The sequence below is a fragment of the Cibotium barometz genome, chromosome 35 (assembly GCF_041138505.1).
Source record: "Cibotium barometz isolate CiBa-2024 chromosome 35, ASM4113850v1, whole genome shotgun sequence".
NCBI lineage: Eukaryota > Viridiplantae > Streptophyta > Polypodiopsida > Cyatheales > Cibotiaceae > Cibotium > Cibotium barometz.
In genome coordinates, this window is record NC_141080.1 from 39,126,311 (window position 1) to 39,198,399 (window position 72,089).

The window sequence follows — 72,089 nt, forward strand, 5'->3', positions numbered from 1 at the left end:
TGCATTCCCTCTGCACCCCCCAGAGACCATAAAGATAGAAATACCCAAGGACTAGGTAGTCTCTCCTAACCTACAGCAAATAATCCACCACTATGAAGATAAGTTGTCTTAAAATAAATTTACTAATTTTAAAATGATTTCCATTTAAGTTCAACTCCAAAAGACTAATCTAATCATTATGTGATGTCACTACTGCACGATACTTTTATTAATATTGCATGAACACTAATCTATCATGAATCGCTTAGCAGAATATTCTAATTCTTTTCCATAAAAGTAGATTCAAATAGTTTCACAAAACCAAAGCATAATTACAAAATTGTGGCTACTGCGGTGTGACGTTCATGGTGGATCCTTGGGTTTTGTGCCATCGCATTGATGCCTGCGTTGCTCTGTGCACCTTAACACACATGACCTAACTTAAAAATGTAGATCTAAGGGGCTCAAAGCAAGTGATCAAAGATATGATTAAGGATACTAATATGTTGATTAAGAAAGTAAACAAGATGTTAACAAAATGGTATGCTCACAAAATGTCACATCATCTCTTGCTATAATCAAGTTTCATACACCCATATTTATAGTCTTGGGAAGGACTCCAATCCATGCTTTTTGTGCACCCTAGTGCCAACCATGTGTTCATTAATGCTCACACTACATGTACAACCTTGTGCTTTCCATGTGTCACCTTTTGATCATTGACTTCACCTTTTACAAGTGACCATACAAATCAACCTTTGATATTAGACCCTTAGTCTATTCTCTTTTTTTTTTCTATTGTGCATGCTTCTTCTCTTGTTCATGTGACTCACTGCCTACCTCTTCCTTGTGCTCTTTGGCACCACATATCTCAACAACCTATTGGGTCTTAGGCTGTTTGAGTGTCCCAAACGCACACCTTTTTATATTGGACATAGCGTAGACAAGCTCTAATACCATTGTGATGCAAATTAGCAATCCTCGAGAAGTGTGCAAAATAGAAAAATACATGTGCGAGAGAAAAACACTAGATTGGGTACAACTACCTCCCCCAAGCGTCTACCAAAAGCATCCCCGCTTGAGTATTTATAGTTTTTATTACTTACAAAAATCGGTGACAAGGCTATTTTAGCCCTTGCTTGCTGTACAAGAAAATTGGGTGATAAAATATCTGAAAAATATCACTCCCATGATAACATGGCTTAAAAGGCACACATTTATCAACTAAAAAACATGTGTGTGTGTGTGTGTGTGTGTGTGTGTGTGCATGCACACACGAGTTCACAAAAGTGAGCGTTATGCAAATAAAATTTGTTTGACACAATAGTAGCTTTTGGAGCCCCTCTCAATGCAGCTAAAAGAACTTGTAATTTTGAGTAAGGCTCCCTCTCAATGCAAAGCAAGTTCCCTCTCAATGCGAAGCAAGCTATAGTGCATGAATTCTATGTGGGAATAAAGGTTTACTTTTGAAGGTTATGAGCCCTTCACGATCTTTTTTAGCCTACTAGATAAGTAGATGAAAATGGGTCCTTGTTAAGGGCCGGCATGTCAAAAAAAGTTTCCCTTTGCATTAAAAAGGGAAAAGAAGTAGACTTTCACATGAAGAGCAATTCATCTCAAAAAGTGATTTTTTAATGGCACTTATTTGGAAACAATTTGTTTCATGATTTTCTTCATTTTGTATGTATTTGTGTTTCAAAATGTTATGCTTTATTTTAAGATCTATGGTCAGTTCTTGTTCAAACAAATCACAAAGTCAACTTCAAAAAGGATTGGAAGGCCAAAGTAAAAAATCTTCTTTTTTTTCAAGAAGGTTAACTTTCTAAGAGCCTTTAAACACGAAAGCCATCCACCATGATGAAAAGATGGGGGAGTTTTGTCTTTTGGGGAAGATCTCCCCCACCTTTACTCCGGTACAGGGGATCTCCCTTGCCCAAGCTTGTTCTCATCCATTTCTCCGCCAGCCCAGCATTTTCAATTCTGTAACCACCACTAGTGCTTGGAGAAAGTTACAAGTGAAATACTTCCATCTCACAAAACTGCAGGTACTTTTCGAATATTTTATGAATTTTACAGGTATTATTACTGAAACCTCTTGAAAACCACGGGTTTTTTAACCTTGAGTCTCGAAGTTTGAAGGTATTTTGATTTTTGAATGTACAATTATAGTACACTCGAGTAGTGCTCGAAAAAAACATATATTACATATTAACCATGGACAACCAAGGCACAAGGAGAGGAGAGAAAAAAGAAATATTGGATTTCTACAAAATAAGAGGAAAAAATCCTTTTGATTGACCCTTTGTATTCAATTAACCCTGTGTATTCTGATTGACCCTTTGTATTTTGGCTTCCATTCATGCGTTTCGCGTCTTAATGTCTTTTACATACCGCAACAGTGCGCGGGTTGAGTACTAGTAATTCTTAACCAATCAAAATAAGGATGTGTCTTAAATCTATCTGGTTTTTATTTTCGAAATGCCAGTTTTATAGCTGAAATATATGAAATATCATTCCTTAAAATAAGGGCTACTCAAAATCTCAACCATTTTTTCTTAATTTTGACCGGTACGAATAGACTAGAATGCCGTTTGTTTGTTTTTTCGAGCAGTGCACTCGAGTTTTTAAGAGCAGAGGGTGCAAAAAGGATGGAACCCCACTTGCAAAAACCATTGGTGGTGAAGTGGTGGGGATCGGAATTTGGGCATATACGATATTGGGCGTATGGCAAAGCCATGCTTGGGAGCTGGTGAAGTTGGTTGTTGTGCGAGGTCACGTGCTTACCGAACGTGGCATGGCATGTGAATGTGGAGGGAATGTGGCCGGTGACTTGGACTACCTGGGAAGGTAATGATCGTAAAATCGTGTGCGCGGAGACACAAGATCCGTGCATGGCATTGAAGGTGGCAGCGCGTGAGCTCGCCCTCTCCAAAACATGAACCTCGCCATCCAAACGAGCCCACGTTGTGCGAGCTTCGTATGTCGCCCTTGCCACCTTCACACGAGTACTCCACTTCCAGCACTCCCCCCCTACAAAATGCCCCCCTGCGCGCCTTCCTCGTCGCCTCGTCGAGCTTGCCTAGAGCTGTCTGAAGCTCTTGCAGGCCCCCTGCTAGCTAGTTATAGTGTTGCAGTCCTCCATCTCCTCCCTTCCTCCCCCCTCTTCTCGCAGCATGCCGATCCCTTCTGGCTCCTTCAAGCCCTGCCCTCGCAAGATGGAGCGCGCGGAGGGCCCTGCCACTGTGCTTGCCATTGGCACTGCCAACCCTCCCAACGTCTTCCAGCAGAGCGATTACCCTGAATTCTACTTCAACATCACCAACAGCAATCACATGACGGAGCTGAAGGAGAAATTCCAGCGCATGTGTAAGTACATAGGGACTCCTGATCACCAGCTTGTCTTGCGTTTGTTTGCTGATTGTTTAAGATTAAGGCCGTTAATTCATGGATCCTGTAAGGTTATAATTCGCTCGGATTCGAATGATTAATTAACGCTTGCCCTTCATTGCAGGTGACAAATCAGGAATTAAGAAGCGATACATGTACCTCAACGAGGAGATTCTGAAGGCAAACCCCAGCATGTGTGCGTATTGGGAGAAGTCGTTGGATGTGAGGCAGGATATGGTGGTTGTGGAGGTGCCCAAGCTGGGTAAAGAGGCAGCCACCAAGGCGATCAAAGAGTGGGGACAGCCCAAGTCCAAGATTACGCACTTGGTGTTCTGCACGACGAGCGGGGTGGACATGCCGGGCGCCGACTGGGCGCTCACCAAGCTGCTTGGGCTGCGCCCATCTGTGAAGAGGCTGATGATGTATCAGCAGGGCTGCTTCGCCGGGGGCACGGTCATGCGAGTGGCGAAGGACCTGGCCGAGAATAACAAGGGGGCGCGCGTGCTTGTGGTCTGCAGTGAGCTAACTGCAGTCACCTTCAGAGGCCCCAGCGAGACCCACCTAGACAGTCTCGTAGGCCAGGCTCTCTTTGGCGATGGCGCCTCTGCTATCATCGTGGGATCCGATCCTGTTCCGGAGGTAGAAAGACCCTGGTTTGAAGTCCACTACGTCGGATCTAACATACTTCCCGACAGCGATGGAGCCATCGATGGTCACCTGCGAGAGGTTGGATTAACCTTCCATCTAATGAAAGACGTGCCGGGGATCATCTCTAAAAACATCGGATCTGTGCTGAAAGACGCCTTCGAGAAGGTCTTTGGTGAAGATGCTCCAGGCTTCAATGATGTTTTCTGGATTGCGCACCCAGGAGGGCCTGCGATCTTGGACCAAGTGGAGCAGAAGCTGCAGCTGAAGCCTGAGAAGATGGCGCCGAGCAGGCAAGTTCTGTCTGATTATGGCAACATGTCAAGCGCGTGTGTGCTGTTTATCATGGATCATCTGCGGAAGAAGTCGGTAGAGCAGAAGATGGCCACCTCTGGGGAGGGGTTCGAGTGGGGTTTGCTTCTCGGATTTGGCCCTGGTCTCACTTGTGAGACTGTGCTTCTGAGGAGTGTGCCTCTTGCTCACTGAATGTAACAAGCTCCACCTCTCTCTGATCCCTTGCATCTTCTTACGAAAGAGTGTGCCGCTTGCTAATAATCTATTCCACTTAGCACTAAGTATCTGATATGCTGGTGGATTATCTTTCTCCTCTAAGAAAGGCCATAGTGTATTTTGTCCCCAGCGTTTTATAAAAATATATAGAAATTTTGAATAATTGCTGTCTGCAAGTTTCGAACCAACGCATTAGTATATCCTTAAAAATAAAACATTTCGATAAAGAAATATAAAAAATATGATCTTATGTAAGTATAACAATGATAGATTGATAAATTTATTTATCAAAAATCTTTGATAAAGATAAAGATACGTATGAGAGCTTATGTAAGTACGACAATGTTAGATTGATAAATTTACCGATTCGATGATAACTTATACGACAATGTTAGATTGATAAATTTACCGATTCGATGATAACTTAGATGACAGCTTTAACTTCGATAATACGATGATACTTCGATAAATTTGATTTATCGATGATAACTTCGATGACAACTTTATCGATTTGATAAATTTGATTTATCGATGATTAATTCGATGATAACTTTATCGATACCGATGATAACAACTTTATCAATTCGATGATTCGAGGATAACTTTAACTTCGATGAAAACTTTGATAAATTTGACATTAAATCAAGTATGGGTAACAGGAGGAGTAATACATCAAGTATGAGGTAACAGGAGTTCAATAACTCCCTTTCGTGATGAATTATGGTCCTAAAATTCGAGTTCGAGTTAATCACCTCCCTTTCATACAATGGTCCTAGCATTAAATTTATCAAAGATAAGTATCAAGTATGATATCTATACAGCAAGTATGACATTAATACATGAAGTAAAGGTAAGCAGGAGAAGCTCATCAACTCCCTTTCAAACAATGGTCCTAGCATTAAGCGGCTCTTTACTATAGAGTAAAGGCTACAACATCTTTCTCCCATACATTGACAATGGTCCTAGCATTAAGAAGGCCCTCTACTATTGAGTAAAGCCTACAACATCTTTGTCCCATATTGACAACCTTTGTGATAGCATATTGAAGTTGAATTTCCTTAAGCTCTAGCATTAATGGGCCCTCTACTATTGAGTAAAGGCTACAACATCTTTGATCCATATTGACAACCTTTGTAAGAGCATATTGAGGTTGAATTTCCTTAAGCTCACATTTGGTATGCCATCTTTGGCTTTGAAAGTTCTATGGCTACCTCAAGCATCACCTAAGGCAGGGTTCGGGAAAAAATAGGTTCGACTTAGTCTACAGCATGTTCAAATTTGTGTAGAGCCTGTTCAAATTTGTGAGCGAAGGAGAAGAATCCTCTTCAAAATTTTGAGAATTAGTTATATTTTGCAAAATTTATAGAGAAATGTCTTCTCAAAATGGTCAATTTTCTCATTCAAATTTGAATGAGAAGGTTTTCAATCAAGCACAGGATAAAATGTATTTTTCGGACAATCTGGCATGCGATAAAATGTACTTTTCTAACATTGACTCCAAGTAGAAAGACCTTTCCTTTGAAATTTGCACACAGTGGGGTATTGGTCTCTAGGAACGTAATCATGGCAAACTACTGAGAACCATAGAGGCCATGTCCTTGCCTTGAATCTAAAATTAATGCTCAAAGCTAGACTGTTTGTTCCATACCTTTCATTTATATTTTACAAGCTCTGTCAAATGATAACGTAGTAGCCAAGATGGTCTTGTTATTAATGGCAACATCTGAGTAAATTTAACCGTCATTATGCATCTCATGTGGTCAATGGGCGCATTGCACTAATACAAAATTACTTATTACTTTAATTTATGTACATATTACTTATGGAAGAAATTTAAGGCATTAAAAAAGGGGAAATTTTAAAAAGGAAAATTGTGGCTTCTCTAAGGTTTAGGGTTTATTGGTGGAAGCTCATTGGGTTAGCTCTCTATTAGAAATCAACTTGAACGAAAGACTCAAGCTCAAAATAGAAGAAAGCTATGCACACGACACAAGAATGGGTTAAATCTCCCCCACCATGAGAGTGGCTCGTGTCCTCTTCATGGTGTATTTAAATATTTCCTTGTACAAAAAGCAAGAGCCAAAAATACATGTAGCCAAAAATATGGATCTCCACATTGGGCTTGCATAAGCCTAAATACAAAAATGTGATCACTCTAAGGTTCACTCATAAATTGAACTAATGTATATCAAAATGTTGCACACTAATGTGCACTAAAATATCACTGCCACTGTCGAATAAATAATCGCCACGTTCCATGCGTCAATAGATTTTCGTCGAAGAAAACCCAATGCACACCAACTCTGCCACTAATCTGCATTGACATTCACAATATAAGCTCCAAATATGTGACAAGTTAGAGGTGATCAGTCTCGCTTGCACATAAAATAAATATCCATCAAATAAATCCAAAAATTCTAAATAATGCGAATAATTCTAACATTCCTCCCTGGTGAAAAGCAACTGTCCTCAGTTGCTAAACATGCAATACCTCAAAGTCGGTACCTTTTCATATTTAAACAACTACGTGCAATACCTCAATTCGGTGTCCTTGGCGCACGAAAGAAAATAGCAAATTCAAAATATCCATCACAGAAATCCACAGTATCAAAACCTCATGCAATACCTTAATTCGGTGACCTTTGCACGGAAAAATAACCATACCTCAAATTGTTGACCTTCACACATACCAATGCCAAATACCAAAAGAAACTGATAATCGTGTGATACCTCAAATCGGTGACCTTCACACGATTACACCGGTCTCAATACCAAGTGTAAAATTCACTGCAAAACTGTCTGTGAAAGGAGTCGATCAGGGTAGAGTGTGTAGCAAGGGCATGGTCTGGAATCCATTGAGATTCTTCTACATGATGATTCTTGTACTTAACCAAATATCTGACATAAAAGAACTAACCTATTTATACTTGATATAGATTTTATGAGTTTTTCAAGGCATCATACTTCGAGTGCTTTTCTTTATTCAACTTGAATCTTTGAGTCTCCCAAATCAACACTTCGATGTAGATATTGTATATTCTTTTATATAAAGCTTTGTAATTGAGATGCACATGCACATAGTTTTTCTCTCCAAATTATATATTTAGTTAAAGTTTACAATTTTATTAGCATATATTCTATATATATGTACATGTATATATGTATATATATATATATACACACATATATCATACATATAGACATGTATATAATTATATAATTATATAGGCCATGTTTGTCCGATTCTAATCTTTTTGCAGGTGTATCCTCATCGTACCCCTCCCACCTACTCTATAAGCTTCTTCTCAAACCTTTCACTTCCTTACCTCACTCCCTTTACCTCGTCAAATTTGTGCAACACTACAAAAATGAGAGAATCCGATGTCATGGCTCAACACTCGACTTTCAAACAAGATGAGTCCCCTTTCTATGGTATTATTTCCTCAATATCGATAAGTGTTCGCTTCATTAGTGAACATTGCAATTCTAGAACACACTAGGGCACACACATCTTGCCGTGATCGACTTATCTCACAAACAATTTCATTTAATCTTACATTTTGTGTAAGCGCTACTGCAAGCGTGTGAAGGTCACCGAGTTGAGGTATCACACGAATTTCTTACTCATGAACGATTCTCCGAGGAAGATAAAATAAAGTGTGCTACTAATCATTTGAGTGATCGAGCTTCTTTGTAGTGGAACGCACTTCGCATGGGCCCTACTAGGCCTCTCACTTGGGATCAATTCCAAGACAAATTCAAGTCTGCTTTTCTTCCTCCACAATTCCACCCTTAACACTCGTTGAGCATGGAATCTTCTCCGCATGACAGATCGTGATACAGTTTCTCAATACACGGATAGATTTTGGCAATCACTTCTTATGCTTCGTATGCTCGAGGATATTCCAAAAGAGTCACTCGAAAAAAAGTATGAAGATGGTCTTGAGACAACTATTCAAGCGGATGTGAACATGTTCAAATCAACTTCTCTTGATGATGCAATCTCTCTTGCTCATGATTCCGAGCACAAGAAAGGTTTGCCTCGTCAATTACCTCGCAGTGGTATACTTCTCCACCCAATCGACAATCTTCTTTCGTGGGAATCAAGGTTTTAGATCTTCTTTTCAATGCCCTCAATTTTATCAATCTCCTTCATCACAACAATGGCGTCCATGGAATGGTAATAATTGTAATTTTGGTAATGGTAGTAGTAATGCACACACTTTTTCCAATTCAAATGTAAAGAATAATTTTAATACTACCAACCCAAGCAATGTACATCCCAAACCCAATTCTAGTCACAATAGTAATGCACCCACTCCTCACCCTACTCAACCTCTAAGGGCAATAATGTGCCTATATGCTTCAAGTGTCATCGAGTGGGACATCGAGCCGACAAGTGTACCTTTCATCCTACTCAAGTGGCACAACTTCACAATATCAAAGATGACACATACTACAATGATGATGGTGATACGGCTTTGGATTGGACGAAAGAACAACTCACCAATGAAGAAGTGGGTACGCAAAGCGAATTGGCAGGTGCTTCCATCACTCCTCACTCTTTACTTCATATGAAAGGATCTATTAATGGAAATGATATCACTATTTTGCATGATGATGGTAGTACGCATGATTTTATTTCTGAAAAGGTAGTAGGTAGATTGCATTTGGAGACTCATCCTTCGTGTTATAAAGTTAAATCTGCATTTCAAGGCACATGCTACATGGGCACTATTTTGCATGATGATGGTAGCACGCATGATTTTATTTCTGAAAAGGTAGTAGGTAGATTGCATTTGGAGACTCATCCTTCGTGTTATAAAGTTAAATCTGCATTTCAAGGCACATGATTTTATTTCTGAAAAGGTAGTAGGTAGATTGCATTTGGAGACTCATCCTTCGTGTTATAAAGTTAAATCTGCATTTCAAGGCACATGCTACATGGGCACTCGTGAAGTACGTGACCTTGAGATATAAATTGGACCTTATAAACAAAAACGAAACTTTCTCATTGCACCTTTGCATTCTAGTGACATCGTACTTGGTATGCCATTTAGACATGAATTCAATCCACATATTGATTATTCCATGCCGCCTATGGATTTCACACATAATGGTACTCTCATGCACTTAGTTGGTGATCTTTCTCTTGAGATGTATCCATTATTATCCCATACCCAAGATAAACGTGCACTTCAGAAATAATCACGTGCATACATGATTTTAGTTAATGAAGTGCAAACATATGAAAATAATCTCACTCCTTTTCTCAGCAAGCATTCATGGCTAAGTTTCAGGATTGTTTTAAAGATGATTTACCTCCTACCTTACCTCTTTCATGTGTTGAAGACCACACTATAGAGATTATTTTGGGTAGCCAACCACCTCCTACCTTACCTCTTTCATGTGTTGAAGACCACACTATAGAGATTATTTTGGGTAGCCAACCACCTCATAGAGCTCCTTATTGTATAAATCCTCTTCAACAAAAATAAATAGAATGCCAAATTAGAGAATTATTAGACAAGAAACTTATTCGACCTAGTAATTCTCCTTTTGGTGCACCTGTTCTTCTTGTTGAAAAGAAAAATAAGACTTACCGCATGTGTATTGATTATAGAGCTCTCAATAAGATCATTGTTAAGAATAGATATTGTTGGAATTAGGGTTGCACGAATGCACACACAACTTCAAGAAGATGAGGAAGCTTGAGCACAACACAGTAGTGTATTATGAGTGCCAAAAATGAAAGATTACAAGCCCTAGAAGATAATGGGCGTATATACAATGCACGGGGGAAAAAACCTCCTAGTGAGGGAAAAAGTGCCCCGGCGGTCCTAAGTGTGTTCACACACATCACTACTATAATATGGTAACAAATCCCCCCTGGAGTGATGCGGTGAACAAGAGCTAGCACTCATGTATAGGGAAGTGTCTAGCTATGTGGACGAATCCACAAAAGGGAGTAAGCCCAAAGCTTTGCGAAAAGCTTCGAACTTCTCACGAGGCAGAGCCTTTGTGAAAAGGTCTGCAAGGTTATCCTGTGTTGGCACATAAGCCAAACTGATCTCTCCTGCAGAGAGTCTCTCCCTGACATAATGGTAGTGCACCTCAATGTGCTTCGTACGAGCATGGAACACTGGGTTCCGCGCAACTGCCAATGCGCTCTGACTGTCAGTGAAGATGGTGGTGGCAGATGGCTGCCCAACACCCAAATCAGCCATAAGGCGTCTGAGCCACACACACTCAACCGTAGCTGTGAAAGCTGCCCTGTACTCAGCTTCACAACTAGAAGTGGCCACAGTAGGCTGCTTCTTGCTCAACCATGATATGCATGAGCTTCCAAGCATGAAGCAAAAACCACTCGTGGACACGCGTGTGTCATAACAACTAGCCCAGTCAGAATCTGAAAAAGCATGTAAATCTGGCGGCAATGATCCCCCCTTGGGATAAAACAACCCAAGATGCCGAGTACCACTCAAATAGCGAAAGATACGCTTCACTGCCTGCCAATGCTTAATGCCTGGGCTATGCATAAATCTGCTCACCTGTGAGACTGCAAACTGAATGTTTGGCCTCGTAATGCATACATAAATGAGGCAACCAACAGCTGTCTGATAGAGTGTGACATCAAAGTGATCTCCAGCATCATGAAGACTCAACTTCAAACCTGTCTCCATTGGAGTAGCAATAGGCTTGCAGTCTTCAAGGCCAAATCTCCGCAACAATGTTTCAATATACTTTGTCTGACACAAAGCAATACCTCCATCACACTGCTTAAATTGTATCCCCAAATAATGATGCAAATGTCCCAAATCTGACATCTCAAAAGAGGCATTCAAATCAGCCTTAAAATCAGCAATATGACTCTCATTTGGTCCTGTGAGCAGCATGTCATCGACATAGAGAGCAATGATTAGATGTACACCATCCACACGTTTAACATACAAAGTGCTTTCTGTTGGACTATTCTGAAACCCATGTGCAGTCAAATATGCATGTATTTTTTCATACCAAGCTCGTGGAGCTTGCTTTAAACCATATAAAGCCTTTTTTAACCTGCACACTTTGTTTTCCTGCCCTCTTTGAACAAAACCACGAGGCTGCGATACATACACCTCCTCATGCAAATCTCCATTTAAGAACGCAGTCTTTATGTCCAGCTGATGTACATTCCAACCATTATGAGCTGCTAATGCACAGATGCTACGAACAGTGGTCATACGACATGTGGGAGCAAAAGTCTCATCAAAATCAATGCCCTTCTCTTGAGCATAACCTTTTGCAACAAGCCTAGCCTTATGGCAATCCACTGTGCCATCAGGCTTACACTTCAATTTGTATACCCACTTAGTGCCAATGGCCTTCTTGCCAGGGGGCAAGTCACATAAAGACCATGTACCATTCTTCATAATAACATCGTATTCTGCTTGCATAGCAGCCATCCAATTTTCTGAACTTTGTGCCTCATCAAATGAAACAGGCTCACTTTCATCGCACATACTAGAAACAGCCAATGCATAACAATCTGACACATAAGAGGCACCATGAGAGCCAGAACGAGTGCGACTAGTCAAAGGGGCATCCAACTTGCTGTCACGCAAAGTCTGCACCAGCCATCTAGGCATATTCCTAGAGCCCTCAATCTCTTGTCTCTCATCGTCAAGTGCATCATGCACATCTGCATCAGATATAGGCTGATATGTGCCATCATTTAAAACCTGCATAGGCTGAAAAACTGTCTCATGAGGTATTGCACTTGACTGTGCACCACTGAAAAGAGGCAACAATGTATCATAGACATCACGTGAGCTGATATCTGTCTCCTTAGTACATGAAACCAAGGGCTGAACTGCATCTTCCACAAATACAACATCACGGCTAACCAAAATGCGCTTTGTCTGTGGATGATACAAACGATAGCCTTTGCTCTCAGCACTATATCCAACAAAAATACATTTGACAGCTTTGTCATCCAATTTTCTGCGATGTTGCACAGGCACTAATGCATATGCCAGGCAACCAAAAACACGTAAATGGCCAACAGATGGCTTGCGGCTATGCCAAGCCTCATATGGAGTGACAACCTGTAATGCTTTGGTGGGACACCTGTTTAGTACATAAGTGGCACACATGACAGCCTCAAGCCAAAAACCATGTGGTAGACTTTGACTCTTAACCATACATCTTGCCATTTCCATGAGAGACCCGTTTTTTCTCTCAGCCACACCATTTTGCTGTGGTGTATACGGCACTGTACATTGGTGTTTTATCCCACGCTCAGCCAGAAATGCATTAAATTCTGAAGACATATACTCCCCCCCTCGATCTGAACGGAGGGTGCCCATCTTACTTTCTGACACATTTTCAGCCATAACCAAAAACTGTTTGAAGCACAAAAACACTTCGGACTTTGCCTTCAAAGGATATACCCATGCATGCCTGGTAAAATCATCAATGAAAGTCACGAAGTAAAGGTAGTTTCCAAATGATGGAGTTTGCATGGGACCACAAACATCACTGTGAACAAGCTGCAATCTGCGTTCAGCTCTCACTGATCCATCTTTGGGAAAGGAAGCACGCTGCATTTTACCCAATATGCAGCCCTCACAAACATGCTTGACAGGTGCCTCAAGCTTAGGCAAAGAAGACACCATTTCAGATTTCTGCAGGCGCAGCAAACTTGCAAAATTCAGATGACCAAAACGTGCATGCCACAGTTTTGCATTTGAAATAGCCTGCATATCCATAATAGCACATGCTGAATCCTCTACACATTTGCCATCCATATTGAGCTTATACAGCCCTCGACATAGTGAACCAGATGCTACAATGATGTCACCACAAGAGAGATCATGAACAGTACATCTGTCATCCACAAATTTTACAACCAAACCTGTTTTGGCAAATGCGGAGACTGACAGCAGATTCTTTTTGATCCCTGGCACATACAATGCATCAAAAAGTGTAAAGGTGTTGCCATTTGCAACATTCAGCACAATCTGTCCAACTCCTTCAACGGGATAAGAGGAGTTATTGGCACAAGTGACAGTATTCCCTGTGGGAGCAGACTCAAGGAAAGTGAATAAACTGCGCTGCGAGGTGATATGCTTAGTGGCACCACTGTCAAAGTACCATACATCTGAATCTACTGCAGACATACATGTGTCATGCAAAGATGGATCATAACTGCACTGCGCATTGAATGCCCATTCTGTATCTAGCACAACATTAGCAGATTCATTGTTAGAAGGAGAGGCATCTGCAACAGCCATACCAGCCTCTTTCTTCTTAGCCTCTTTCGCAGCCAGCTTAGGACACGCTTTGATGACATGATCATTTCCCTTACAGTACTTGCAAAATGTCTTCTGTTTGTCACCCTTCTTCTCATCTTTGTCTTCCTTCTTTGGTTGCGCAGCATTTGCAGATTTCTGCTTACTAGAAGAAAAGCCAGCTTTACCTTTCCCGCTTCTCTGACTAGCAACGAAAGCTTGATCTGCGACACGCATAATATTCCTGTTTTGCCTTGACTGGTCTTCTTGCAGCAAAACAGAAACTAACTCCTCAAATGATAAGGCATTGGGATTGCCTTTCATCATCAAGCGAAGAGTGGAAGCAAAACCCTGATAAGAATCTGGTAGACCATTCAAAACAGTCTGCACAAGTGAACTGTCAGACAGGATTTCATCTGCAGAAATGAGCTGCTCTTTGAAATCCTTGATCTTTGTCAAAAAGCTATCCATAGAATCACCTTCGTTCATATGCTCACTCTCCAACTGTTTTCGGAGGTAAGCAACACGAGCCTCATTTCTTGCCTGATACAATGTGGCAAGTACATCCCAAGCATCCTTAGAAGTCCTGCAGGAGCGAATATGTGGGATAATGGTACGTTTGACAGACAGCGCAATCAAGGCATGAGCCTGCGCATCTCTACCATCCCAACGAATCTGCTCTGCTGAAAGTGGTGGTTCTCGAACAGCTGCTACAGCACTTGTGCCTGCACCATCATCTACAGTACCTGTTTCTGATGTGTTTGCAGCATTCCCAGCCACAATAGGACGTGCATCAATACCCTGCACAATGTTCCATAACCCCTTTGCTACCAATACATGTCGCATCATATATGCCCACAATGGATAGTTGGTGCCATCCAACTTATCCTCAGCAGCCAACATGCGGAATACATCATTGTTGTCAGCCATGGCCAATGACTGTACTACTAGATGTAAATGCTGTCTGTAAGAGGTAAACCTGTATAAAATCGACCTGTGCTATGTAGCACAGCCCAAAACAGACGAATGGGCACCTGTCCTGCAGATTTTAATCTTGACAGAAAATCTGCACAGTAGGACGATTTTGCCTGCGCAGTACTTGGAATGCAAAAACGGAGGGCGAAATGATTTCAGATCAAAATTTTGAAACAAACAAGCCCTACGGGCTTTCCCACGGCATATACTAACCTGCAGACGCTCGTGAAACCTCGTCGCAATCGGAGGAGATGAAGCGGCAGGTGCCGGTGATGCTGCCCGGGAGGAGGAAGCCTGCTCTGATACCAATTGTTGGAATTAGGGTTGCAGGAATGCACACACAACTTCAAGAAGATGAGGAAGCTTGAGCACAACACAGTAGTGTATTATGAGTGCCAAAAATGAAAGATTACAAGCCCTAGAAGATAATGGGCGTATATACAATGCACGGGGGAAAAAACCTCCTAGTGAGGGAAAAAGTGCCCCGGCGGTCCTAAGTGTGTTCACACACATCACTACTATAATATGGTAACAGATATCCCATCCCTCGTGTTGATGATTTGCTAGACAAGCTTAAAGGTGCATTTGTCTTTAGTAAAATTGTTTTGAAATATGGATATCATCAAGTTCGAATGACTAGTTCTGACATTTATAAAACTGCTTTTCGTACTCAAACTGGTCATTTTGGATTTTTGGTTATGCCTTTCGGTCTAACCAATGCATCCGCTACTTTTGCACGCATGATGAATTATTTATTTCTTGACCATCATAATTGCGTCATTGTTTTCTTTTATGATTTGCTTGTCTTTAGTAAAAATCATGTCGAACATGAAGAGCATCTTGCATTAGTGTTTAATCTTCTTAAAGAAAATCAACTTTATGCTAATCCGAATAAAAGTCTCATTTTCCAAGATGAAATTGAGTACTTAGGCCACATTGTTTCAGGAGAAGGTATCAAGGTTGATGCAAAAAAGGTAAAAGTCATTTAGACTTGGTCTACTCCAACGTGTTAAAGAAGTTAGATCTTTTCATGGTTTGGCTGGTTTTTATAGGAAGTTTATTCGTAATTTCTCATTGATAGCACTTCCTTTGACAATGTTGCTTAAGAAAGGGGAAACATTAGCGTATGGGTTCTGAGTTTATGATTAAGATCGACCAACAAAGTATTAGGTATCTTCTTAATCAACCTCTTATCTCAGACCGCCATATTAGAGGTGACACATTCGAAATGGTTGGTGGCTAAGTGCCTCTGGCTGCAGATGCTTGGTAGAAGTCGGGGATGTAGCGGAAACAAGGATTGGAAAAATATACCCCCTACCCATCCTTCTCGCTTGTTGTCGGGGTTGTTGTTGGTGGTGCCAGCTGTATTGGATGCCCCTTATGCTTGCTTACATCTGGTGTGGCCGGTAGAGCTGGTGTGTTCGCCGGGTGAACGGTGCGCTATCCACCACTATAGCAGTGTGCACTGTAGACAAGGAGATAGGTGGTGCTCTGACAATTGGTGTCACCCTAGGGTTTTGTGTTGGCGGCTCTCACCTTCACCACGCAAAGGACAACAGTCGTGGGCCGTCTGAGTGCCCAATACATAACTTTTTTTTTCCTGACAAGAAAAGTACGCGGCACAGTTCTCTATGTTCCCTAGTTCTCTGGCTCTAATACCAATATTGGAAGCTCACAAGTAGCTTTCCATTAAAAATTAACTTGAAAGAAAGACTCAAGCTCAAAATAGAAGAAAGAATAGGTTAAATCTCCCCCACCACCATGAGAGTGGCTCACGTCCTCTTCATGGTGTATTTAAATATATTTTGTTGCACAAAAAGCAAGAGCCAAAAATACATGTAGCCAAAAATATTGATCTCCACATTAGGCTTGCATAAGCCTAAATACAAAAACGTGAACACTCTAAGGTTCACTCATAAAATAGAACTAATGTATATCAAAATGTTGCACACTAATGTGCAGATAAAATATCACTCCCCCTATCGAATAAATAATCGCCACGCCCCATGCGTCAAAAGATTTCCGTCAAAGCAAACCCAAAGGATCCATGCACATCCCGCACACTAACCTTGCCACACTGATCTGCACTGACATTCACAATAAAAGCTCAAAATATTTGACAAGTTAGAGGTAATCAGTCTCGCTTGTACATAAAATAAATATCCATCGAATAAATCCATAAATTTTAAATAATGCAAATAATTCCAACAAGGTTTTGTCTTGTGTGTGAGGCCCTGACATTTGGTATCAGAGCGTTGCACCCCTTAAGGTTGGCCACCGCTTTTGGCAGCTACGAGTGCATCACTTTTTATGGAATGTATTGTGCTCTGCTAGTCGATGTGTGCCTTGGTTGGTGCATGTGTTGGAACCCTAGCCTTTTCCTATGTCTTTAGAAAACCATGTTATCTCTCTACTTCTTGTAGAAACCCTAGCCTCTTTGTGTTTCTTCTAGAAAACCCTAGCCTACTTTAGGAGAAGCGATAAATTAATCAGTGAGTCCTCCTTTAGAACGCCGCATGTTTTAGAGCTCTTTAGAAAAACCAAATCTGCTATAAAAAAATTTGGGACCAATAATATATATATTATAAAAAGGAAAAAGAAAACTTTACATAGAACTCTTTCTAGACCCACAATCAGCCCATCAACAACAGCATAAGAGTTATCCACCATTAAGCAAGCTACACACAAAATCCCATCTATTATCCTCTGAAACAAAAGAAGATCATCCCAAGACAACTGGTACCCAAGAAAAATACAAGCCTCAATCAAAGCTTCAGATAAGCAGCCCCTAGGAGCCTGTTTTTCCAAGACCTCACCCTTCACCTCCCCTTTCTGAAACCATATTTTAACTGTTGGTCTGGCCTCCACTGGTGGATTCTCGATAAATGCCACAAAGATGTAGCTTGCTTGTTTGACCTTCTTATACCATCTCTTTGTTCTAGGTCCATACTAGGATGTCTTCACCCCTTGCTTTTTGAGACCCTGCAAATCAATACACCAGACAATTAGGCATAGCCCAGTATGTCTGCAAAAACTGACCCCCCATAGAGAAGGATCAGATGACAACAAACTGTAGAGATTGAATCAATTGAAACAACTCAGTTCCACTCATTTTGTTAACCAAGCATATAAACCAGCACATACAAATACATTTATGCATCAATCCACTAATATCAATCCCTGTATCACTAGCTTTCTGAAACACAATGCAGTTTCTAGAAGTCCAAATTTCCCATAAACAAAATCACTTGATAATATTAAAGATCACATCAACATGTTCATCATTAGTTGTCCATCTGCCAACAAACAGCCAGTCCCCCCATTGACCATGCACCCCTAAACAGCTCTGGAACCATTTCCCAATCTTAACCCAAGATCGTGTAATAGCAGGGCAATCCCAAAATGTATGTTTCCCATCTTCCAAGGCAGTCGTGCATCTAGGGCAGCATTCACTTGTGAAGTTCCTTTGAACCAATTTAGAGCCAATGGGCAAAGCTCCCATGCAGACTCTCCACATAAAAACCTGAGATTTAGTAGGTACTTCCATTTCCCATATTGCCTTCCAGTTACTTCTCCAATAGTTAGAAATCCAATTCACTTTCCATATTCTGTTACAATAAATGACATTGTCTTCACTTACTCTCAAAGTATTGTACAAAACTCTGGTTATGCCTCTGTCCGCTTAGAACCATCAAACCAAGACCAATCCCTGATCCAACAAGTATCATCCACACAACAGTGGATGTCCAGCCTTTCTGCACCTCCTCCCAACACATGCCTGACCAGTTGTGCTTCTCTGTTGGACAAAGCAAGATCCATCTCCAATTGCTTAGCTCTTTCCATCCCAGCAATCGTTAAATCTCCTCAACCCCTTATTTTTTAGTCTTTTGGCTATTCTGGGGTCTTGTAAGGCTAAAGGGGGATTAACATTATGAGTCCACCATATCCCTAAACACAATAAAGAGTTCCTTGAGGCTCTGCCACATCCATCCCAGACCATGAGTTCCAACACCTCTTTCCATTTAGTGCACAACATCCTGCACAGTGGGGACCCAATTATTTTAAGAGGGGCATGAGAAAACACTTTATCTTTCTAGCTTAGACCTTGCCGCACTCCATCCAGATAAACAGCTAAGCATTCCACCAATTCCCTTAACATATTGGACCAGATTGCCTTCTGGTAAGACATTTAGGCAGAAGCACAGCCACAATCCTGCAATGGTATGAGAGGGGAGGTGAAGAATGACAAGCCCACCTTCAAATTTAGGCATGCAAATTTTATCCCAGGCTAGCCAGGCAAGAGTCTTCTTATTGGACCCACCATTCCTCCACACAAAATCTCTAACAAGCTTGATTATCTTCTGCCAATGTCCTTTACCAAAATCCAGCACAGGGCAGAGAAACATAATATAGGCATTCAACACTGTGTTGCATATAGCCACCCTATTATGAAATGGGACCCTGAAACCCTCCCACTTCTTTAATTTCACAAAAAAATATGTCTAATGCTTAATCAGTCAGTTGTTTATTGGTCACATCCACCCCAAATGGAACCCCTAGGTATCTGACAATTTACCTCTCCTCACCACCTCACACCCCCATCTCTCCAGATCAAAGTCATTGTCCTCAGGCAAACTAATCAGCTTAGAGTTGTGAATATTGCATTTGGAGCATGAAGCATCAGCAAACTCTTATACAATATCAAGAGCCAATATGACATTATCATTATCAGCTTCCAAGAAGAGTAGGGAGTCATCAACAAAGCAATGTATAACCAATCTCTCCCTTAACTTCAAGCCCTTCACCCTCCAACCAGAGGAGGCCATCTCAAGGGCTCTAATCAGAGGGTGAGAGGCAATAGCAAAGAGAAGGGGGGCAAGGGGACAACCTTGTCTCACTGATCTGTGTACCTCAAATCCTCCAACAACTCTTCCATTCAACAATAAGTTAGACTTGCTCCCCTGGGTGAGAGTAAATATGCAAGCAAACATTCTGGAACCAAATCCCATTTTCTCCATTACTCTGGCCACAAAAGACCAGTGCACCCTATCATATGCCTTCTCCAAATCTAGCTGTAGAAGAATACATTTATGTTTAGTCCTCAAGGCCACATCCCTACCCAACATAGCAGCATAAATGTTGTCATAAATGGATCTCCTCCTGATAAATGGATCTCCTCCTGATAAAGCCATGCTGTTTCTAAGAGATATCTCCTAAAGAGCAAGAGCAGGGGTTATTCTAATGGAAATGACTTTGGCCAAGATTTGTATATGATAGTCAATAAAGTGATAGGCCTTCAATGATTAAACTTGTCACAAGCATTCTGCTTAGGGATCAGTGTTTCACCAAGCAGGCAATCTCCCTCCAAGCAGGCCGAAGCCAAGGGGACAACCCTACGATTTCAACCCACACAAGGGCACGATTCAGCCAAGCTTTTATTAGCATCAAAGAAAGAGGTCAAAAGGAATCACATGCATCAAAAGGAATCACATGCATCAACCTATGATCCATGAACAAGGGGGCTCTGGCAAAGAGTTCTCGAACATCTTGTGCCATGGTAAACAAAACGTTAAAGAAACCTTTACCTAAATAAAAGACAAAAACCACACTATCATGCAGAACATCATCTTGTAGCCATCTCGCTACCTCAGCTTTCAAGGGGATGCTTCCTGAGCAAAATACAATCACACTACACAGAAAACAAATCAATCTGGCTCCTCACCAGATCAGGGGACACTTGCACACATACCTTCTCTCCTCTTGTTAATGGTTTCTGAGCCTGCAAAATCATCCTCTCAGCTACTCTCTTAGGCAAGGACTTCTTGCAGTCCCTTCCCTCATCCTCAGCTGCACGGGTTATCTTCATCTCATCAGACACTCCATCCCCCTAGTCCCCCCAGCCATTATGTCCTTCTTCCGGTCGATGCTCCTAGAGGCAATCCATGCATGCATCCCGTCACCTTTTACTAGGTACGGGGGCATACACAAACACATGTATCCATGTCAAGGATAGTAGTTTCTTAATGGTCCATTCCATATACTACTTATATATCCATGTCAAACATGGCAAATTCTTGGTGGTCCATCCATTCTGAACATTTTATAATTTCAAATTGATACTTCTACTTGCTCCTATTTCTTTAGAAAAACCCTAGCTCTTGAGGGGTGTGACAGAAATTGGTGTAATCAACAAGGCTATATTCAATAGAAAAAATAGCAAATTTGGAACAAGCTAGAGAGAACGGAGAGTTGAGTCGAGTTAAAGTGGCATTTATATTGGGTACTAGGTTGGCATAGTTTTAGATGCACCGAAGAAATAGCTTAGTACCTTCAAATTGAATGGTTTAAGCTAGATTTACGCGAGCTAAGCCTGCTCCTTAAATGTAGGGTTTTGTATTTGTAAGTGTTTGCTAAATATGATGCATGGTTTTCTTCATTTGTCAACAAGAAATCCAAACAGTCGAAGCCTCACTTACGTGGGACACCTCTGAGGTCAAAATGTTGCTAAAGCTAGTAGCCCTTCGTGGGACGGTGCTCTAATACCTGTGAAACTACTCAATGATAAGATGATTGCATATTTCCTTCGTCCTTGTAGGGTTATACTTGCTATTTTGGATACTTTCCTTTTCAAGGTTTTTGTGGTTCTTGCCTTGCATGTCGGAGGGTATTTTGAAGACCCTTGAGATATCCCTTTTTTGTGTAGACAAGATGGGACAACATGGTCACATGTCCCTTATAGATGCATTGTTAGTTTAATTATTCTTTTCAATGGTATCTAAATAGGCTAAAAATATCCCTTGTGGATGCATTGCTAGTTTAATTATTCTTTTCATGAGCCTATGATAAGTTGCACTCCATGATGGGCACACTTTCTTTTTTGGATGTTAAAATTGCAGTACAATGGTATCTAAATAGGCTATATATATATATATATGTGTGTGTGTGTGTGTGTGTGTGTGTGTGTGTGTGTGTGTGTGTATACACACACACACACACACACACACACACAAAATCTTTGATATTGATATTAAGTATTGAATTTTTCTCCCCCAGTAAAAATCCATACATGGCTCAATATGGATGCATGCTCAGTATTTTACACATCACTTTTATATTGGTAGTTTTCAATCAAGGAATTCGTTTGAGTCATGTGTTTTGGGTCAAAAGTTTCTTACATGAGACCTCTTGGGACTGATCTTTCAGTATCGAAGATCAGTTCATGTTAGATAACTTAAAAGCCACGTTGTTGCAGAACACTTTACACTCCATGCTCTGCATTGTGTTGGTCGTAACAAAACCCCAATAGGTAATGATTTTCGTGCCATCTAGTGAGCGTGATAAGGAAATTGTAATATATATATATATATATATATATATATATATATACCTAGATGAATCCAGGAACATGCCCAAATTCACCTTTTAGGAACGTGCATGTTATATACTCATGGTAGTCAACCCACAAGACTATATAACTATCTAGTCCATTATGCATGGTATGGACTAGATACAACGACATCCCCACTAACGTCATCAGTGCCCAATAGTGGGTGTAGAACTCTGTATCAAGATATGCTCTCTCTCTCTCTCACACACACACACACACACACGAGCATATATTCACACAAAGCCCTTCGTATTGAGTCTCTGTCAAACCTCCAGAGATGCAAGGCAAACTCAAGCCATAATGAAGCCTAGCACTAAGGGAAGTAGCAAATAGAAACTACGAGGAGATGCTTTGTAATTTTGAACAAGCATTTTCTTCATACTTATATCGGATAAGGAAATTGTAATATATATATATATATATATATATACCTAGATGAATCCAGGAACATGCCCAAATTCACCTTTTAGGAACGTGCATGTTATATACTCATGGTAGTCAACCCACAAGACTATATAACTATCTAGTCCATTATGCATGCTATGGACTAGATACAACGACATCCGCACTAACGTCATCAGTGCCCAATAGTGGGTGTAGAACTCTGTATCAAGATATGCTCTCACACATGCACTCCACACACACACACACACGAGCATATATTCACACAAAACCCTTCGTACTGAGTCTCTGTCAAACCTCCGGAGATGCAAGGCAAACTCAAGCCATAATGAAGCCTAGCACTAAGGGAAGTAGCAAATAGAAACTACGGGGAGATGCTTTGTAATTTTGAACAAGCATTTTCTTCGTACTTATATCGGATTATAACTGAAACTTGAAAATTTAGGAGAGGTATTTTTTCTTCTCCCATCAATTTGAGAGGTATTTTTCTTTACCCATCAATTTGAGAAGTCTTGAATTAGTTCTAGGCTAATGAGAACCTCTCTTTTCTTGAACCCTGTGTGGACCTCCTTATAGCTATTCAATTCGGTATGCAAAATGTAATGATTCTCATAGCTTATCCAACAATTTAGTCTACAAAATGTAATCCTCGCCAATTTATATGGTTGCATCCTTTGAGAAGATGATTGACCAATTGCAAAATCGCAAGTTTGACTAATTGGCCCAGCACAGGGCCAATAAACAATTCATGGAAAAATTGCAATGTTTCTTCTACCCCTTTCAACCATTAATCAATTTGATACAAACTTATGCAGCATTCACTGGTCTCCTGCATTGGAGTATGCCAGGAGAAGGCATCTGCACTACTTGATATTAGGTTAGGTTCACGGAAATGTTGGGTAGAAACCATCTTCTTCCAAGTGGCGACTTGCAGGCTGATATTGCACGCATAAATATCCCGTTCTATGAACTTGTACTTGACCACATGGTCACCCAATCTCTTAGGCAAATGGTCAAAAACCAAGGTGACATTCCCCCCTCCCCCAATCTTCTAAACAATTGCTCTCAATTGTTTAATCCTCACTGAAATTCAGCTTTTCTCCTCTTGTGACATATGGGCTGAAAGTTGCTTTCTAAAGGTGGCTTTGAACGTCTTAGGAGCAATACTAAGACGCTTCTCCGCTAATCACCAAGAGCTAGCAATGCCTTTGAGATGGTGACCCAACCTGTCTGAGCTTGGACTTTTTGGTGTAGTCCTCGAGGAAAGCCACCTCAAATTGTGAAATGAAGGCAAGAGCGTTGTCCACATACAAATCTCCATAATGGTCTTTGAACTTAACATGCTTATCCCTCATTTTGAACTCCACGAGCCTCTTTTGGGTCAATCCCCAACTGGAGGGCTATGGGGTGCTCCAAAGTTGCACTCTCATGTGAGAGGAAGTGATCAGCCATCTCCAATTAATCTCGTTAATATTTATCTAACCCGGAACTCACAAACATTGCAAGGGTCACAAGCCAAAACAAAAGGGCATGGCTGAACGCCAAAATTATGATATGTGAGGACCTTGAGAAAATTATTCTGAGCTGCTGAGATGACAGCATTTCGATCAAATTCCGCTGAGTAAGTTTATCTGCAATAAATGATTGAGACCTCTTCCCTCTACCTGTGACTATGATGGTGTAGCGAATGGGCAAGGAAGCCTTTTTTTGGAAAATGGGCAACCAAAGGCCATTCCAGAGCCATCATGGTCAGCCAGTGCAGCATGCCAGAAAGCCATTTTCGGGTATATGACAAGAACATTGCTTGTTAGTAGCAGGAACTTAAAAAAAAAGGGTTGCACCAGTCAAAGTTGACCTGCTGGCTCTGCAGATGACCATGATGCAATGGAAATTGCAACGGCATGCCTGAGCTCACATTTCCATGCCTTTACCTGTACCTGCTCCTGTGGAACTTGGTTATGCTGCTATGCCACCTGGCCCTCTCCCACCACACAATCATCTTGCCCATGTGCCGCATTGTAATAGCGTTCAACCCCTTGGTACTGTTACTAGTCACGTCACTATGTTGTGATAGTCAATGGAGTATGGCACTAGCATAAAATGGATTCCAGCTAGAGAAGTCCAGGTGTGGACTTCTCTTAAGGGCAAAGATTCAAACAGAGGAAATTACAATAGTTTACACACCTACACACGAAATGGCAGGGCACAACATCATGATTCATGACAGTTTCACAATCGTCCAAAACAGAGAGTACCAAAAAAAAATCCATGAGCTTAGGTTTCACCTAAAAAGTTTCTCATAATCTGAAATTAACATATGTCAAAGGCACCCAAAATCAGTCAGATGTCAAATGCAACTGGCATTTGCCATCCATATGAAGAGACTATAGGGGCAGTGGGCACTGCTTACATTGATGGCAAGCCAATCGCTTCCAGATACGAATCCGAGCCATGTGTTCATCTCAGCAGATAGATGCCTCATGTACACAGTTCTACTCAAAATGTCAAGCAGAGCCCTTCCACTTCACAATGAAGTGTCCACATGAAGGTAAGAGTAAATTAAAACTTTCATGGAAAACAAAATAAGTCATCACAAACGTGAAAGACTCAAGTAGAAGATGTCATGGAGATTCTTGGATCATACATTTGATGTTCGCCAACAAAAAAAGAAGCATCAATTAAGGTTTTTCTTTTAAATGCAACATCAAGGAGCCTGATGGATATCAAGCCTCAAGAAGAAGGCTATTTGCCCTCCCTCCCAGGGCACCGACCCTACCTCACAGCCACCCTCCCAACCCCCATCCCAACACACACACAGACACACACACTCGCACACAGCACGCGCACGCACACTGTGAATGCTTCGGTCCAACTGAAGGGGGTTTGGTCTAACGGAACAGAGGCCAACTCTGTGGAAATGCCATTGTGCACACTTTCCGAACACCACTGGGCTACAGCCTACTGATGAAGAAAGCTGCACCGATGACCATATTTGCAACCTTGTTTTGTGTTGTAAAACCTGCACTCTCTGATGGGGTTCTTGGCAGCGAGCATTTCCAAGCGCGCCCAGAGCTCTTGTCGGTGACGGGTCCAAGCCAGGCGGGTGGGGCGGTGGAGGGCAGGATCCACCCAAACTTTGAGGTGGAGGTGGGGGAGATTGCGGTAGGAGCCGTGGTTCAGGATCATGCTTCGGAAGGAAGGCAGCCCTTCGGATCGCAACGCCTTCACGGCGGCGCTCCACAAGACGAAAAGCTCCTCGTCCTCCAAATCCGACATCCTCTCCACATGCCTCACCGGCGTTACGATGAAACCGGGCCTCGCCTTGGCGTCGATAGAGCACTGCACGTGCCCTTCCCCGTCCACCTCCGCCATTATGCAGTCTCCGGCAGTCACCTTCGGCTCCTTTCCCGGGTACAGCACCGCATCTGCATAACACGATATGCACTCGCCTGGCGCAACCTCTACCGGCCCGGCGTTCCGCTCGTCGCCGTAGAAAATCTCCACTTTGAAACCACCCGCTTTGCCCGATCCGTCCTTCACCTTTATGTGGAAGTCTGTCAGTTGGCGCTCTTGTTCCAGCTCGCGCGCAACCTCCCTGAAGAAACCCACCACCGCGGCTCTGCTGGAACCTTCCACGAAGCTGCAGAAACCGTCGGAGCCAGCACACTTCACCTCCAGTGCTTTCCCTGGCGTGACGTCTCTCACCATGAAGCGTGATCCCACCTCCCAGGCCCCTCTAGAATGCTTGGAATCAGAGGCCATATGCCGCTCATGCAGGAAGGTAACTGCGAGGAGAAACAGAGGCAGCAGGCGGGTAAACCCTAAGGGTGTTTACACACTTTGGGTGGAAGCCCACGAAAAAATTTTGCCCCACCAATCATATCACCACAATCACCCGCCCGTCTAACATTTCTTTACACCAATCAGATCACCACAATCACCCCCCGTCTAACATTTCTTTACAGACTGTAACCACGCTCATGCATCTTCAGCACTGATGTGTTTGCTGACTAGAGCCCAACAACCACCGTTCCAGTTTCGGGCGGGATAACTTGCCCACAGCTCTCAGTTGTTGCAGGATGCCTTTTCCGTGGGCATGCCCGCGGTCTGTAATGGGCATTGTCGCCCAACAATTGTTTATCAAAAAGGTGCCTACCCACAGCTCTCAACCTTTTTCGTGGGTATGCCCGTAGTCTGTAAATACCCTAAGTGATTCCCATGAACGATAAGCATTTAATTATTTGGTGGCAACTATTGGTAAAAAAGGTTTGAGATTTTTTAAGGCCACTTTTCCTCTCTCATCTCAAGCCTAGGCTGAAATCTGAAGGCTACAATGGCCTTCTCAAGAGCCATTTTAACCTTCATCAAACTAAAAATGTGCATACACATAGTGTTCTTTATATCATGAACCATGCCTTCCCCAATATCACATGAATCCCTACAGATGTCATGAGAGATTACAAGCTCTCGAAATGGAAAGAAACATATGATGAGTTGTTTCCCTTGACAATGAAGGGGTGAATGCACTGGATGTCCCGAGGGACGGTTGTCTTCTCAAATAGGAGGACTATCACGGAAGTGAGATTTCTCAGAATATTTTATCATGGGAGTGAATCCAAATAATTATGTGTAATGCATGGTTCATGTGTGAAGCATGGTGAATGATTTCCATTTGTTAGAATTAATTTTTGTGAGTGATTCCAAAGGAATTTTGATATAACATTGTGGACTATGTTGAGTATAGATCATGAGTTCGAGATGACCAAGGTGGACATTGGACGAGATTATCTAGCTAAGCACATGTGTGCTAAATATTTAATTTTGTATGGTTTGACCCATTGTACATATGTTGGGCAAGGTTTATTTTTTATGCGATGCTTTAAAAGCATTGGACTAAGGTTCAATTTTGTATGAGATGCTTTAAAAGCATTGGACTAAGGTTCAATTTTGTAAAAGCCCAATTTTGGAAAAGCTATGTTATTTATGATTCCAAGGACTAAATTTATGAATATGATTTAAATAATGTATGTGGAAGTGAAGCCACACACGTCACGTCATGTCACAGGAGAGATTGCACCCAATCTTGTGTTCTTTGATTTTTATGCTCTTGATTTTATGCTATGATGTTATGGTTTATTTTTATTATTATTTAATTTATGGAATAATCTAATCTCCATGTACCATGGTGCTGTAATGTAACAATGGTATTAGAGCACTCCAAATTCAAGATTTGAATTTGGGTCATGGAGAGTTGAAGAAAAATCAAGAAATTGATTTTTTCTAGAAGACTATTGGCTTGGAGGAAATTTGAAGACTTTCCAACAAATTAAAAATACTTACATGGGAACTAGAGAATTTAGGAGAAAGCTTCAAAGATACTTACATCAAGGTCAAGCTCAAAAATTGAAGAAGAAGCACTAAGGTATGAGAAGTTGTATTTCTTTTATCCAAAGGATAAGAAAATTACTAGTGGTTATTGACCAAAAGGCAAAGAAGGGTGCAAAACCACTCTCTAAATCCACCTCTTCTTCAAAAAGCAGTTTTTTGAACCTCTCAACCTCTCCCAAATCCAACTCTACGGATGGAATCAGTAAGAGAAGGAGCATTAGAACCCACAATAGGATTGCTAAACCATTAGGAGTGTCTGAATTCAGGGTGGAAGATTATAATTTTTCTTATTTTCTTTTCAATCGATAAAAGCGCTAAAATGCTCTATAGGGAGAAACAAAAACACATATATATAAATTCTTTTTCTCCTCGACCATTTGGCCGGTGCGCCAACGGCTTGAAACTTCGATTTTCTCCTCTCCTCCTCCACAGCGGGCTGCACAACCGCGGTTTTCTTCTTGTACGTGTGGCGAAATGCACTGAGCGCTGGTGGGTTCGACGGGTTGCAGGCTGAAGGGTTTATTGCCTAACCTTTTTTAATACGGTTTTTAAACAAGATTGCAGAAAATTTTAAGAAAGTTCTTCGTATTCTTTTGGAAGCTGCAACAAATATTTTGGGTGTTATTTGAGGTTTTGAACAAGCTCCTTTCCGAATTGTCAACATCAAGCATTTCAACAACATTTCTTCGAAATACACAGGAGTTAGATAAGTTTGATGCCTTTTCTATTTTATTTTTACATTTTCATAATATTTTGCCCCCCTTTTATGTGAGAAGGTACACCCTTGGGAATGTGGGATAAATCCCTTTGATCATGTGGCTGCATGCTATGCTTTGCACTTGAACTTGGCTACTCTTTCTCACTCCATACCTCTTCCTTGTGCTCTTTGGCACCACATTTCTCAACAAAAACAAGGAAAAATAACGACCATTCCATTAGATTTAATGACTAGGTCACATGCCAATCAAAGTTAGATGCTACCAAGAAGCTATAAAGGTCTCAAAATCAAATAAGAAAAAAGCCAAATTGCGAGTGCAAACAGATCCCAAACCTTTAAACATTATTCAAAAAAGAAAATTTGTCAACAACAAAGGTGATAGATATGCAAAGAACCTTAAAAAATGATGAGATTCGTTTTCTTTCCAAAACAATGCCGCTAAAGAAACTCAAACCTTTGCTTCAATAAGGTAAAAGATCCTATCAATTAGCCTAAATTATCCTTTCTTGTGTTAGATAAATCTCAAGTTGAAGAGGCATAAGAGACATAAAAATCTCAAGTTGAAGAGGCATAATACGTGTGCAAGTATTAGTGTATAAACCACACAACCAAAACCTAACTACCAGCTTCTATCTGGACTCACTCAAAGTGAAAATAGTTGAACCCTTTGACATATTTTGTGAAATGGAAATTAATGAACCCAAAGTTTTGCATTAGTAACATCAAGATTTCTTGAGGCCATTGTTGAGGGCTTTGAGGCAGGCATTGATGGGCTAGCCATGAGGTTTTTGTGCTATGATTAGTTTACAACTTGTCATCCCATACTTGGACATTATTTCCAAAGCTACGAAAGACAAATTTGATCATGTGATCTAATCACCTCTATACTAGGAAGTGACGTAGCTCACCCAAATATTTCATTTCAATTTTTTTCTTAAGGAGCATCTTCACCTCATTGATGTCAACATCACTGTCTCTTGTGATAATCAAGTCATCAATATAGATGACTACTAGCATAATGGTGAAAAATCTATTATAGATATCTGAAATCCAATAGTGACAAGATGCTCTTCTATGTTATCTGTTAATGCTCTAGGTGCCTATCTTCAAGCCATACAAGGCTTTATGCAGCCTCCAAACAAAATATGGGTATGCATGTTACTCATATCCTAGTGGTTGTACCACGTAGACCTCTTGTAATGTAAAAATGCATTTTGTTCATCCATTTTATGTTTCTCTCATGATTATCATCCTAGCTACCGAACTGAAAGTCTCCTTATAGTTAATGCCACAGGTTTGTGCATATCCCATGGCTACCAATCTTGCCTTACTTACATATTCATCTAAATTATGCTTTACTTTGTAGATTATAGACACACTTTCATCCAATTGCCTTCTTTACTTTGTAGATTGTAGACACACTTTCATCCAATTGCCTTTCTTCTCCTTAGGCAAAGTCACCAAATCCCATGTCTCATTTGTAGATTGTAGACACACTTTCATCCAATTGCCTTTCTTCTCCTTAGGCAAAGGCACTAAATCCCATGTCTCATTTGCATTCAATGCAAATTCATCCATGTCATCTTCTCAATGCTTATGTCCAAGTGACTCCTCAAAATATACCTACTCTATCTCTTTGTATAATGATGGGTTGTATACCCATTATATCTTAACCTAAGCATTAGATATCTGACTCTTATAGACCTGCATACACTTGGATCACTACTAGGTGTTCTTAAAACTACTTTGGCTCTTTGTACACCAGGTGCAGCAACATTCATGATCCAAACTCCTCGTCAAGACTTTGTTTATCAATAAAGGAATGCCATACTGAAACATTAGGCGTCATTGAAGGCTAATCCACCTTCTCTTTTCCCTTACGTGATACATGTGAATTTATTGAATTTTTTACACCTACAGTACCACCAAATGATGTATTAAAATTCTTGGCATTATGTCTCAATCTTCCTGACCAAGGTCTAACAATAGAGACACTACTAGAGGACTCTCGTGGTCCACTAAGTACTACTAGAGACACTACTAGAGGACTCTCGTGGTCCACTAAGTACTACTATCCATTGACTGTAACCTCATTGTTATTTAGCCTCTATGGAATCCTTCACTAGAGTGTACTAGCTAGCTTACTAATCAAACATGGCATCCATGATCACTCGCATCTCATGCATATCTCATACATAGTGGGGTTCTAGCATCTATAACCTTTTTATTCAAGGAAAGATCTAATAAAGATACATTTTTCTACCTTGGGACTTAATTTTCTCCTCACCTCATCTAGTACCTTGGGATCTATTTTTTTCTCACCTCATTTAGTACATGTACATATGTAATGCACCCAAACACTTTCAAGTGTGACAAATCTGGTTTTCTACCAGTAAATTTATGTTCACGTGTCATGCCATGAACTGCTATAGTGTGCCTTTTGTTTATAATATAATATGCAATTGTTTTACTATTGCTTTACCCAAAAATAGTGAGGCATTATTTTCTCATTCATTAGCCCAAAAAATAATTTAATGTGTTTATAATATAATCTACACTTGCTAATGCTTCAACACAAAAATATTGAGGCATTCTTCTATAATATGCATGGTCTTCCAATATGTAACCCCATTTTGCCTGCGGGGTGTATGTACGTGTAAACTACCTCTTTATCCCATGCTCTCTTAGATAATCACACTGAATTCATTGGAGAAATATTCTTCCCCACTATCTGATCTTAGGCACTTTATATTCATGCCTTTGTATTTCTCAACCATAGCCTTAAAGCTCTGAAAGTGCATAAACACTTCACATTTATCTTTCATGAAGTATACCCACATCTTCCTAGTGTGATCATCAATAAGGAAAGTAAAAGATGCATAATTGTGGTGTCCTTTTATTGATGTTGTCTTTGTTGGTCCCTAAACGTCAAAATGAACCACATCCAAAGGTCTTTGACTTACATTCTTTGTCATGTGGAAATGCATGCTTAGATTATTTTCCCAATTGTCATGTGGAAATGCATGCTTAGATTATTTTCCCAATTGGCATGCTTCACATACTTTATACATTCCATTCACTTTGAACTTTGGCAAACCAGTAATAATATTTTAGGCCTCCATATTTTTGGCCATCACACTAAATATTGACGTGACCAATGCATTTATGCCAAATATCAATGTCTACAATCACACATGTACCATGTGCAAACATTGCACCCTTCATTTCAGGCATATTTGCATCCAATGTAAACATTCTTCCCCTTTGCCAACCACGTCACATTGGTTATCAAAATCTTTTATATAACATCCATGAGGGTGAAAATCTCACTTGTAGATCTTTCTCAGCAAAAAGCTAGGTTCTTTGTAATGATTTAAAATGAAGTACATCAGCCAGGTACTTCATTTTGCCATCTTGTATAGACAATGGTACCTTACAAACATGCACAATATCATCACCTATATTTCACATATCCTGATTTTTCCATTGTCTACATATCTCTAAACCACTCACCATGACTGGTCATCTGTTAGAAGTACTTAAATCCGTATATCATACACCTTCAGGATTCTATGTATTTGCAGTTGTGGAACTAAGTAGATTCTACACCACAAAAGCTACTCAGTTCTGTCTTCAGCTTGCTTACTTTGAAGATACATAGTTCCCTTCTCACTTTTATTGTCATTCTACTTTTTATAGTAGTCCTTTGATATATGACATGGTTTGCCACAATAATAGCACTCCATGCTATTTTTACTCTCATTTCTTTACCCTCCACCTCGGTCTCTTTGGCTCCCGTGCCTCTAGAGTGGCCTCTTTCACCTATTTGTGCATTAAATTTAAGTTGTTTTAGTGACCATGATTTTTATTTTCAAAAAGACTATGGCACCTCAACCTCTAAATGAAGATCTGCCTCTACCTCTACTTGTGTCCATGTAGGTGGCTTACGTAGGTGTATTTCCAAAAGATAAATTACTCTCGATATTCATCTTCTTAGTGATCATGAGGGCTATAAGGTCCTCAAAGTTTGGAAGTTTTCCTAAGTTATTTCTAGAAAACAATTTTCTCCTAGCATTCATCTCCAGATCATAAGGGCTATAAGATTCTCAAAAATTTTGGGAAGTTTTTCTGAGTTTAGACAGATGTCCAAAATTGATCATGGTCTTTGCCAAGCCCATTCAATGTGACCGACACCAAGTCGACGAGAGCTTCAATAGAGGCAAGGGCATCTATAAGCGCTTTCACTTTCAATGAGTATCAATGAGTAATCATTGATACTCATCTTATGTCTTTGCACATTATGTAGCTCTTACTTTAATTACATCTTTCTTGGCTTAGTACTTGTTCTTTACAGTTAAGCAAGATATCCCATGCATCCTTAACTGCTTAGGTGTCACCATATCATGTATATGATTGACACCCTAACAAAAAACCTATACATCACTTCACTAGCTCTCTCATGCCATGCCTTAAAAGCCTACACCTAATGAGGAGGAGCAACATTTTCTTATCAAAGCTCAGCTCCTTCTTATCACCTAAAACAAACTCCTAATATCATTTCCCAATGAGGAAGTTTTGCATCCTGATTCTTGTCTAGCTTCTCGCTCATAATGTAGGATAGATTTTCATAGATGATTACCTGCAAAACAATACTTAAAGAAAAGGTGCAATCTCTAATAAAGTCACCTCCTCATAATACTTAGAACTGTTATACTACAATTGTAATATGTAAACCAGTCACATATAAACATACATCTGCTAATAACGTATAAAACTGAGATTCTTTGCACATAATATTCTACAACAAAGTTTCTGCTATGCACCAAACTAAAAGTTAGGCATACACAGTAAAAAATGACACTTCTATAGAGTGCATGGTTGAAAATTTGTGGAGCCAAAAGGGGCCCAAAATGGTCTCAAATCCAAAGTCTGAGAATAATATAATGTCCCTTCATGAAGAGAGGCTGAAGACATGACAGTGCACCTTATAGTCATGTTTGCTACTGCTCTTGACCTAGCAGCCTACGGCGGTTATTACAGAGATTTGCTTCCAAATTAAAGGGAAAGAGATAGAGTTATCCTTACTTGTGTACCACTTCCTTTGCTTACATCTAGCTTACCTCTTGAGCTCTTTTTGTGAAATGACACTCTATTACCATGAGAAGAATGTGAGGGAGATGGTGAGCTTGAGCTCCTTGTAAGAAAACACACACATACACACAAGAGTAGACAAGCACACAAGAGAGATGGATGGCTAAATTTTCTTATATTCTCTTCTTTTCTCTACTGTTGAAATCCATGGTACCTTCACTAATACAAGTGGATTAAGCTAATCACATGTTAATTATGAGTGATTGCACTAAGCTAAGATACATGGTGTCTAATTACACCCATGGTGATGCATATGTGCAATAGACTCAAATCAATTAGGTTCCAAGATAGATTAGCTTGGACTCATAGAGAGACTTGAGATGTGTGAAAGTGCTTGTACTTCCATTGCTTGAAAATGACTCCTTTTATATGGGTAGAGTATATCTTTGCTTGTTCCATGCATGTGGAATAATCCAATTTTGCCATATGGCTTCATGCTCACCTACTCACTCCTTGCCTCTACATATGCTCTATGGCACCACATTTCTCAACACCCCCCCTTGGTGCCATACCTCTGGGCTACTCAAGGTGGTCGGATGTGAGTTACAATAAACATTACCCCTTTGGGTGCTTAACTGGCTACTCTCAGATGGTCAAGTAGATACACATAACAAACAAGATGAAATGATAAGATGGGTGTCTACTCATATGGTGACCCCTCTTTTACAAGAGATGGCTAGGGTACCGGTGATGTTTGCCTCCTTGCTCTTTAGAAGAGCTAATCACTATGGACCTCTTTGTACTTGGTAGTCGAAGTAGTCCCCATAAAGTTACCTTCACTTTTCTTCAATTTTCAATCTTCTTCTTTATGCCCAAATATGTTGCAGTGATTACACTTTGGCTTGTCTTTGATCCTACATTCATTTTGAAAATGTCATTTTCTGCCATAATTGTGACATAATTGAAAATGTCATTTTCTGCCATAATTGTGACACTTCACGTTGCTTTTGTTGAACAATGTATGCTCAACGCTATTGGGCATGCATCCTTTTAATTCTCTGTCCTTCTCCAAAAGGGAGGAGACACATCCATCAAATTTTGGCTTAGGTAGATTCAACAACAAAAGAAGGGTTATGGGTTATGAAAACCTTAATCAAATCACACATAATTTACTCCTAATCACTCAATCACACCCTTAACTCAACGCACAATCACTCTACTACCATAAGTTTTGTAACTCATGGGCTTTTAAAAAAAACAATGGAGCAATAGCGTGTCTCTATTCCACTCTAGCACTAGTTCTACTCTCCAGTAGTGTAGCCTCTTATGTAGAGTAGTTGTCTCACAACAACACCAAGGAGTACAAAACTGTCTAGAGTCATGTGACAGCGCATTGCTCGATGGTAATGGAAACCTCAAGGGTGGTTAAGTCCTCAAGCCCTACCAATCCAAGGTTTGGACCTCCGTAATCCACTCACATAAGAGGGAGAAGCTAGCAAGCTTCCTCTCTACTCATCACTGCATCTCTCTCTCTCTCTCTCTCTCTCTCTCTCAATCTCTCACTTACACTCCACATCTAGCTATTCTCAAGCAAGAATCAAGCAACCATGCTCACCTCATGCATACACACACATAAGCACTCACCCATGCAAGCAAGCATACTCTACAAGAATCCATAGACTAAACATACATAAACATGGAAATTATACAAGAATCTATAGCCTACACATACATAAACATGGAAAGTATGCAAGAATCTAGAAGAGAACAAGACAAGCTTCCCAATAGTAGATTCAATTATGAAAAGTGACCTTACACACCCTCATAAGTCACTTATATACATGTGGGCTTTGCCTGTCCACCCACACTTATAGGGTGCCCAAAACAAGTTCTCTTTACATATACAAGCCCTTATATGGTTGGATTTCATTAAAAAGGTGGGTCTTTGGCCACATACAATGTGAAATATCTAAGCTAGGTTGGGGATTACAAAAAGTGTACGAAATAGGAGTAACAGTGCCCATGGCATAAGTACATGGCCTCATGGTATAGTACTACCATATATCTAACAAGTTTATTTTGGCTCGCATATCCAGGATGACATTTATATTATTAGAGATAATGTTTGGTTCTTCAATAAGAGCTTATTGTTGTTGTAGAGGATTGGTTGCTTTTAGTGGCATAACTTTTGGCAACTCTTAGGGTCGAGAGTGTGTTAGTGGGAGATTCAAACTTTGGGAAAGAAGAAGGAGGGTCAGTATGTTTTGGGATCAGTACTCCCTTTTTAAAAAAATCATTATTTTCTAGAGTAAGAGAATTTAGGGGCCTATTGGATGGGTAAGTAGGTTCATTTTGTGATCTATCCCCTGCCCCATCATCTGAGTTTGGTAGTTATGGTTTTTGAGAGATAAACGAGTCATGTACATCATGTACATCTTCCTCCTCCAAAAATGTAGGGTATTCTATATGTTTTTGATAAAAATTATACACTAGATTAGGATGATACATGGTGCTATTGTACATTAAAAGATGGTGGTGGGTATCCCATGCTTCAAACCATCCATCCCTCTTTTTACATCCATTCTAAACTTCATTTTTTTTTGGGGAGGGAGAGGGTTTCAATAAGTCTGGAAGCTCTTCTCCCTCTTAAAAGTTAGTAGAATGCATTAACACTCTACACCATGATATGAAATTCAGCACTATTGGATGGAGGGAGTAGTCTAAAAACCCCATCGGTTTCATTGGGCTGGGCCGCCTACCTATCGGGTTCAAACTGATAACCTGGATCGGCCTTAGTGATCCAATGGTGCCAAGTGTATAGATAGCCTCTCAATATTTAATTCTATATTTGCATAGAATACACCCATTATTATGGTGGGGTCAGCATATCTTGTAGTATTTTGTTTGATTAACACACTAAATCCCCTTAGAATAGTTTCTCATTGACATTAAGGTTAAATTGATATAGGGAGAGGGTTAGTGAAGAAAAAAATAGAGTAAAGGTTTGAAGAGGGGACCGACAAGCTACTGAAAGATCATCCAATGGTAGTGTCCTTCCCCTTAATCTATTAGATAGATCACTAGTTTCTGTGGGAGTTGTTTGTGAAATGCTTTGGTAGGGTTAAATTAATTGAGGTTCCTTTTCTTCCAAAGCTTGGGTAATCTCTTCCTTTCTCTTTTTTCTAGAGTCTCTTAATTCCCACTTTATGTCTAGAAACTCATCCCTTTCCTTGGTGAGGGGCCCTCGAATGTGTCCTCGAGTGTGTCCTCGAGTGTGTCCTCGAGCCTTGAGATGTTGGTTTTGGTATTTGTGATCTATCTTTATAAATGTTCCAGTACCGCTTGGTGGCTTATGATCATAGCCTCCTTTTCCTGCATCATATCTTGTACCTTTAAAAAAAATTTATAATTCTTTGTTTAGCTCTTCACATGTATCTAGATATAACCTTTTGGCTTGGGTATTTTCCTCCTCCATGGCCTCCAGCTACGTTCTATTAGATTAATATTTTGCTTAGCATTTTGCAATCTCTTTTGAGCATTGATCCAAGCTTCTTTCTCGGACTTCAACTAATTTAACAAATGCTGCACTTTTGTGTTTGGCATTGTTGGTTACCTCAACTACTTGTACAACGTGTTTATCCTACATGTTAATAAGCGTCTATATTTTGAGCTCTAGCATGGTCTCCTTTCATCATTTAAACTATTATTTTTATCTTTTTAAGCTCTTTTGTGAGAATGTTCATTATGCTGCATAGTTTATCATAGTTGTTTTAGAAGTTTTGCACCATGTTTTATAGCTTAGCTTGTTTCTCCTCACATGAGCTCTCCTTACACTTAGATATTCATGTTGTTGTTTAGTAGTTTTATGTATCTTCTTATCTTGGCACTCTTAGATTTGGATACCTTAGGCTCCATTTTAGGTTTAGGTTTCCTCACTAGATCCTCCTTCTCTTTTGAGCTACTCATTCGGCTTGACATGGCCTGCAAAGTAGCAGAGCTGAGATTGTGGAGGAGGAATCATTTGGTTGGGGTAATTCCAACATGTTATCCCTCAAAATTGATGCTATTTTTAAGCATTGTCAGCTTGGCAACAATCAAGAGGTAATTATGCATTTTAGAATCTCAAACCCTCTTTGAAAGAAGCGTACATCAACTAATCTTTCTCTAGGTATACACAAAGAGTTAAGATTCTTTAATCTAGAGATATAGTCCCTCATTGATTCATGTTCTTCATGCTTGATTGTGTCTATAGTTGGGCTACCAAGATCCATTCATTCTGAAGCCTGGTGGAAATTAACTTTATCCTCACACTTAAGAGATCAATACCATTGGTGTGCTTTATCCTCACACTTAAGAGATCAATACCATTGGTGTGCTTTTCCATCCAATGTTAAGGAAAAGGCATATTTTTTTGTTTTGTCACTCAAAGGTCCACATGTTTCACACATTAATTCAAAATTTTTAAGGTGCTATGAGTTTTGCCACATGTTGTAGTTTAGCTTATGAAACTCTCAGAGGTGGAAGAGTTGTACCCAACTCTCTAGCCGCACCCCTTATCTATTTATTCAACCATCCTTAATAAATAGATCATTGGGGGTGTTACAACTACTACATGTGGGGGTGGTCTTACAATTCCTCTGGGTAAGATTCATGGCACCGCTCTTCTTGAAATTGTTGCAACTCTTCCTCTTCTAAGTCCACCTTAGTTGCTTCATGAGGTAACAATACAATGTTTATGATAATAGAGGTATGGTATAGGCCTCTAGATTAGGCTCCATTGTTATATCATGGTCAAGTATAATTACATTTCTCACATAGTCTGTTGGAATTAGGGTTGCAGGAATGCACACACAACTTCAAGAAGATGAGGAAGCTTGAGCACAACACAGTAGTGTATTATGAGTGCCAAAAATGAAAGATTACAAGCCCTAGAAGATAATGGGCGTATATACAATGCACGGGGGAAAAAACCTCCTAGTGAGGGAAAAAGTGCCCCGGCGGTCCTAAGTGTGTTCACACACATCACTACTATAATATGGTAACAAATCCCCCCTGGAGTGATGCGGTGAACAAGAGCTAGCACTCATGTATAGGGAAGTGTCTAGCTATGTGGACGAATCCACAAAAGGGAGTAAGCCCAAAGCTTTGCGAAAAGCTTCGAACTTCTCACGAGGCAGAGCCTTTGTGAAAAGGTCTGCAAGGTTATCCTGTGTTGGCACATAAGCCAAACTGATCTCTCCTGCAGAGAGTCTCTCCCTGACATAATGGTAGTGCACCTCAATGTGCTTCGTACGAGCATGGAACACTGGGTTCCGCGCAACTGCCAATGCGCTCTGACTGTCAGTGAAGATGGTGGTGGCAGATGGCTGCCCAACACCCAAATCAGCCATAAGGCGTCTGAGCCACACACACTCAACCGTAGCTGTGAAAGCTGCCCTGTACTCAGCTTCACAACTAGAAGTGGCCACAGTAGGCTGCTTCTTGCTCAACCATGATATGCATGAGCTTCCAAGCATGAAGCAAAAACCACTCGTGGACACGCGTGTGTCATAACAACCAGCCCAGTCAGAATCTGAAAAAGCATGTAAATCTGGCGGCAATGATCCCCCCTTGGGATAAAACAACCCAAGATGCCGAGTACCACTCAAATAGCGAAAGATACGCTTCACTGCCTGCCAATGCTTAATGCCTGGGCTATGCATAAATCTGCTCACCTGTGAGACTGCAAACTGAATGTCTGGCCTCGTAATGCATACATAAATGAGGCAACCAACAGCTGTCTGATAGAGTGTGACATCAAAGTGATCTCCAGCATCATGAAGACTCAACTTCAAACCTGTCTCCATTGGAGTAGCAATAGGCTTGCAGTCTTCAAGGCCAAATCTCCGCAACAATGTGTCAATATACTTTGTCTGACACAAAGCAATACCTCCATCACATTGCTTAAATTGTATCCCCAAATAATGATGCAAATGCCCCAAATCTGACATCTCAAAAGAGGCATTCAAATCAGCCTTAAAATCAGCAATATGACTCTCATTTGGTCCTGTGAGCAGCATGTCATCGACATAGAGAGCAATGATTAGATGTACACCATCCACACGTTTAGCATACAAAGTGCTTTCTGTTGGACTATTCTGAAACCCATGTGCAGTCAAATATGCATGTATTTTTTCATACCAAGCTCGTGGAGCTTGCTTTAAACCATATAAAGCCTTTTTTAACCTGCACACTTTGTTTTCTTGCCCTCTTTGAACAAAACCACGAGGCTGCGATACATACACCTCCTCATGCAAATCTCCATTTAAGAACGCAGTCTTTATGTCCAGCTGATGTACATTCCAACCATTATGAGCTGCTAATGCACAGATGCTACGAACAGTGGTCATACGACATGTGGGAGCAAAAGTCTCATCAAAATCAATGCCCTTCTCTTGAGCATAACCTTTTGCAACAAGCCTAGCCTTATGGCGATCCACTGTGCCATCAGGCTTACGCTTCAATTTGTATACCCACTTAGTGCCAATGGCCTTCTTGCCAGGGGGCAAGTCACATAAAGACCATGTACCATTCTTCATAATAGCATCGTATTCTGCTTGCATAGCAGCCATCCAATTTTCTGAACTTTGTGCCTCATCAAATGAAACAGGCTCACTTTCATCGCACATACTAGAAACAGCCAATGCATAACAATCTGACGCATAAGAGGCACCATGAGAGCCAGAACGAGTGCGACTAGACAAAGGGGCATCCAACTTGCTGTCACGCAAAGTCTGCACCAGCCATCTAGGCATATTCCTAGAGCCCTCAATCTCTTGTCCCTCATCCTCAAGTGCATCATGCACATCTGCATCAGATATAGGCTGATCTGTGCCATCATTTAAAACCTGCATAGGCTGAAAAACTGCCTCATGAGGTATTGCACTTGACTGTGCACCACTGAAAAGAGGCAACAATGTATCATAGACATCACGTGAGCTGATATCTGTCTCCTTAGTACATGAAACCAAGGGCTGAACTGCATCTTCCACAAATACAACATCACGGCTAACCAAAATGCGCTTTGTCTGTGGATGATACAAACGATAGCCTTTGCTCTCAGCACTATATCCAACAAAAATACATTTGACAGCTTTGTCATCCAATTTTCTGCGATGTTGCACAGGCACTAATGCATATGCCAGGCAACCAAAAACACGTAAATGGCCAACAGATGGCTTGCGGCTATGCCAAGCCTCATATGGAGTGACAACCTGTAATGCTTTGGTGGGACACCTGTTTAGTACATAAGTGGCACACATGACAGCCTCAAGCCAAAAACCATGTGGTAGACTTTGACTCTTAACCATACATCTTGCCATTTCCATGAGAGACCTGTTTTTTCTCTCAGCCACACCATTTTGCTGTGGTGTATACGGCACTGTACATTGGTGTTTTATCCCACGCTCAGCCAGAAATGCATTAAATTCTGAAGACATATACTCCCCCCCTCGATCTGAACGGAGGGTGCCCATCTTACTTTCTGACACATTTTCAGCCATAACCAAAAAACGTTTGAAGCACAAAAACACTTCGGACTTTGCCTTCAAAGGATATACCCATGCATGCCTGGTAAAATCATCAATGAAAGTCACGAAGTAAAGGTAGTTTCCAAATGATGGAGTTTGCATGGGACCACAAACATCACTGTGAACAAGCTGCAATCTGCGTTCAGCTCTCACTGATCCATCTTTGGGAAAGGAAGCACGCTGCATTTTACCCAATATGCAGCCCTCACACACATGCTTGACAGGTGCCTCAAGCTTAGGCAAAGAAGACACCATTTCAGATTTCTGCAGGCGCAGCAAACTTGCAAAATTCAGATGACCAAAACGTGCATGCCACAGTTTTGCATTTGAAATAGCCTGCGTATCCATAATAGCACATGCTGAATCCTCTACACATTTGCCATTCATATTGAGCTTATACAGCCCTCGACGTAATGAACCAGATGCTACAATGATGTCACCACAAGAGAGATCATGAACAGTACATCTGTCATCCACAAATTTTACAACCAAACCTGTTTTCGCAAATGCGGAGACTGACAGCAGATTCTTTTTGATCCCTGGCACATACAATGCATCAAAAAGTGTGAAGGTGTTGCCATTTGCAACATTCAGCACAATCTGTCCAACTCCTTTAACGGGATAAGAGGAGTTATTGGCACAAGTGACAGTATTCCCTGTGGGAGCAGACTCAAGGAAAGTGAATAAACTGCGCTGCGAGGTGATATGCTTAGTGGCACCACTGTCAAAGTACCATACATCTGAATCTACTGCAGACATACATGTGTCATGCAAAGATGGGTCATAACTGCACTGCGCATTGAATGCCCATTCTGTATCTAGCACAACATTAGCAGATTCATTGTTAGAAGGAGAGGCATCTGCAACAGCCATACCAGCCTCTTTCTTCTTAGCCTCTTTCGCAGCCAGCTTAGGACACGCTTTGATGACATGATCATTTTCCTTACAGTACTTGCAAAATGTCTTCTGTTTGTCACCCTTCTTCTCATCTTTGTCTTCCTTCTTTGGTTGCGCAGCATTTGCAGATTTCTGCTTACTAGAAGAAAAGCCAGCTTTACCTTTCCCGCTTCTCTGACTAGCAACGAAAGCTTGATCTGCGACACGCATAATATTCCTGTTTTGCCTTGACTGGTCTTCTTGCAGCAAAACAGAAACTAACTCCTCAAATGATAAGGCATTGGGATTGCCTTTCATCATCAAGCGAAGAGTGGAAGCAAAACCCTGATAAGAATCTGGTAGACCATTCAAAACAGTCTGCACAAGTGAACTGTCTGACAGGATTTCATCTGCAGAAATGAGCTGCTCTTTGAAATCCTTGATCTTTGTCAAAAAGCTATCCATAGAATCACCTTCGTTCATATGCTCACTCTCCAACTGTTTTCGGAGGTAAGCAACACGAGCCTCATTTCTTGCCTGATACAATGTGGCAAGTACATCCCAAGCATCCTTAGAAGTCCTGCAGGAGCGAATATGTGGGATAATGGTACGTTTGACAGACAGCGCAATCAAGGCATGAGCCTGCGCATCTCTACCATCCCAACGAATCTGCTCTGCTGAAAGTGGTGGTTCTCGAACAGCTGCTACAGCACTTGTGCCTGCACCATCATCAACAGTACCTGTTTCTGATGTGTTTGCAGCATTCCCAGCCACAATAGGACGTGCATCAATACCCTGCACAATGTTCCATAACCCCTTTGCTACCAATACATGTCGCATCATATATGCCCACAATGGATAGTTGGTGCCATCCAACTTATCCTCAGCAGCCAACATGCGGAATACATCATTGTTGTCAGCCATGGCCAATGACTGTACCACTAGATGTAAATGCTGTCTGTAAGAGGTAAACCTGTATAAAATCGACCTGTGCTATGTAGCACAGCCCAAAACAGACGAATGGGCACCTGTCCTGCAGATTTCAATCTTGACAGAAAATCTGCACAGTAGGACGATATTGCCTGCGCAGTACTTGGAATGCAAAAACGGAGGGCGAAATGACTTCAGATCAAAATTCTGAAATGACCAAGCCCTACGGGCTCTCCCACGGCATATACTAACCTGCAGACGCTCGTGAAACCTCGTCGCAATCGGAGGAGATGAAGCGGCAGGTGCCGGTGATGCTGCCCGGGAGGAGGAAGCCTGCTCTGATACCAATTGTTGGAATTAGGGTTGCAGGAATGCACACACAACTTCAAGAAGATGAGGAAGCTTGAGCACAACACAGTAGTGTATTATGAGTGCCAAAAATGAAAGATTACAAGCCCTAGAAGATAATGGGCGTATATACAATGCACGGGGGAAAAAACCTCCTAGTGAGGGAAAAAGTGCCCCGGCGGTCCTAAGTGTGTTCACACACATCACTACTATAATATGGTAACATAGTCCACAAACAAGGGGTTCCATAAGCATGTTTCTAAGCATGGCATCAACTTCAGTCGTTGTGTAGACTCATTCTTCCAGGGGTTCATTAAGAGGATTCACCCCCTAGGTTTGCTCTAACTATATAGGCAACCATCTCTATACCCTCTTGAGATTCTGCAAGAATGGGTTCCAAGGGTGGTGGAGCAAGGGTGGCATCCCTTCCTATGTGTGGCCTAAGCCAATGCTTGCACATCTTATTCGATCAATCCAACTAGTCTCTCGGCCATTTCTCTTCTGAGTTTTAATTCTAATCTTTCTTGCTCTAGGACCTGTTTTCATAATTGGGCCTCTTGTAATCTATTTTCTAGGTCTAGTTCCTGAATGGTGAGGAGGAACATCACCCCTTTGCTACCCTTTGATCACTCGTAGTGTGTCTATCCTCATTCTAGGTGTGGGTTGGGGGGGATGTCAATCCACCATCCTCTTGAAATGTTACAGTGGTGGTAGGATGCACTAATTGGACACTAGCTCTTATAACTTGTGTTTCTCTCTTGTTTCCCATTGCTTGACCCATGCCACAACCAACTGTACTAATTGGATAGTAGCCCTTGTTGTACCCTATGTTTCCCTCTTGTTGCCATTGTCTTGATCCATGCTAGAGCTACATTGGCATTTCATGTATGATTTAGTTGGAGACCCTAACATTCCTCTTGTTACTTTTCAAAGAGGCTTTGTTGGAACTAGTTGGAGATGAGGTACCTCTACCTCCAAATGCCTCCTCGTTGTGGGGGGCCTCCATGGAATCCTCACTACTTGATGGAGTCTTATCTTAAACCATACACACTTAAATGAGTGCTTATGGTTATCTGGTGAGATGTTGTCACACTAACTACTCACCTTAATCTTAAGAGCATGTAATGGTATAGCAGGCAAAATTCACATTGCACTCAAACGGAACTTTTATCAAAGCTTTTGATCTACCACTCCTCAAGATGGATGTGGTTGAGTGCTCATGGGTGATGATCACAACTATTGATCCCCTTTTTTCACCATTTCTACTGAATTTTGATAGGTGTGATTGGCAATCACAATAGAGATTCATGGGCTACATGATCATGAAGCTTCTGGCATTATTTGGTAATCTCACAGAACATGATCACACCATTCAATTATCATGGCATGCTTTAGATAAGATAGAATAATGCTAACAATTGATTGGTTGATTAGTCAAAAAATCTAAGAGTAATCTTTGGTCAACTCTGACACCCGTGATTTGTAGAGGGAATCATGGTTGTGATCACAGATCATGGGTGTGATTGTGTAGGAAAAGTAATTACAGTCGTGATGTTGGAGGCTTTAATCTTTAGCTTATATTTGGGGTGAAGATTAGAGTGTTTCCTGCTTAAGCAATCCATTATGGACCCTTGTACCTTAAATTTATGGAGAATAATGTGATGTGATCTAATGGCTCTTATTTTTTTATTTTTTAATTAAAAAAATATAAAATATGGGGCGATTCCTACATACTCATGCCATGATTTCACAGGCCTTACAATGTAGACATGAATGTAAATGATATTTTTTGTGGTCTTCTTAACTTGCTTATTAATGCATATAGATTAAAAAAATAACTATAAGCATAAAAAACACTGGCCTTATCTTGTTTTCTTTTTTGTGGTTTTCTTAGCTTGTTTAATGCACATAGATAAAAAAACAACAACCAAATGTATAAAAAACACTAGTCTTCTCTTCTCTTTCTCCTTTCTTTTCCAACCTTATCCACTTCTTTACCACATACAATGCTTTAAGAAGCCATCAATTAGGAAAAATTTAGATTAAAAAAGGCCCTCTAAGAAGCACCATGGTATCACTTTTCTAGAAAAAGGAAGCCGTTGGTTAACCTTATGTATCTTATGTCAAAACCCCCACATGCGACATATCATTTGGAAAGCCCTTGAAAAGTAGATTCTAAATCTACCATCTTTGATAAATTTGGATCTAATATGCTTAAGTTATGCCAAAAACCTTTGAAAAGTAGATTCTAAATCTACCACCTTTGATAAATTTGGATTTAATATGCTTAATTTATGCCTTCCCTACTAAAAGGTAGCTTTCAACGATTGTGACATCCATATTACCAAAATTTTAGTGGAAAAGGCATAACTTGAGCATATCAAAACCAGATTTGTGGGAGGTCGTAGATTTAGAATCTACTTTTCAAGGGATTATACCATATGTAGGGGTTTTGATGTTCCCTTTTTTCCAGAAAAGTGATGACATGGCTCTTCTTAAAGGGCCTTTTTTGAGTCCAAGTTTTGGTAATGGTTTCTAGGAAAAGAGTCTTGAGGGTGGGTAGTGGGGGACTAAAAAAGGAGTAGAAAAAGGACTGGTTACCTCGACATCAGGCCAATGTTATGGCTTATAACAAGCTTGTTAGATTTCTTAAACATCAAATCATGCTTAACTTGCTGTGGGGACTTTCCGATTCCCAAGCTTGTATCTCTCAAAGACTCCACACTCCACTAGTTGTTGCTGCTAGCTTCTTCCCCTCTGAATTCTATAAATTTTACTCCTATTTTATCACTATATAAGGAGGGAGCTCTACATACACCTCCAAGGGTTCTCACTCTTCTCACTCTTGCTCATTATCACACAATGGACAAGAGGCACATGCACCAAGAATCATGCACACTACTCTCAAATGTCATTCTCATTTAAAACTAAATCACAAGAAAGTAAGTAGACAAATAAGGCTCAATTGGCACAAAGGGGATTGTCCTTTGATTATGTGAAAAAGCTACTTATAAACATCTGGCCTTATTCACACTTGTAAGGCCCAAAAAATTATACAAAACTTGGTCACAGTGGATAACTTTTCTTCTAATATAATAGTTAATAGTGACGTTCATGACATTTATTATAAACCATCTCTCATATGTATAGAAGAGATATTTAGCTTTAAAAAATGGGGTTAACATCCCCCCTACCTGTTATAGATTTTGTCCTCCAAATATTTATCTTGTAAAGGCATCAAATCTAAGGTAGATTTTATATTTAGATCTTTGGGTTTGTAGTTACTATAGGGGTGTGCCTTAGGTAGTAAAATGGCATCTAGAACCCTATGTCAATCATGTCTTCAAAATTTGTATGCATGTTGCATCAGAGTTTGTGGTAGTAGAACATGACAACGAATTCTTCTTAGCCTTTGTTAAGATTAAACTTTAATCATTCTCCCTCATGAATGTGTACACATTATCAACATGTCCTAAAGTTGCAATAGGTAAACCATCTTCTTATGTTATCCAGTGGAGTACTTTTGATTCTTAGTAGAGGAGCTAGTTGTTGAGAATTGAGAATAAAAACTTCAGTATGGGACTTTATAGGGATCTTACACTTTACCAAACTACCAAATAAAAAAATAAACATTAACACCAGAAATTATCAAACTTGAAGCAAACAAATACATTAGACTCAGATGAAGAAGAACTTACTTTAGACAAACATACAAAATAGAGTCAGATATCTGATCTCTCTCTTGCTTCAGTATATTTAGGTCCACCGAGTTGAGACTAAGTTGTCTCTCCCCATCGTCCAGGGCTACGAAGACATATATACCATTCTGAAATTTTAATAATTCATGTAAATTAACAGCATCTAATTCTACAGTTTCGTCATGGTACAACTTGTCCCTTGAAAGCTCAACCTCTGTAGGCTTCTCCATGGCCATTGCATTCTTCTGCTTCAGTGCTTCCTGCTATATAACCTGGCTTCCTGTTCAGCCCTCGCTCTTGTATTAACTTCATGTGTAACCTCTGTGATCTTTATATCATCGCTCTGCAATAGGGGGTATCATAAGAATATCTCTCATTTTACGATCAATTATTTCGGCAAGAAACAAAAGCTTCTCGAATCTCCATCTAACGCTCTTCAGAGTCTCTGAATCTTTAACCAACATGATGGTGATTCTGTGTGCGTGTGCAGCAACTATACACATATCATTGAAATATTCTAGAATAAAATCTTCGACTACCTCCTGAAGAGAAAGCAATCCTGTTCTCTTCCACCTCATCTAAAGAGACCATTGATCACAAAGTAATCTCACTAACCTCTAGAAAGGAGCCTTAAGAATACAGAGCTCAATACATTTTTGAGCTTTCCTAATCTCCCTTAAAATAGTTACCCTTTGAGAAAATCTACTATACTGGCTTGTCTCAAACTATGCATAGGCTTTCCCTTTCTCCTCTGTTTAGCAGCAGCTTTCGTACTACTAACATCGGGACCCTTGCCCTGCCCACAAGCAGTTCTCTTAGTCCTCGCCATACAAAAAAACTACACATTTCAAAACATATCCATAAGCATATATATATATATATATATATATATATATATATATATATATATATATCTGTCTCTCTCTCAAATGATGAGGTAGTAGCAGTGCTTCTGAAGTGTGTGGACAAAGCAAAATTTGAAAACATTGTGGCAACCTTAAAGAATGTACCTGAATTGAAGCTACATGAGATAGAAGGAGCTCTACTAGAGGAAGAGAACAAGGTTAAAGAGAAGAAAGGAGTGGACCCAACAACTGGAGAGGAAAGAGCATTCTACACCCGAGGAGGATTCTCACGAGGACGAGGACAAGGAAGAGGCAGGGGAGGAGGAAGGACCTTCACTTGCCACAACTGTGGGAAGCCAGGACATATGGCTAGAGACTGCTATAGCAAACCAAGTGAAGAAGGATCGACATTAGCAAACTTCATGGAGAATCCTAAGAAAGAGAAGTTAAGACATCTTTTCTGAGAGAGAAAGAGAGAGAAACCCCACAACCCAATGTAACCTGCCCCAACAAAGTAAAACCACCTCTAAGCCCCACCAATGATGTAGGCCATGTGGTAGATGTATGTGTGAGCACTTTAGTCAAGGTCCCGGGCACTTGTAAGAATTATGAGTTAGAAACTTGAGGCACTAGTCGTGGGCTACCAAGTAAGAGGGAAACCTGGTATAGGGTCCATGTGTGCTAGAATTATTCACTTTAGGGGAGGAGTTGAAATATACAAGTGAATGGGTGTGTGTGGGAACAAGCCCTTAGTAAGACGCTATAAAAGAGAGCCTGTGATTGAGTGGGTAGCAGTGAAAAGGTGAGAGGTATCTACTGATGAGAGAATCAAGGGTAGCATGAGTGAATATAGGGGTGTGGAAATATTCTAGGAAAACATGCCCCCAAAATGTAGGGGAGGTGGCACAAATCAAGGAGAAATCAGTGGGATTAGATGTTTGGCATTTTATGGATGTAAACCCTATAAATTGAGGCATTTGCCTAATGAGTATTTGTTGGTTTTTGAGTACTCATGCCTACATTATCATATTAGATTAATTGCTCACTAATCTTATCTTAATCATCATTTAATCACTTGCTATTATGTTGATTCTTGCATTTTGATCCACCATAGCTCATCACTTTGCTTGCATTTTATCATATATTCCAGTAAGAAGAAGATTAACTAAAGAAGAGTTCAAATCTTATCTTCTTCGAGCATAATAATTTTTCTACCTTTGAACCAACAATGCTAGTACATGCTAACAATCATAAAATCTTGGCAAAACGTTCTAGATCTAGTAATTGTAGCCACAATATGAGGTTTTTCAAGTTACTCATTATCTTGTTTCCATATGAATCAAGGTAAATATACATATTTTTTGATATTATTTAAAATTTTGATTGATTTAATGACTTGTTTTTAACTCTGGTTTTTAATGTTTCAGCAATCATTGGAGCTTTGTCTGTTTGGAGGTAGACAAGAAGATTGTCTGGACTATGAATTCCATACTAGGCACACACCCTTAATTGAGACTGTGAGTCTTGCTCATTTGTGTTACTCTAAATTACCAAGTCCTTCTTTGATTTCTGGTGTCTTATTAAATTTGTATGCCTTGACAGTTGTATTAAGAGAATGCTTGCACAACTATTGGCCCTATTTGCCTTGTTGAAGGCATTTTTGATTCTGCAGTCAAGGGAATATCTGTGCCATATCAAATAGATGGCTATTCGTGTGGCTGGAAAATTATTATATAGGCAGAGTACCTACTAGACATCCTGTTTCAATGTAAGGTTCCTCCCTCTAAAAATGGGAGAAACACTTAAGATAGTCCGCTAAGTCTTATCTTGGGAAAAATTTCCTATTCATCGACACCTTGACCCTGTAGAGATTCAAGGACACGATTCATAGGTATGACCTAGCTCTATCCCGCAGGGGGAGCGTGATTTTCTAAACATCAAATCACCCATAGGGCAATTGATCAAAAATTGGGCAACTACTAGACTTGATTTCTAGAGACAACGCTTTTTTCCTCATCTTATGCAAGGCACAGCCCCGCTGACCTAGTCTTCTAGAATAGAGTTGCCCAAGAACCTAACTATCTAACGTAGGGCTTTCACTTAATTTGTTGGAAAGCTATCCGACTAATCGGGTCCACCCATCCGTAGGATGGTGCCGTCAGGGCATTCCATCCTCCCACTTTCCACCCTACTCACGCATCAATTTGTTTTCTAATTAATACTACCACACTGTTTGACATAAATAAACATATTCCTTAATTAGGGCCCTTCTTCACAAGGTTCGTTATAACAGCCTTCTTACACAATACAATCATACCAAAGACAAGATGCAATTATATAAAAAGTTTATACATGAATCCATTTCCATACAAGCCAATCCGGCTCTCTTATTCTTATTCTGCGGATGATCTAGAATTCGGCCTTCCAGCCTCTATATGCTGGGCAAAACCCTACGGGACCATACACCTCATCGTCGGCCGCTGGCGAGGACTCAAGCCGGCCTGTCGCCCTCTCAGGCTACATCGCTCGATCCTCCCGCCCCTCAGAGGGATGTCTGCACACTAGGATGGGCTTATTTACCGCACTAGCCTGGGCCCTCAGAACTAGCAGCCTCATAATCTCTCGCCTCAATCGGCGATTCTTATTCTCCCAAAGGTATGAGGGATACCTTGGGCCATTCCTGGGCTTTGCTAATGACGCCGCCCGGCTACACAAGCACGGAACGGAGTTAGCGTTGAAGCCAAAAGAAATCTTGAATTCCAAAGATAACAACTTCAATGCAATTTTCTAAGTATAGCATTCACAATTCATGAAGATAGCAATTTCAACGCAATTTATCGAAAACAACATCACATAATTCGTAATTTCATATAATTTTTATGTCCTCATTTTAAAAGAAAAAGACACCATTCATTAATACTAATTTAAGGAAAAATCTCTTCTTTTGAAAATTAACCAAGCTAACCTGGCCACCGTTTCCTTGAGGGACTTGAAAAGGGAGGACTGGAGCCGCATTGGGCGCATCTCCCTCCATCTCGTTGTTACGTGCGCCTCTTGAGGCAATATTTTACCATCTCCGAGATGAGGCCATCTTAGGCGTCGCCTTGTAGAGCTCGCTGCTGCGATCGAAACGCTTCAGTTGGATCTGAATTCCGAGCTCGTTTGCTCACCGTATGAGCAAAAGAATATGGCGCACGAACCCTCGCTTGAGCCAAAAATCCCTTACTAAAGTCTACGCAAATGGGGGGGGGGAATTGTGAGATGTCCTTAAGGCCAAAGGCAAAAACGTGGAGAGGGCTGGGAGGGGTTGCTGCAAGCCTCTCTGTAAGTCTATTCACACGGGGGGGGGAGAAGAGTTAAGGACACTGGCCTCTAGCAAGAGGGGGATGGAGGAAAATTGGCTTATCTGAAAAGAGCCAAATGAGGGGGTGTGAGAGGGGTGGCTGCAAGGGCGGCTGTACTTGCAGCAAGTACGCTACGGCGGTACGGACGGCGGCACAGCAGGGCATACGCTACACAGAAGTGCGTGCCGACTGAGGAGCACCCCGGGGGTTTATATAGCTGAGGGGTGAAGGTACGGGCGCTGCGCAAAGCAGGGACGAAAGGACGGTGTACCTTCAAAGGCTATGGATCAGTGGCCTGCATGGGTCTATGGGAAAGGTACGGTGTTGGTTGTCTGGGAAAGGAGTGGTACGCATGTACCTTATCCGGTCTGGGGGTGTCCATCTAAGGGTGCGCGTGGACCATACAGTGGGCGGCCGTCCTTTGGTTCTTGGACGGCCATTGTACGAGCGCCCTAGTAAGTGTGTATGGACCAAATTTTGGGGCGGGGTACCCAAATTTGGGACGCCCGTCTCGATTTGCGTGCCGGACCGCCCCGGGGGGCGAAAATTTTTTTTGTCCGGGAGGTTCTCCTGGTCGCCGCAGGGGTTCAGACCGTTCGTAATCGGACGTGCGGTCGTGCATTTATTAAAGTTTAAAGGTCACCGTTTTTTAACTAAAATGATTGAAATTAGCTTGTAGGCTTGATTCGGTGTCCGTTTTGGATGCTGTAAAATCCTATATTTGGGTAAAATCGCGCGCAGATTCCAAATTTGGGCTAAGAATTTGAAGATTCTAAGTAGAAATGACTCAAATAATAAAATCATTGATATTTATACCATAAAAACTCATAATTACATGGAAATTTCTTTATTAGTGAAGATGGGTACGTTACATCCTTCCCCCCTTAAAGAAATCAAGATGTCCTCATCTCGTCATGAATTGGGGATAATCCTTTAAGAGTGTAGCTTCATCTTCCCAAGTTGCATCCTCTTCAGGGTAATCTTTCCACTGAACTAGATGTTCTACAAGAGTTCTATTTCGGAGTTGCCTTTCCCTAGAATCTATGATGCTACTGGGCTGTAATTCAAGGACTCCTTGAGTAGGGATTACAACTTGTTCATCATCAAGAATATGATCGAGACTGGGGACATATGGTTTTAACAAACTTACATGAAATACATTATGGACTTTGATATGGGCTGGGAGTTGGAGTTTATAGGCACTTTTACCTAGACACTTGATAACTGTATAAGGACCACAATACCTAGGGCTGAGCTTCTTATATTTTCCAAGTGATAGAGAACTTCGTTTGGGTCGCACCCGTAGAAGAACTTTGTCTCCTTTCTTGAAGATCCTTTCAGACCTCTTGTTGTTAGCATAATGCTTTTGTCGATCTTGGGCAGCTTTAATATCCTTTTGGATAGCCTTGGTTTGTTCCTCCATTTCTTCGAGCATTTTCCTGGATGCCTCAACTCTTATGGTCGGATCAGAGAAATTTAGAGGAGACAAGCATTCTTGCCCATAGAGTGCTTTGAATGGTGACATTCCTATGCTTTGATGATAAGACGCATTGTAGGCAAATTCTACCAGAGGAAGGTATTGAATCCACCTTCTGGGTTCCCGTCCACAGTATGCTCTGAGAATGTCTTCAATTACTTGATTGACTCTCTCAGTCTGGCCATCGGTCTCTGGATGATAAGCTGTGCTAAAGCAAAGTTGAGTCCCCAGAGCTTGAAATAGAGACTGCCAGAATTTTGAGGTGAAGTCAGAATCCCGATCACTTACTATCCTTTTTGGGAGACCATGAAGTTTGAGGACTTCCTTGATGAATATTCAAGCAACATTAGAAGCTTTGAAGGTCTTTTTTGCTGGTATAAGGTGAGCTACTTTGGTAAGTAAATCCACTACTACTAGAATGGAGTCATATCCTCCTTGAACAGTGGGGAGACTTGTGACAAAATCCATACTAATGCACTCCCACTTCATTTGGAGAATATCTAAGGGTTGAAGCTTTCCAGGCATCTTGACCCTTTCAGCCTTGATCCTTTGGCATGAGAGACATTGTTTCAAGTACCGAAGCACATCGTTTTTCAAGCCTGCCCAATGAAAGCTCCTTCTTACCGCATTTAATGTTTTTGCATAACCTGGGTGTCCTGCAGCAGGGCTATCATGAGCTTCATGGAGGATTAGTTTCTTTAAAGCAGGGTCCTTAGGGATACATAGCCTGTGATTGAAGTAGAGGCTTCCTTCATGAGTGGAGTATCCCTTGATTAGATTCTTCTCTTTCTCTGATGAATGTCCCCCTTCTTCTACTAACTTTATCATCCTCTGATAATCTGGGTCATGAGATGAGACTTCTTCCACCTTGACCAATATGGGATTATTTGGCATTGAAATTGCATTCAAGAAAGATTTGCGGCTAAGTGCATCAGCTACCATATTATCTTTCCCAGGGCGGAATTTGATGTCGAAGTCATATTCTTGTAGAATTTCAATCCATCTCCTTTGCCGCATGTTGAGGTTAGGCTGGGTGAAGATCCACTTTAGACTTTTGTGGTCAGTTACAAGCTGGAATTTGCCTCCCAAGAGATAATGTCTCCATAATTTGAGGCAATGAACAATTGCTAAGAGTTCCAAATCATGGGTGGCATAGTTTGCTTCATATTGCTTCAGCTTGCGAGAAGTATAAGCGACTGGTCTTCCTTCTTGGCCTAAGACACCACCAAGTGCTAGACTACTAGCATTGGTAACCACTTCAAATTCCTTGGAGAAATCAGGAAGCTTTAAGACTGGGGCAGAAGTAATAATGACTTTCAGCTGATCAAAGCTGTTTTGATGGATTGGCAGCCACACTATTTTGCAATCCTTCTTAAGAAGATCTATCAAGGGTGCAGCTACCAAGGCATAATCTTTGATAAAAATCCTATACCAACCCGTGATTCCCAAGAATCCACGAACTTCACGAACTGATTTAGGGGGTGGCCATTCTAGAATATCCTTGACCTTGGCGGGGTCTACTGAGATGCCATCTTTGGAGACGATGAATCCAAGATACTCAATTTGAAGAGTAAAGAAGGTACATTTGCTCTTCTTGGCATAGAGTTTGTGTCTGCGTAGCAATTGCAGAACTCTACGTACATGCTCCTCATGCTCTTCCATTGATTTGGAGTAGATTAAGATGTCATCAACGAAAACAAGCACAAATTCATCCAGGTAAGGACGGAATATATCTTGCATTAGGCGGTTGAAGGTTGCAGGAGCATTGGTTAACCCGAATGACATTACAGTAAACTCATAGTGGCCATAACGGGTATTAAAGGCTGTTTTGGGTATATCTGCTTCCTTGACTTTGATCTGATAGTAACCAGACCTCAAATCTATTTTTGAGAAGACTTTGGCCCCATGAAGCCTGTTAAGAAGTTCATCGATGCGAGGGATAGGATACTTATTCTTGACAGTGACTTGATTTAGCCCTCGATAATCTATGCAGAGGTGGAGAGTCCCGTCCTTCTTTTTTTGGAAAAGAACAGGTGCTCCCCACGGAGAGCTACTGGGGCGTACAAATCCTTGTTCAATGAGTTGGGAAAGTTGCTCCTTAAGTTCAATGGCTTCAGGAAGGGACATTTTATAGGGAGTTTTTGAGACGGGTTGGGCTCCAGGGATCACCTCGATTTCAAGGTCGACTTCTCGAGGAGGCGGTAACCCTGTAAGCTCGTCAGGGAAGATGTCAGAGAATTCTTGGAGCCAAGAGGGTTCTGTCTCCATACTAGGTTCAATGACTTTGTTGAGTTTGACTAAGAAAACTTGCTGACCCTTACGTGTCCCCTTGAGAAGATGTTTTGCCTTGACTACCCTAGACTTAGGTTTTCCTGTGATTCCATGAATAGATATTACTTGGCCATGCTCATTTTCAAAAGTGATACTCCCCTGGTTACAATGAATGCTAGCTTTGTTTGTAATTAACCAATCCATCCCAAGGATTCCATCATAAATTCCTAATGGCAAGACTCTAAAGTGACCATGAGTTTGCTCATTACCCAGCTCAAAATCAAGGTTTCCTATAGAGTGGCGAGATACTACTTCTTTCCCACTGGCTAACTCTACAATCATTTTTCTAGCTGTTTTTTGACTCAAGTTTAATTTTTGCAAGCACCTAGGAGAAAGGAATGAATGGGTACTGCCACAATCAATCAAAAGCTGAAATGGCTTACCGTGATGAGTGGCGGGGGCTTGGATTACACCAAATTGTTTATTCGGACCTTGGTGTTCTACTGCCGCATGGACGGTGGCGCGCTCTTCTTCAGCCGTTTCCAAGGTTGGCTCTTCACTTATAACACAGGCAGTTCTAGCAACTGATCCTCCGTGGCCTCTGCCACGGCCACTGCCTCTTGCACCTTGGTGGGTAGGGGTTCCACGGCCTTGATTTCCTTTGTTACCTTGGGGAAATGATGTTGCCATCTTGGGACAGTTGGCTCTAAAGTGTCCCGGCTCATTGCACTCAAAACACAGAGGGCCTTCTCTGGAAGAAGTAGCATACGAGCGGGGGGCAAAAGAGTTGCCTTGTCGCCCTCTGTTGTAGTAGGGAAAATTCTGTTGAGGTTTCTTGTAGGGTTGATCTCTAAGGTTTGCCTCAGGGTAAGATCTCTTTTGATTCTTCGGTTTGTTAGCCTTCATTTCTTTCACAAGGGGCTTAGCTCGTATGAGAGCATCCTGTAATGTGCTTGGCCTCATTGCTTCAAGGCGGGAATCTAGGGGTTCATTTAGCCCTTGGCAGAAACGAGCCACTTGCTGGGAAGTAGTCATAGCTGGGGCATACTTCCGAAGGGTAATAAATTTGGAATAGTAGTCCTTAAGAGTTAAGCTGCACTGTCTAAGACTAAAGAACTCATTCATCTTTATGGATTCATGGGATGGAGGAAGATATCTTTCCTTCACTGCCTGCTTGATGTCTTCCCACGTTTGAGAATGCTCGGTGACTTCCTTGTCACGGCACCACTGTTTCCACCAGAGTTTAGCATCTCCAGTGAGGCGAAACCGTGCGAGCATAGACTGATTTGCTACTCCAGTACCGGCAGCAGAGAAATAATCGTCCATCGCCTCAATCCAGACTTCAGCATCCTTCTCAACCTTTGAACCTTCTCCTTTAAAGGAGGGAGGTTGCATTTGCTTGAGCAGGAGCTTCTTCTCCTGGGTATCGATATAAAGCGCATTGGGAAGTGGAGGGTGGTCATCCTGGCCACCATCATCGTAAAAACAATTTTTAAGATTACAAGATTCATATTTGCACAACGCTTAATTTTTGGAGAGTAAAACCATTGAAATTATTTTATTTCCAAATATTTACAAGGACAAGTTTTATTACAAAGATCTGAGACTAATATAATTAGTCTTATTTTACATCAAGGGAAATTCCTAGGCTTCACTGTGACATAAGGGTAGAGCGGTCCACATATGTGAAATATGGGGGTTCCGCTGTAGTTTCTAAGACTCTAAAAACTGATGGTAAGGGTGGTAAACTCTGGATTGGGGTATGTCCCAACACTGCTACTCTATCAGCAGGTAAGACCTGCATCACTTTGTCATACACCCAACGATCCTGAGGTATGCGAACCCCATCTATAGTCACCGAGGTGTCGGCCCTGGGGGTACCGACGAACCAAAATAAGCGGATCATCTTCAGCTTCTCAATCCAACGAATCCGCTTAAGGTCGGTGGTAAGGTTCCCAATCTGATCTGCTCGGATGATGAAGTATCTCGGCCCACGACTCCAGAAATCTCTACCCCATCCTCTCTGAATATGAGAGAAATGAGGGAGGGATATCTTCTCTAATATCTGCACCATGGTGTCGCGGAACTCGAAATTCGAGGAGTGTCTAGCAGTCTCGAAGATGCATTGGAAAACTAGAAATTTGGAGTAGGCATCTTCCTCTTCCTACAATCATTCAAACATCGATTTAATTTATTTGTTTTAGTAGGATGTCTTTACTAATTAGCATTATGTTAGGTAAAACATTTATTACAAAACAGTCCTTAAACTGCAATTCCTAGGAGCCAAACAGGCTCTGATACCAAATGTAAGGTTCCTCCCTCTAAAAATGGGAGAAACACTTAAGATAGTCCGCTAAGTCTTATCTTGGGAAAAATTTCCTATTCATCGACACCTTGACCCTGTAGAGATTCAAGGACACGATTCATAGGTATGACCTAGCTCTATCCCGCAGGGGGAGCGTGATTTTCTAAACATCAAATCACCCATAGGGCAATTGATCAAAAATTGGGTAACTACTAGACTTGATTTCTAGAGACAACGCTTTTTTCCTCATCTTATGCAAGGCACAGCCGCTGACCTAGTCTTCTAGAATAGAGTTGCCCAAGAACCTAACTATCTAACGTAGGGCTTTCACTTAATTTGTTGGAAAGCTACCCGACTAATCGGGTCCACCCATCCGTAGGATGGTGCCGTCAGGGCATTCCATCCTCCCACTTTCCACCCTACTCACGCATCAATTTGTTTTCTAATTAATACTACCACACTGTTTGACATAAATAAACATATTCCTTAATTAGGGCCCTTCTTCACAAGGTTCGTTATAAACAGCCTTCTTACACAATACAATCATACCAAAGACAAGATGCAATTATATAAAAAGTTTATACATGAATCCATTTCCATACAAGCCAATCCTGCTCTCTTATTCTTATTCTGCCGATGATCTAGAATTCGGCCTTCCAGCCTCTATATGCTGGGCAAAACCCTACGGGACCATACACCTCATCGTCGGCCGCTGGCGAGGACTCAAGCCGGCCTGTCGCCCTCTCAGGCTCCATGGCTCGATCCTCCCGCCCCTCAGTGGGATGTCTGCACACTAGGGTGGGCTTATTTACCGCACTAGCCTGGGCCCTCAGAACTAGGCAGCCTCATAATCTCTCGCCTCAATCGGCGATCCTTATTCTCCCAAAGGTATGAGGGATACCTTGGGCCATTCCTGGGCTTTGCTAATGACGCCGCCCGGCTACACAAGCACAAAACGGAGTTAGCGTTGAAGCCAAAAGAAATCTTGAATTCCAAAGATAACAACTTCAATGCAATTTTCTAAGTATAGCATTCACAATTCATGAAGATAGCAATTTCAACGCAATTTATCGAAAACAACATCACATAATTCGTAATTTCATATAATTTTTATGTCCTCATTTTAAAAGAAAAAGACACCATTCATTAATACTAATTTAAGGAAAAATCTCTTCTTTTGAAAATTAACCAAGCTAACCTGGCCACCGTTTCCTTGAGGGACTTGAAAAGGGAGGACTGGAGCCGCATTGGGCGCATCTCCCTCCATCTCGTTGTTACGTGCGCCTCTTGAGGAAATATTTTTCCGTCTCCGGGATGAGGCCATCTTAGGCATCGCCTTGTAGAGCTCGCTGCTGCGATCGAAACGCTTCAGTCGGATCTGAATTCCGAGCTCGTTTGCTCACCGTATGAGCAAAAGAATATGGCGCACGAACCCTCGCTTGAGCCAAAAATCCCTTACTAAAGTCTACACAAATGGGGGGGGGGGAATTGTGAGATGTCCTTAAGGCCAAAGGCAAAAACGTGGAGAGGGCTGGGAGGGGTTGCTGCAAGCCTCTCTGTAAGTCTATTCACACGGGGGGGGGGGGAGGAGAAGAGTTAAGGACACTGGCCTCTAGCAAGAGGGGGATGGAGGAAAATTGGCTTATCTGAAAAGAGCCAAATGAGGGGGTGTGAGAGGGGTGGCTCTGCAAGGGCGGCTGTACTTGCAGCAAGTACGCTACGGCGGTACGGACGGCGGCACAGCAGGGCATACGCTACACAGAAGTGCATGCCGTCGACTGAGGAGCACCCCGGGGGTTTATATAGCTGAGGGGTGAGGGTACGGGCGCTGCGCAAAGCAGGGACGAAAGGACGGTGTACCTTCAAAGGCTATGGATCAGTGGCCTGCATGGGTCTACGGGAAAGGTACGGTGTTGGTTGTCTGGGAAAGGAGTGGTACGCATGTACCTTATCCGGTCTAAGGGTGCGCGTGGACCATACAGTGGGCGGCCATCCTTTGGTTCTTGGACGGCCATTGTACGGGCGCCCTAGTAAGTGTGTACGGACCAAATTTTGGGGCGGGGTACCCAAATTTGGGACGCCCGCCTCGATTTGCGTGCCGGACCGCCCCGGGGGGCGAAATTTTTTTTTTTGGTCCGGGAGGTTCTCCTGGTCACAGGGGTTCAGACCGTTCGTCAATCGGACGTGCGGTCGTGCATTTATTAAGGTTTAAAGGTCGCCGTTTTTTAACTAAAATGATTGAAATTAGCGTATAGGCTTGATTCGGTGTCCGTTTTGGATGCTGTAAAATCCTATATTAGGGTAAAATCGCGCGCAGATTCTAAATTTGGGCTCATAATTTGAAGATTCTAAGTAGAAATGACTCAAATAATAAAATCATTGATATTTATACCATAAAAACTCATAATTACATGGACATTTCTTTATTAGTGAAGATGGGTACGTTACATTCAACATAACCCTAAATGGACCAAGGTAATAAAACTTGTTGATAATTTCTCCCTCAGCAATCATAAATTTATGCTCTACTAAACTTGATGATTTTTTCCCTTTCACCGCAATCAAATATTGAAAGATACGACAACCTCTTTGTGGAGCGCTATAGAGTAACCATGATACGAATGATCTTAAAATGTGCTTGAGAAAACCCCACAGAACGAACCTACTTTCCTAGATGAGGTTGAGGTTCTCGTCCCCAAAGCCCAACTAGGGGAAGAAGGAGGAGAGTGTTGATGAGCAAGAGAAGAACGGTGAGGATGGAAAAGGAGAGAAGGAGGAGGAGGGTAGAGAACAGAAGGGTGAGGAGGAGGAGGGCAGAGAAGAGGAGGTTGAGGAGGGCAGGGAAGAGAAGGGTGAGAAGGAGAAGATGCATGATGAAGGTTGAGAAGGACAGGGAAGGGAAGTGTGAGGTGGAGAACATGGGTGAGGAGGAGAAGAAGGATGAGAATATTTCGGAAGACCAGAACAACGAGTTGGAAGAGGAGGAGGGAGTTGAGCTCAAGGACACACATGGAGATGTGGAACATACACCTCAAAAGATTGATGTGAGCCAGTAGACAATTTATTTGTAACATTCTTTAAAGACATGCCCACTACATTTTTAAGTAGTGAAGGTTTGTAACATTTCTTATCAAACTAATTGAAATGTTTTCTGAATTCAGAGACTGATAATTCTAGACATAAATGGTCTGCTTCTCATAAGGAAATCTGTTCCTTTCAATATTAGTGGGGCGAGAACATTTCGTGTAGGGTATATGCACATGATGTTGAGGCTAGGAGTGGTAGATTTTGTCAGGTTTGTGCTCTATTTTTTTCAGGCTGCCATTTGGTCCTCAATGGCTTCGCAGAACTTGGAACCCATGATCAGAGTACAGAAATAGGTTTTGAGCCAAGCCATTTTTATTTTATCTACGATCAAAGGGCTGGTCAAGTGCATCCCAGTATGTTTCATCCAAGCAAAGAGGGAGTGCCGCTATACACTAAGCCCTTTGCCATTATCCATCTACTTATTGACATACATAATACTTTGTTGATAGATGATACCCCTGAGAAGGGGATATTTAATCCAGAGCATACTTGTATATCACCCCTACCTTTTGAGGGAGATGTAGATGATAGGTTTTTGGAACAGACACTAATTCCTTATTTAAAAGGCTTGTATGATTTTTTTGGCACAATTCCAGAATTTGTAAAAAATAATCCATTTAATTGAAGTAATTTCTTATAAATCAAAGTGGTGACTCGTATACATTGCAAGCTTTCTTTCATTGCTAATATAAAAAATAAGTACTGATAATATAAAAAGGTTGTACATTGTCTTGCAATCAAAATTATTGATAATATAAAAAAGTACATTGTCTTGGATCAAAAGTACATGGGTAATTGAAGTTACTTTGTGCTATAAATCTCTGCAAATAATTGTCTTTTCTCTTCTCTGTTGCACCTTTCTTCCATTGTGAAAGAAAGAAAACTTTGCTCGCATTTCATTTATGCATTCGTCTATAATATCTTTCCTCAAATGTTGTAGACTGCATAGCTCCCACACTGAAATGACTATGAGCAAGGTTGAGTCTATATCATGTACTTCAATATCTACCACGTTATTGCCCTCTAAATTGGTCGCTTCCTGATCCATTGGAATTAGCTCTCCTTTGAAGTAACAAGACCGTTTGTACCAATATGACATGATGAATGTCTGTGTTGATCATGTACTTAAGATTCATTGTCTCTGCGATCTGGCAATGGATCTCTTCATGCACTTTGTTGTCCTAGCTCTTGTCAAGTAAAGTTGCCAAGAATGTAGAATCTAGATTTTTGCAAATGAGCATAGTAATTGTAATTTTAACCTCACAGACATTGAAAAGCTCTACAAAAATAGTTATTGGTAGGTAGAGCACAATTTTCACTATTCGTGTGGGACTACCCCCTCATAAGTGATCGTTGCACGTCTTTGTAAAGCTTACTCTTTTTAACAGATTCTATAATGCATGAACAGGAATTGGCCAATCTATGTGGTTCCAATCTGCTTGGAGAGGCAACTTTTCCAAGCGTCCATGGGTATTGGCTTTGTCCAATAAATAGTAAAAGTGGTCATAAAAAAAATACTTGCATAGCAAGACTTCTTTTAGTCCTCCCCTCATACTGCAGCCTCCTTGAGGTTCAAAGGATTACAATTTATTTTATGTGGTTGCAAGGATGATTGATCCTCTCAGCTAAGTACAAGCTCGTTGTGCATGTAAACATGTTGTACAACCACCTCCTTTATAGTTGTCCTTCCACTCTCTATCTTGAAGTCTTTGATTCTACCCTTCCATGATGTTATGAAAATGTTCTTGTTGCTTATATGTTTTTGCCTTCTTGGTTGCATAAGCGCCCAGGTTCCCTTGGTTATTTGGACTTGTGTCCATTGGTTCTGTTCATTGACTGTGTTGGAGATAAGTACAAAAAATATTGATGATCTATTCCTCCTTGGCCTTTGAAGTGTTTCGTCAATGTCCTCCAATGCAGGGTATGATCGACATGATATGAACCGATGGTTTGTAGCCATTGTTTAGAAAATATACAGAACTAAAAGATTAGAGTAGAAGGATAAAGGAAAGAAGTGCGTAGCTAGGAGAATGAAGAGAGCAAAACGAGAAGAAGAATACATACAAAGGTAGTTCACTTTAAAATTTCCCTCCTTGACAAGTAAAGACAAGATATCGAGGATGAAAAATTCTCCATCTGTACTTGGGCAGGCGTCTTCAATGAAGTTTCTGTACTTGGGCAGGCGTCTTCAATGAAGTTTCTGTCAAATTCTCCAAAAAAGTTATATATTTAAGATGAATATGATTGTTTTTGAAATATACATAAAAACTTTTTTAAGAATTTTTAAATAAATATAGCTAATTTTTAACTTTACGTTGCATGCTTGCTCATTGGTTGGCAGCTATTTTCTCTCTCTTCTAAAAGGCCCTCCAAATAACCTCTGAAACGTTCTAATAACTCTCTTTGATCTCTTTTTATCAGCATACTGCTTTTGCCTATCCTGGGCAACCTTAATATCTTTAACGGATTGATTGCATTTGCTGGTCCATGTCATCAAGCATCTCTGTGGACATCTCGACCCTGATCAATGGGTCGAGGGACCAAGTTAATGGTGTAAGGCAATCTTGTCCATACACAGCTTTGAAAGGGCTCATCCAAATGCTTTGATGATAAGAAGCATTGTAAGCAAATTCAACGAAAATGGCTTAACCACTTCTTGGGTTCCCTGCCACAACATGCCTGAAGGATATCTTTTATGACCTGATTCACTCTTTTAGTCTAGCCATTTGTCTTGGGGTGATAGGTTGTGCTGAGATCTAAGAAAGTTCCTACTACTTTGAAGAATGCAGTCTAGAATTTTAATGTGAACTTGGGATCTCTGTCACTTACTATCCTCCTGGGTAAGCCATGCAATTTGAAGATCTCTTTGAGGAAACTCTGGCAACATCCACTACAATGTAGGTTTCTTTCACTAGAATTAGATGGGAAACTTTGATTAGTCTGTGAACTACCACAAAATTGGAGTTGTAACCTGATTATACTGAAGGTAGTCCAGTGACAACATCCATACTGATACATTTACACTTCATTTGTGGAATGTCTAGGGGCTGCAGTTTTCCTGGCATCTTGTTTCTCTCTGCCTTGACTCTCTAACACATTAAGCATTGCTACACGTGATCAAGTACATCCTTTTTTAGTCCTCTAGCCAGAAGAAGCTTTTCTTCATAGACATATAGGTTTTTATAGACCCTGGATGTCCAGCTATTAGGCTATCATGGGCTTCTCTCAGAATCTTATCCTTTATTCCCACATCATTGGGAATGCATAACCGATTATTATAATACATGCATCCTTCATCCAGTTTGTACCCAAGAACTCGACTCATTTCTTGAGGATTCTTGCTTTCTTGCATGAGAAGGGTAGCAATAGGGGAAAATAATTTGTCCTGCATGATTTTCTCCCTTGCCTCACTGATCAATGGATTTGACACTAATGTAATTGCAAGCAAGGAGGCTTTTCTACCGAGTGCATCTGCCCACCACATTTTCTTTCCTTGGCTGATACTTGATTTCAAAATCGAATTCCTGCAAGGTCTGCATCCATCTCCTTTGACGCATGTTGAGATCCCTTTGGGTGAAGATCCACTTCAAACTTTGATAATCTGTCATCAAGGTGAACCTTTGTCCCAAAAGATAATGTCTCCACAACTTCATAGCATAAACTACTGAGAGACTCCAAGTCATGGACGGAATAATTTCTCTCATGTGTTCTGAGCTTTCTGGATTCATAGGCCACTGCATGACCTTCCTGCATAAGAGCACCGCCTAAGGACAAAACCACTGGCATTAGTAACTACCTCAAAAGGTTTGGTAAAATCTGGCAATTTAAGGATAGGTTTGGTTAAGGCTATCTGTAGCTTATCAAAGGCACTCTGACACATAGCAGACCACTGAAATAGGGTACTCTTCTTGAGAAGGTTAGTTAAAGGGGATGCTATTTGAGCATACCTGGGTATAAAGATTCTATACCATCCGGTTGATCCTAGGAATCCTCTGACTTCTTTTACCGTCTTGGGTTCCGTCCACTCTACGACTGCCTGGATCTTTGTGGGGTCAGGAGAAATCCCATATTTAGACACTATAAATCCCAAGTATTCCACGTGGTCAATAGAGAAAGAACACTTGCTCTTTTTTGCAAAGAGTTGGTGCTTCCTTAGGATCTCCAGGACCTTGCGCACATGATCTTCATGATTAGCTGCATTCTTCGAGTACACCAAGATATCATCAAAGAAGAAAAGAACAAAATCATCTAAGTATTCTCTGAGAATATCCTGCATAAGACGATTAAATTTCACCCGGGCATTAGTCAATCCAAACGGCATGACTATGAACTCATAATGCCCATAGCGAGTATTAAATGTTGTCTTTAGGATGTCCTGTTCTTTGATTCTGATCTGGTAGTACCCGGATTTGAGATCTATATTTGTGAACATTTGGGTTCCACTTAACCGATCTAGAAGTTCATCAATCCTAGGGATAGGATACTTATTCTTAATTGTTAACTAATTCAATCCTTTGTAGTCAATATAGAGTCTTAACGTTCGATCTTTCTTCTTCTGAAAGAGAACGGCACCCCAAGGGGAAACACTGGGTCTGACGAATCCCTGCTCTAATAGTTGTCTTAACTTCTTAAGTTCCATGGCTTCAGGGAGACTGGCATTTTGTATGCACGCTGGGCTACTAGCTGAGCTCTAGAGGTTAACTCGATCTCATGATCTACTTCGCGAGTCAGAGGCATCTCAGTCAGCTCTTCAGGGAATATATTTGCATGCTCACTTAACCACTCTGGTTCTTTAGCCTTGCATTTTATGTTTATAGGATTCATCTTAACGACATAAACAGCTTGCCTCTTTCTGAGCCCTTTTAACAATTTAGAAGCCTTGACTAATCGCAGCACTGGGGATCCGGAAATTCTAGTTTCTTGAACTTTATTCCCATGAAGGTCAAGGAAATTAATTCAAGACCTCTATTCCCAGTAATAGAGGTCTTGAATAGCTTGTATTCTTGTCCAAGCCCATTCAAACAGAAACTGAGCAAGCTCGGGGGGTTCACCTAAAAATATGTAAGTGTAGCACATGAGTTCATCAAAAGGGGTATATTAATTTAAAAAAGTTATAGAAATACATTTATAGGAGGGGTTTTTTAAACCAATTTTGGAAAAAAACCATAAGTTTATGAAGAAAAAGGGGCATTTTATTCATAAAAGTATGTAAGGGGTTTTTTAAATACCCCTTGAATGCATGTGATACATAAAATTTCTTAGAGGTGAGCCCCCCAAGTGACCAAGTCATCTAGGAAAACCATGGCAAACTATACAACAAGATGAACATTCTCACAAAAGAGCTTAAAGATAAGAACAACAATTTAAATGATGAAAGGAGAGAGCTCAAAACATAGATGCTTAACATGCATGACAAACATGCTCTATTCACCTAGCTAAGATCACGCCAATGCAAAAGTGCAACATCATTTGGGTAATTAGCTAGAGGCATAGAAAGAAGCTAGGATCAATGCTCAAAAAATATTATTAAATGCCAAGAAAAATATTGATCTAATATAACGTAGCTATAAAAAATAGTTGAAGGCCATGGAGGAGGAAAAAACCTAAGACAAGAGGTTATATGCAGATACATGTGAAGAGCTAAACAAATCATTACAAACAAAAAAATAAGGAAACACGATATGATGTAGGAAAAGGAGGCCATGATCAAAAGCCACCAAGCAATAGTAACACATTTATAAAGTGAGATCACAAATGTCAAAGGCTAGAGGACACAGTAAAGGCTCTCACCAAGGAAAGGGATAGGTTGGCAAACACAAATTGGTAACTAAGATATTCTATATAAAGAAACATATTACCCAAGATTTGGAAGAAAAGGAAGCTAAATTAATTCAAATCCACCAAAGCCTTTTAGAAACAATGCAATCCATGACTCTCACAGAAATCAGCGACCTACGAGGGAAAGGACAACACTCTGATCTTCCAACAATAACTCGTCGACCCCTCTCCAAACCTTACTATGTTTTTTGCTTCCATTAATTTAACCTTAATGTTAGTGAGGAACTAATCTAGGGGGATTTAACCTTAATGTTAGTGAGGAACTAATCTAGGGGGATTTAGAGTTAAACAAACGAAATACTACAAGATAGGTTGACCCCACCATAATAATGGGTGTATTCCATGGGGATATAGAATTAAAATATCCAAAGGTTATCTATGACTACTCCCTCCATTCACCAATAGTGCTAAATTTTAGATCATGGTGTAGAGTCTTGTTATCTTTTACTAGCATTTAAGAGCAATAAGAGCTTTTGGACTTAATGAAACCTCCATAGCTCCCCTCCCAAAATGAATCTAAGAAGAGGGATGTTTGAATGGGATACCCACCACCATCTTTTAATACACAATAGCAACATCCTTATGGGATTCTTAAGTTATCTGACATTATTACTGCACATCTAACCTCTTTAACATCTAAACTCATGTATGATTTTGATCAAGAGAATATAGAATAGCCCACATTTTTGGAGGAGGAAAATGTACATGTTATACATGACTAATTTACCTCTCAAAAACCACAACCGCCAAACCTAGATGAAAGGGTAGGGAATAGATCACAAGATGAACATACTTACTCCATCCATAGGCCCCTAATTTCTCTTACTCTAGAAAATAAAGAAGATAAAAATAAGGAGAGTTTCGATAACCCAGAAGATATTGGCCCTCCTTCTTCTTCCCAATTTTTGAATTTCCCACTATAATCACTCTTAACCCTAAAGAGTTGCCAGAAGTTATGCCAATAAAAGGGATCGATCCTCCATAGCAAGAAGCTCCTATTGAAGAACAAAAAGTTTTCTCAAATAATTCAGATGTAATACATCATCTTGGATATGTCATCCAGCCAATGAACTGATGATCAAAACTACTAATCCGTTGCTATAACCCAAGATTATGATGAAAGACTTACAATAGATCACACCATTCAATCCAACCATGTCAATCTTGCTTGAAGCTTATGCAGCCACAAACAGGAAACCATGATTACCTTTCTCAGTTAAAGCTCAAAGGCCAAATATGCAAAAATTAGTACTAATGGTGGCAAGGGAAGGAACTCTATGGGAGAATGTGGCTCAGCACACAAAGTTACCAAATCCAAACTTGCCAAATCTACTGAAAATTAGAATTGTGGTCGACATGATCAATTACTACTATAAGATATAGTAGATCCAAGTACCCTATATGATAAAGAGGATATAAAGAGATATAGTCAAATGATGAAGGCTCTTACACTACATAATATTATGACATCCAGTCACCCTCATAGAGGTTCTAGAATTTATAGTACGAGTACTCAGAGTGCATCCACTATATATTGTTGAAATATACAAGTGAATCGGTGTGTGCGGGAACAAGCCCTTAGCAAGAGGCTATAAAAGAGAGTCTATAATTGAGTGGATAGTAGTGAAAAGGTGAGGGATATCTACTGATGAGAGAATCAAGGGTAGCATGAGTGAATACAGGGGTGTGGGAAGATTCTAGGAAAAGATGCCCCCAGGTGGCACAAATTAAGGAGAAATCAGTGGGATTAGATGCTTGGCATCTTATGGATGTAAACCTTATAAATTGAGGCATTGGCCTAATGAGTATTTGCTAGTTTTTGAGTACCCATGCCTACATTATCGTATTAGATTAATTGCTCACTAATCTCATTTTAATCATTTAATCACTTGCTATTTTGTTGATTCTTGCATTTGATCCACCATAGCTCATCACTTTGCTTGTATTTTATCATGGTATCAGAGCCAAGCTTAGGACTCATCTGATTTTTAAGCCTAATTACTTTGCTGATTATTCTACTAATAATCATTAGGAGATAATCAAATTTTAAGCTCTTTTTTTGACCACCCTCTACACCCCCAGCTAGTGGAGGAGCTCCCTCTCCCTCCAGCCTTAACATTTGGCAAAGTCCTCTTAACCATAGCTAGGTATACTCTCCACGATTCAGCTCACCACTTCAAGTCGACAAATTGCTGCCAGGAGCAGTCGAAATCGTGAATTTGCAAGTGTCCCCTTTCTGAAGGAAATCTTAGATCTACACTTACACCAATGGAATTAGGCTGATTTCTCTTAGCCCTAGAGGTTTTCAAGAGTGCTCTACATGATGGTGATCTCAGATTTGTGAAATTCCTCAAGGAGAAGTGGCATCAAGTTTTGCATCAAATCTGCAAGTTACTTTGGTAAAATAGAGATTAAGCATTCAATGTTTGGTCAAATCTTTTGTTTCTTGGCTTGGTCCTCTACTAGACTAACTGCTATTGATGCCTTTGAAAGGATTTGAGCTCATTTGAACTCTAAGGCACTAGATCTAGCCTCCCCGTACACTGTGTTTTCTACACACAAAATAGGGGATTATTTCACTAATCAGTGATGATTAATTAGCACTAATCACTATATTTTGGCGCAATTGATGGTTCAAATCTACCATTGGATATCTAATGCAGACCCCTATCACTTCATATTGCAATTTCTATTATTGCCCAGGGAAACCAATTTGGTACTTAATATCCCAACCATTCAGTACAGATTATGCTGATAAATCTATTGTAATCATCATTAAACACCAGATTTGAGTTGTAAAAGGTTAGAAACTGCCCTTGAATCTTGAATTGGATCAAGAGTTAAGACCCTTGGCTTTATGTAAATTTTGGTGAATTTATGCTGATAAATCTATTGTAATCATCATTAAACACCAGATTTGAGTTGTAAAAGGTTAGAAACTGCCCTTGAATCTTGAATTGGATCAAGAGTTAAGACCCCCTTCACATCATTCATAAGCATGGCATAAGAAATAGCTAAATTTAACGAGGAGTAGTTTCATACATGGTAAACAAAGACCATGTATTTGCTTATGAGGAAAAATCTGTGGGGGCTAGTTGAGGGAAGAGATGAATGTCCAAAGGAGCATGGGGAGAATGAGTGGAAGAATATGAATGAGAAAGCATTAGGACTCATTGCACTCAGTTTAAATGATGAAATCATTCACCACATCACAGTGATACAATGGCGGGCTAAAGATGCATGGGATGAACTCAATAAATTATTTGGCACTCAAGCAAAAACTTCAAAGATAAATCTGCTAATGCAATTCTACAAACTTGACATGAAGGAAAGTAAGCCTCTAACCACACACTTGAACAAATACAAAAGCATTAAGTAACAACTGGTATACGCTTTATACACAAACACACACACACACACACACACACACACAAACACACACACACACACCCATCCACATATACACTTTACATTTCTACATAAACGCAGGTACAAGCATATGAGCAATTGGTCATGATAGCCTAAAGACATGATATCCTGTTTGCAAACCTCTTAGATTTTCATATTCGCATCAAATGGCTCTACGAAGGTGCAAGCATGAAAATATATGTATATAAGAATATATATATATATATATATATATATATATATGTATGTATGTATGTATATGTATATAAATAGATACGTATATATATATATATATATATATATATATATATATATATATATATATATATATATATATATATATATGTACGTATATATACTTATGCTTGCGCCTTTGTAGCCATTTGACGCAAATATGTAGATCTAAGAGGTTTGCAAATGGGATATCACGTCTTTCGGCTATTATGGCCAAATTCTCGTGTGTGTGTGTGGGTGTGTGTCTCTATATACACATACACAACTATATTCGCAAGTAGAATCATATAGAAATATGGTGCATATAGCCAAAAGACGCGATATTCACTTTGAGTAGCTACTAATTTAGGATCCTTTAATTTCGACTATTCGCTTAGAGTAGCTAGAATATATGCATCTAGTAGCCATTTAACGCGAATAAGAAAAAATAAGAAGACTGGAAACGGGATATCGCGCCTTTCGACTATCATAAAGATTTTGGTATATATATATATATAAATAGATACGTATATATATATATATGTGTGTGTGTGTGTGTGTGTGTGTGTGTGTGTGTGTGTGTGTATGTGTGCGTGCATGTGTGTGCATATATATACCTATGCTTTTGCCTTCATAGCCATTTGACACGCGAATATGAAAATCTAAGAGGCTTGCAAATGGGATATCGCATCTTTCGGCTATCATAAACAAATTCTCATGTGTATGTGGGTGTGTATCTCTATATACACATACACAACTATATTCGTAGGTAGAATCGTATAGAAATATGGTGGGTGTGTATCTCTATATACACATACACAACTATATTCGCAGGTAGAATCGGCTATCATAAACAAATTCTTGTGTGTATGTGGGTGTGTATCTCTATATACACATACACAACTATATTCGCAGGTAGAATCGTATAGAAATATGGTGCATATAACCGAAAAACGTGATATTCACTTTGAGTAGCTACTAATTTAGGATCTTTTAATTTCGACTATTTGCTTAGAGTAGCTAGAATATATGCATCTAGTAGCCATTTAACGCGAATAAGAAAAAATAAGAAGATTGGAAACGGGATATCACGCCTTTCGACTATCATAAAGATTTTGGTATATTGTGTTGTATGTTAAAATATATTTAAGTATATTTCTTCACAAGTATGATGATACAGTTGTCATTGTACATATATGTATGTAGTAAACATACATATATTTTTATGTACAGGGATGATTGAATTGTCAAATTTTTAAAGAAACAAGCATAAATAACGACTTTTTCACTTGACGGGTGTTACCCTTAAGAAATAAGGAAACAAATGCGCTTTTGATGCATTCTGGTTTTTAAAAGGTATATTTAATGCTGTTTTTGTGATGGTAATATGATATGGATGTTACCATATTATAGTAGTGATGTGTGTGAACACACTTAGGACCGCCGGGGCACTTTTTCCCTCACTAGGAGGTTTTTTCCCCCGTGCATTGTATATACGCCCATTATCTTCTAGGGCTTGTTATCTTTCATTTTTGGCACTCATAATACACTACTGTGTTGTGCTCAAGCTTCCTCATCTTCTTGAAGTTGTGTGTGCATTCCTGCAACCCTAATTCCAACAATTGGTATCAGAGCAGGCTTCCTCCTCCCGGGCAGCATCACCGGCACCTGCCGCTTCATCTCCTCCGATTGCGACGAGGTTTCACGAGCGTCTGCAGGTTAGTATATGCCGTGGGGGAGCCCGTAGGGTTTGGTCATTTCAGAATTTTGATCTGAAGTCATTTCGCCCTCCGTTTTTGCATTCCAAGTACTGCGCAGGCAAAATCGTCCTACTGTGCAGATTTTCTGTCAAGATTAAAATCTGCAGGACAGGTGCCCATTCGTCTGTTTTGGGCTGTGCTACATAGCACAGGTCGATTTTATACAGGTTTACCTCTTACAGACAGCATTTACATCTAGTAGTACAGTCATTGGCCATGGCTGACAACAATGATGTATTTCGCATGTTGGCTGCTGAGGATAAGTTGGATGGCACCAACTATCCATTGTGGGCATATATGATGCGACATGTATTGGTAGCAAAGGGGTTATGGAACATTGTGCAGGGTATTGATGCACGTCCTA

The 72,089-nt window shown here is 40.7% G+C and overlaps 2 protein-coding genes across 2 annotated transcripts; one reads left to right on the forward strand and one right to left on the reverse strand.

Annotated features, from left to right (window-relative positions):
- Window positions 1–3,028: 3,028 nt before the first annotated feature.
- Window positions 3,029–4,684, forward strand: LOC147618426 (chalcone synthase-like). The gene is made up of 2 exons (XM_086774868.1): window positions 3,029–3,345; window positions 3,491–4,684. The coding sequence occupies exons 1-2, from the start codon at window positions 3,153–3,155 to the stop codon at window positions 4,495–4,497; spliced, it is 1,200 nt and encodes a 399-aa protein (XP_086630994.1). The 5' UTR covers window positions 3,029–3,152; the 3' UTR covers window positions 4,498–4,684.
- A 20,521-nt stretch (window positions 4,685–25,205) lies between these two features.
- On the reverse strand, window positions 25,206–26,415 carry LOC147618427 (uncharacterized). Its single transcript, XM_086774865.1, has one exon. It carries the CDS (start codon window positions 26,320–26,322, stop codon window positions 25,519–25,521), a length of 804 nt encoding a protein of 267 aa, XP_086630991.1. The 5' UTR covers window positions 26,323–26,415; the 3' UTR covers window positions 25,206–25,518.
- Window positions 26,416–72,089: the final 45,674 nt, after the last annotated feature.

What these genes read in the sequence shown, in the direction of transcription:
- LOC147618426 (XM_086774868.1), top strand. Translation starts at nt 3,153, where the DNA reads ATGCCGATCCCTTCTGGCTCCTTCAAGCCCTGCCCTCGCAAGATGGAG. An exon ending in GGAGAAATTCCAGCGCATGT is followed by an intron (nt 3,346 to 3,490) that starts GTAAGTACATAG and finishes CCTTCATTGCAG; the next exon opens with GTGACAAATCAGGAATTAAG.
- LOC147618427 (XM_086774865.1), bottom strand. Translation starts at nt 26,322, where the DNA reads ATGGCCTCTGATTCCAAGCATTCTAGAGGGGCCTGGGAGGTGGGATCA.